This window comes from Sarcophilus harrisii, chromosome 4 (assembly GCF_902635505.1).
Source record: "Sarcophilus harrisii chromosome 4, mSarHar1.11, whole genome shotgun sequence".
NCBI classification, from domain to species: Eukaryota; Metazoa; Chordata; class Mammalia; order Dasyuromorphia; family Dasyuridae; genus Sarcophilus; species Sarcophilus harrisii.
Window position 1 is genome coordinate 339,001,936 of NC_045429.1, and position 72,089 is coordinate 339,074,024.

A 72,089-nucleotide genomic window follows, 5' to 3' on the forward strand; every position below is an offset into this window, starting at 1 on the left:
ACTCTGAATCTGCTATATAAATTTTCTCATTTGCTCTGAAATCTCACTTTTATAATTTTTATTATCCAATACTATTCCATTATATCTATATGCCATAGTTTGTTCAGCCATGAACAGTGGTTGGGCTGACATTTTTTTAGTTCTTAGTCATCACAAAAAGTTCTTTGAGAGCATTTCACTACATATTTGAATCAGTTTCTGTCTCTGATCTCCTTGGGTTTTATGCCCAGTAGTGGGATTGTTGGATCAAAGGGCAGAAACAATGGATTAGTTACTTTTCTTGCAGAATTTCAATTTCCATAGCTCCATCAACAGAGTCCTAATGTTCCTTGTTGTTGTTTGTACTTTGTTCTCGAAGAGAGATGATGCTGTGACATGCAAATGAATTGGGTTTAAGGGAGGGAGGACCAGGCAAGATCACCTGCCTCACTTTCCCCTCCAGAGCCATCTGGGTCTAGTGGCCAGATACAGATCAGGAGGGCTGGAGATGGCTCTGGATGCAATGGGAGACCTTGGCCTTTTTAAGCTAAGGTCTTTAATGGGTCTCACTTTGATTGAGGCTGCACCCATTCAGTGATTAATTTCTAGTTAACAATGTGCCTATATCCCCACAGCCCATCCAACATTGACAATTATATTTGCTATCTTTGCTAATTTACAGGTTAAGCTCAGAGTCTTTTACAAACACAGTTCTTTTATCAATCAGCAAATTTTCATTAAACACCTACTGTTTGCCAGGCACTATATTAGGTGCTAAGAATACAAAGACAGAAATAAAATAGCTTCTGATGGAGACTGAGAGCAGACAACCATTATGTATAAATTAAACACAAGATGATTAGAGTAAGGAAAGGGAAGTATTGGGGGTGAGTTAGAAGTGATGGGGAAGGGATCAGGAAAAAAATCTTATAAATCTTGAAGGAGGATCCAGTAATGGGTCTACTGGGTCTGTATCTCAAAGAGATCATAAAAAGGGAAAAGGACCTACATGTGCAAAAATGTTTGTAAAGTCTTTTTTTAGTGGTAAGGAATTGGAAACTGAGTGGATGCCCATTAATTGGAGAATGGTTGAATAAGTTATAATATATGAATGTTATGGAATATTATTGTTCTATTAGAAATGATCTGCAGGATGATTTCAGAGAGGTCTGGAGAGACTTATATGAAGTGAGCAGAACCAGGAGAACATTGTACATAGAAACAATAAGATTAAATGATGATCAGTTCTGATGAATTTGGCTATTTTCAACAATGAGGTGATTTAAGACCATCCCAATAGACTTGTGATAGAGAGCCATCTACATCCAGAAAGAGGATTATGGGGACTGAATGTGGATTACAACATAGCATTTGCACCTCTTTTATGGTTGATTGCTTGTTTTTTCTTTCTCATTTCCTCCCCCCCTTTTTTTTTCTTGCACAGCATGACAAAAATGGAATTATGTTTAGAAGAATTGCACATGTTCAAAATATATTGGATTGCTTGCTGTCTAGGGAGGGGTGTAGATGGAAGGGAGGGAGAAAAACTTGAAACAGGATTTTGTGAGAGTGAATACAAGAGAACATGTATTTTGAAAATAAAAGTCATTATTTATTTATTATATTATATTATAGCTTTTTATTTACAAGATATATGCATGGGTATTTTTTAAGCATTGACAATTGCAAAACCTTTTGTTCCAACTTTTCCCCTTCTTCTCCCCACCCTTCCCCCTAGATGGCAGGTTGACCAATACATGTTAAATTTATTGAAGTATAAGTAAATACAATATATGTATACATATCCAAACAGTTATCAAAAGTTATTATTTTAAACAAAAAAAAATTCTTATCAACAGGCCAAATTAAAAAAAAAAACCACCTAGATCTTGAAGGAGATTAGGGATTCAAAGAAACAATACAGGCAAGGAGAAACAGTGTTTGCAAAGGCATGAAGATGGGAAATTGAATATAGGGTATAAAGAATAGTGAGAAAGCCAGTTTGACCAGCTTGTAGGATCCATGAAGGGAAATAATGTATAATAAGGCCAGAAAGATAAATTGGGGCCAGGTTGTAAAGGAAGTTTGATTTAAATCATTCCCCTTCCCTAAATAGTTTTGTCCTCTTTACCAAAGTATCCTGCTCAAGATAAAATCGTGTGTGTGTGTGTGTGTGTGTGTGTTTATGTGTGATGTATGTTCTGTGTCCTGGTCTCAGGATGTACTCTCTCTCTCTCCATTCCCTACTCCCATGGAGTTATACAGAAGCAGCCTTGCTGAAAACATTGTCTAACTTCCTCCCTGACTGTTGGCCAGATCCCTCTGACAAAGAGTTCCATTGTCCAAACTCTGGCATATATTACATACAGTAAATGATCGGGGAAGAAGGAGCTCCAGGAAAGCAGGGGGCTCAGGGTAATTTAATGTCCTTTCACATGATTGCAGCCCATCCAGCCTGGCGGTGTTTGTCTGGGAGGGAATAGTCAGTTGCCCCCAGAAGAGTCACAAATTTCAGGATCAAGAGCTGTGTGGTTCCAGTCAAAGAGATCCCACAGACATTCCGGCCCCACACACTCAACTCTAGCTTGCCACAGAACCCCTCTCTTCCCTTCCCTTCTTTTCCCCTGCCCTCTCTTAGAATAGACCTCTAGGGAGGATGTGGAGAAGACATCATAGTCCTCCTTCAGCCTCAGCATGCAAACAGGAGACAGTTTTGCCATTGTGGGCTCGGACAGCAGCTTCTCTCCCACACTGTTTGGGGGGGAGGGAAGGGAGCAGGTGGCTTAAGAAATCATTAAGGGGGATATGGCACGGGTCTTAGAAAGTGTTTGAAAGGGAATGGGGCTGTTTCTTTACATTTTTTACTCTGTGGATCCCACTCTGATCCCCATGAAATGCAGCCGTCCCCATTAAAGTAATACCTTCTGGGGAAGAAGTTGAGTGTTTGATTTGGGCACTGCCCGGATCAGGTGCTGGAAAAGGTCAAGCTGGAAGCAGTCTTCCTGACCCTTAACTCTTTTCCTAGTTTGTGATCTTAGTCAATGTTTTCAGAAAACAATCCATGACAAACAGTGGAAAGAATAGTTAATTCAGGGAATCTCCAGGGACTTACAGGATCATTTCTTTTTCTTTGTTTTTTTTAGTAAATTTATTTATTTTCAATACACATTGCTTTTTTTTCTAGTAAATTTATTTATTTTCAATACACATTGCTTTATGAATCAAGTTGGGAGAGAAAATCAGAGCAAAAGGGAAAAATCATGGGAGAGAGAAAAAAAACAGAAAAAAGTGAACATAGCATGTGTTGATTTACATTCAGTCTCCTTAGTTCTTTTCTTCTGGCTGTAGATGGCACTTTTCGGGACCATTTCTTTAAGGAGAATTGAGGTTTCTCCTCTGGTTGGCTCTTAGTATCTTGATGGGTCTCTTCCAATACAGGAAAACCGCCTTAAAGTGGAACAGAAACATCCTCAGGAGACCAGTGTCCAGGAAAAAAAAAAGAATACTACCACTCTCTCCTTTTCTAAGCAAAGAGCATAAAAGTCCTGATCACATTTAGGCTGAAGGTTCATGCTTTGTGTAGTCATAAGTAGGAGTCACTCTGTCCTAGAGTTGGACTAATGGTAATAGAAAAGCCAACATCCCTTCCAATCCTATCTAGTCAAAGGATTAGAGAAACTCTCTCAGAAAGATCAATTAATGTCTAGAGAAGTATCCTGCACTTATTAATTGGAGTTTGCTTGGCAAAGACACTGGAGTGGTTTGCCATTTGCTTCTTCAGCTCATTTTACAGGTGAGGAAACTGAGGCAAACAGAGTTAACTGACTTGCCCAGGGTCACACAGCTAGTAAGTATGTGAGTCTAGATTTGAACTTGGGTCTCCGATTCCAGGCCTGGCACTATCTATCCACTGTGCCACCTAGCTGCTTGGATCCCTAGCTGTATGACTCCCAGACAAATCTCTTAACTCTGAACTCCATTTCTACTTCTATAAAGTGGGAATAATGATTGTTTTACCCACCTCATCAGGTTTTTGGTAGAGAAGCACTTTTAAAATAAAGCATTATTAAAAACAGCACTTTGATGATTATCTCATAGATGTAGGGCTACAGGGGCAGATTTCCCTTTTCATTTACAGCAGGCAGGCTACATTCTCACTATTGATGCAGGGAACAATGGTACGCATATTTATAAAAAGCTTAGAGATAGAACTAGCTTATTACTATATTTACTATTATATTTAATATAGCATATTACTATATATTTATTAGTTTATTTATAAATATGTTAGTATATTTATAAGGAGCTTAGAGATAGAACTGGGATTTGCCCAAGGCACTGTCATCAGACAGAAGCTGCCATCCCATAGGGTTTCTTGGTCATCAGTGTGTGACTACTTTCTCATAAGGGCAGATTGGTCCCCATGTGTTGCTTCCCCCAGAGTAAACTCAAGCCCTAAACTTCCTTAATCTCTCTTCTTTTTGCCTCTCTTTTCACTGTTACTCTGGAATTCTTCTAGGTTTTTGGGGTTTTTTGAGGCAAACAGGATTAAGTCTTTCTCACAAGTGTCTGAGGTCAGATTTGAATTCAGGTCCTCCTGACTTCAGGGCCAGTGTTCCAGCTACTGTGCCACCTAACCACCCCATCCTCCTGGTTTTTTTTTGTTTTTTGTTTTTTTTTAAACATGCTTCCTTTTACCTTATAGCTTTCTTTCACATTCTTTCCATTTTCTGATGGTCCCTGTGCCTTCTTCTGGAGATATCACCAAACTCTTCACTCTTTCCAAAGCAGGCTGCCCTTTCTTCCACTCTCCCTAGAATACAGGACCAGGAGGAAGATTTGGCACACTCTTTTCTCCTCACTGCCACTGTCAGATCATCATCCTACCATTGTCTCTCACAGTGCACCGCTTTGATTTCTAGGTCTTTGTGGATGTTATTTATGGATTTTTAGGTCATTCTCACACTTCCCAATAAGCTCCAGTTAAAGTGTCATGAACATTTTACAGATGGAGAAAATAAAGTTCAAATCAGTTAAGGGATTTACATCAAATCAATATAGTTAATGATGGAACTGACTCACAATTTCTTTCCTACCCACACCTTTTTTCCCTTAAACATCCTGTCCTATGAAATGAGTTCATGATCTAGACATAAAAAATGATCTTATAAACAAATTAGAACATAGCATAGTTTACCTCTCAGATCTGTGGAGGAGGAAGGAATTTGTGACCAAAGAAGAACTAGAGATCATTATTGACCACAAAACAGATAATTTTGATTATATTAAGTTAAAAAGTTTTTGTACAAACAAAACTAATGCAAGACAAAATTAAAAGGGAAGCAATAAACTGGGAAACCATTTTTACATTCTAAAGGTCTCATTTCTAAAATATATAGAGAATTGACTCAAATTTATAATAGTTCAAGCCATTCTCCAATTGATAAATGGTCAAAGGATATGAATAGACAATTTTCAGATAAAGAAATTGAAACTATTTGTAGTCATATGAAAAAGTTCTCCAAATCACTCTTGATCAGAGAAATGCAAATTAAGACAATTCTGAGATACCACTACACACCTGTCAGATTGGCTAAAATTACAGGAAATGATAATGACCAATGTTGGAGGGGATGTGGGAAAACTGGGACACTGATACATTGTTGGTGGAACTGTGAACAGATCCTATAGTTCTGGAGAGCAATTTGGAACTATGCTCAAAAAATTATCAAACTGTGCATACCCTTTGATCCAGCCCAATACTGGGCTTATATCCCAAAGAGATCTTACAGAAGGGAAAGGGACTCACATTGTGCAAAGATGTTTGTGGCAGCTCTTTTTGTAGTGGCAAGAAACTGGAAACTGAGTGGATGCCCATTAGTTGGGGAATGATTGAATAAATTGTGGTATATGAATGTTATGGAATATTATTGTTCTGTATGAAATGACCTACAGGATGATTTCAGAGAGGCCTGGAGAGACTTAGGTGAACTGATGCTGAGTGAAATGAGTCTCATTGCATTGTAGTGAGTGAGCTGCTTGAGGCATCATGCCCATTTAAGAGATGAGAAAAATTAAATTTAGATCAATTAAGTAATTTCCCCCAAATTTAGTGAGGAATGCAGGATTAATAGCCAGGTCTCTTGCTTCTCATGTTTTTCTCACCATTTTATGCTGATGAGACTAGTTTTGTATAGAGAACTCATCTCTTTCTCTCATGACGTTCCAATATATCTAAGGCCTTCTGTTCTAAAGAATAACACTCAATTCTTGTAGCTGTGCTTCTTTTGTTAAGAATACCTAGATGCTGTTATATGTAAAGTAGGTCGTGTGTGTGTGTATATGAGAGAGAGAGAGACAGAGAGAGAGAGAGAGAAACAGAGAGAGAGAGAGAGAGAGAGAAACAGAGAGAGAGAGAGAGACAGAGAGAGAGAAGAGACAGAGAGAAAGAGACAGAGAGAGAGAAGAGAGAGAGGGAGAGGGAGGGAAGGGAAAGGGAGAAGGAGAGGGAGAGGAGAGAGACAGAGACAGACAAATACACACAGAAAAAGAAAGACAGAGACAGGGAGAGGGAGAGAAAAGTGGAGAGAAATGGAGGAGAGAGAGAGAATGTGGGTGAGTCCAAAACTGTAAGTTGAATTGAATGAGCTTCAGTTCAGTGGTCCTCATTTTTGCCTTAGGTATTTAAGTTAAAAGTTCTTTGGAGGCAGGGACTTACTGGGATTTGATTTCTTTTCCAATACTTAGCACACTTCTTTGCATACAATAATAAATATTTGCGGATATAACAGGGCATGCACAGAGTTGCCCTACTCCTTATGGCTACTATGCATGTGTTAAGTCTCGGGAGTACTTTGGGGATGGTGAAGCCATCCATTTATTGCTCAGTGAATAACAAAGATGATGACTCAATAGAACTTTGAAAGGGAATGACTGTACAACCCCATTTCTCTTATTCCTCTGACTCTCAAGTAATGCTCTCATGAAGAAGGGGATGGTACAAGGAGATGCTACCCTTAACTCCACTCCAGCAGAAACATTGGTCTGTTAGCACATGGCAACTGAAACACAGGTCTTGTCTAGGCAAATCTGATCTTGGATTTTCCGGTGCTTTCGTTTGTTCTTTTCTGAGTATGGGTATCTGAACAGAGATCCTGAGATGGATACGTCTAATCTTGGAGTCAAACATATGAGTTTGAAAGGTTTGGAGATCACAGGTCTTCAATGAGAACTGATTGGAGGCAGAGAAGGAAGGAACTCAACCATTGGCCTGGATGGCTCGAAGACATAGACCAGTTGGGAAGTGATTGGACAATACAGAGCCAAGGTGAAATGTAACAATGCCAGCAGTCCTGAAAATTGCTTAATTTTTTGCTGCTTAAATTTCTACTTCTTTTGTGTTACCATAACCTGCTTACAATTTTTTCTTTTAATGTGTGCTTGTGAGAGTCTTTTGTGTGTAGGAAATAAAAGTGTTCCATATATGATTCATACACTGTATTGTGTTTATCTTTCTACTTTCCTTCCCTTTGGGGAGATCCTAGACAGGAGTTAAAATCTAAATTTTAAATAACTTTCTCCTGGCACGCTGGGATGGAAATGTTACAAATCAAAAAAGGCAAGGGAAGAAATCTGACGCTTCTTTTAGATGGTCAAGGTTCTCCAGGATTGAAGAGAATCCAGTATCCAGTCCTCTACATATAGAGGCAATGAGCTCCATATTAACAAGTAAGAAGATATAGTGCCCTAGATCCCTTGGATCTGTAGTTCTAATGATTAGATTAGACTGAACTGATATAAAAATTTTTTTATCTGACCATTAAAAAAAAACAAAACTAAGTAGTTGTGACCCTAGAAAGTTATGTGTAATCAGCAATGCTTAAAAGTTTTATTGTTGCCTATTGTTTTTATAATGGCAGTTAGGTGGTGCAGTGGATAGATACCAAGCCTGGAGTCAGAAAGATTTGAGTTCAAATATAGCTTTATACTCTTTCTATCTATGTGACCCTGGACAAGTCACTTAACTCCTAATTACCTCAGTTCCTCACCTCTAAAATGGGACACTAGAGAAGGAAATGGCAAACTACTCCAAAATCTTAGCCAATAAAGACCCAGAGTCATGTAAAGTTAGACATGACTGAACAACAATAATTGTTTTTATACCTCACTAACTTCCTATTACCAAGACTCTCTCCTTGCATTGAACCTGAATTTGTAACAAGTAAAGCTATTGAAATAAACTGCTATTAATGGATTATGACATATATAATACATTCCATCTCTGTAGCCTTATACCTCTGTATTGAGAAGAGGTAGGTGTACTTTCATCATCAATACTCTGCGGCTGAGATTGTTCATTGTGGTTCATTAGCATTCAATTGCCTTCAAGTGTTACTATCACTTACATTACAGATGCAAGTCTCACCTCTGACAAATATTGTATAAATCACCTAAAGTTTCTGTGTATCCAAGAAACTTTCTAAGACTAAAAGTTTCCAGTCATCATTGGTAGAGATAGTTACTTAATAGGAACTCCCAATACATATCAATACAAATTTAAAGAATAAATCATTTACATCATTATATTCATACACACACATACACTATTCTTTGGTTCTGCTTACTTCAGTCTATACCACTTTTTACCAAATAATTTTTTAAAAAAATCCTTCTTTAAATGTTCCAGAGTATCTGGCTACTTTAATAGAACAATACAATGAATTCTTTTGTAAAGTGAGGAATCCTTTATAGAGTTTGGACTTTTATGTATGCTGTATGTGCTTCCCTCAACCCATGTGAAATGTGTGATTGGAGCTTTCTGGAAACAAAGGTCCATCTAAGTGGGTGGATGCATTGAGAAGAGTTAAAACTTAAAGGGACATGCATCCCAAAGAGATAAAAAAAAAAGGGGGGGAGGAAAGAGACCCACATGTGCAAAAATATTTGTGATGGCCCTTTTTGTAGTGGCCAGAAACTGGGAACTGAACGGATGACCATCAGTTGGAGAATGGCTGAATAAATTGTGGTATATGAATGTTATGGAATATTATTGTTCTGTAAGAAATGACCAGCAGGATGAATACAGAGAGGCTTGGCAAGACTTACATGAACTGATGCTGAGTGAAATGAGCAGGACCAGGAGATCATTATATAGGACAACAGCAAGACTATACTGATGATCAGTTCTGATGGACATGGTTCTCTTCAACAATGAGATGATTCAGTCCAGTTCCAATGAGCTTGTGATGAAGAGAGCCATCTGTACCCAGAGAGAGGACTGTGGGAACTGAATGTGGGCCACAGCATAATGTTCTCACTCTTTTTGTTGTTGTTTGCTTGCTTTTTGTTTTCTTGCTCATTTTTTTCTTTTTGATCTGATTTTTCTTGTGCAACGTGACAAAATGTGGAAATGTGTATAGAAGAATTGTGCATGTTTAACATATAGTGGATTACTTGCTGTCTATGGGGAGGGGGTGGGGGAAGAGAGGGAGAAAAAAATTGAAACATATGTTTTTGCCAGGGTAAATATTGAAAATTTCCTAAACATATGTTTTGAAAATAAAAAATTTTAAAAAATTAAAGGGACATAAAAAACATCTGGGCTCACTCTCTCCTTGCATGGATGAAGGAGTGGAGGCCTTTTTATAGGAAAGGCATGATTTGAACTCAGTTGTTCTGATTCTTCATGATCCCATCTGGGATTTTCTTGGCAAAGACACTAGAGTGGTTGGCCATTTCCTTCTTCAGCGCATTTTACAGAGGAGGAAACTGAGGCAAACAGGGAAGTAACTTGCCCAGGATCACATAGCTAATAAGTGTCTGAGACTGGATTTGACCTCAGGACGGTGAATCTTCCTGACTCCAGGCCTGGTACTCTATGCACTGTGCTACCTAGCTCCAGGCCTAATTCCTCACTAGAGGTTAGCACAGTATTTAGGGCTAGAATGAACTTTAGCCCATGTAGCCCAGAGCATGATACAGTTGATGGGGGGGAACAGGGGAAGGGATAACGATTGCCATCATTATCATTATTATTATTACAAAATGTAAAGGAGTTTTCTTTGATTGGATTAAAAAAAGGCTTGGCTATTGGCTGGTAAGGACTAATCACACTCCTCAGGGTTTTATAAATAGCCTAATCAACTCAGAAGCCAGGCTAAGAATAAGTACTTATACCAGAGAACAATAAGAAGAGGGACTTGAAGTAGCATGTGCTTCAAAGCCTTGTTGTCAGAGAAGTGCTGGAGCCTGCTGGAACTAACTTGAAAGAAAACCTATGTTAAGTTGCCAGGGCGGGAGGGGCAGGAGGAGAGGGGGAGACAGACAGACAGACAGAGACAGACACAAAGACAGAGACAGAGACAAGAAGGGACAGAGAGATACAGAGAGAGAGAGAGAAATACAGAGAAAGACAGTCAGAGACAGAAACACAGATACACACAGAGAAACAGACAGAGGGAAAGAGAGAAAGACAGGCAGACACAGAGAGACAGAGATAAGAAGAGAGACAGAGATAGAGAAATACAGAGAGAGACAAGAGACATAGACAGACATACAGAGAGAAAGAGACAGGGAGAAAGAGACAAAGACAGAGGAAGACAGAGATAGAAAGATAGAGAGGGAAGATGGGAGAGAAAGAGACAGAGAGAAAGAGAAACAAGGAAAAAGAGAGAGACACACAGAGAGAGACACAGAGACAGAGAAAGAGGAGAAAAGAGGAAGGGAGGGAGGTAAGGAAGAATGGAGGAAGAGAGATTTACAGTTGGTTTTCCATATGCTAATTAGGAGAATTGGGATTCAAACTCAGATTCTCTCACTCTAAATTCAGTCTTCTTCTATGCTCATACCAATATCCATTTTCCTTTAACCTACTGCTCTCTCTAAAAGCAGAAAGCAAGGGAGGGAACTAGGTTCTGGGAGCTCTGCTTAAGGCACTGCTAGTCCCCCCGGCTAGGCCATCTGTCTCCCTAGTCCAAGGTGAGCAAAGATCCATTTCCTTCATTAAGGGAGCACATTTTTCTCTGCACACCACAGTTCGTGGGACTTCCAATGCTGGCTGATCTTTATGCTATTCTTGTAACATCAGAATTAAATCCAAGCAAGAGACCCCAGCTCTAGGGAAGGGCCCAGAGTCAGAGTCGGCAGTTCTGCTGAGGAAATTAATAAAGAGGGAGAAGTGCTCACAGACAGACTGAACAGTGAGAAATGAGTTAGGTCATGTCTCTTTCTATTCAATCGGATATTAGTCTCGACCCTGATGTCACCCTGAAGCTATTAAGTATCACACTTCATAGAAAAGGAACTTAGTTCTCTCTCCAGGCTTCTTATCGGGCTCTCTCTCTTTTTTTCTTTTGGGTTAGTTTCTGTTATTGACTGTGGTCCATCTAAGCTATTTCTATGCCGGGCCCCAGGAGCCTCAAATGACTAGACTTCAGATATACCAATTCTGTCCAGGATAAAGGTGAACATATTAAATCTTGATCCTGTGACCAGGATCAATGATTAGCTCCCAGAGGTTCAATGGTAGGCTAAGGTAGAATTAGGTTTGGGAAGTTCGGCAGTTCATAATGAAGGGTTCATGGGAAAGATTTCAATTCGGAAAGGGTGTGACATAACAGTCCGAAAAAGCTAACTGGCTTTCAGACAGGGTTGCATTCATGGCACCTCCTTGGGGCTGCCTCCCTCACTTGGCACTCACAGGTTGGGTCCCCAGGGGGCTACTGCTCTCAGATTCTGGTTACCCTGTAGGTGTGTTCTTCTAAAACTGTAGTTCACAAGCCCCCGTGGGTGAACTTCCCCCCAATTAGCCAGCAGACACAATTAGCTCAGAGCAATGGTATTTACCCAGTTGGCAAGCTACTAACAATAACTACGACACAGGCTCCCCAAATACCGCAGAGTCGTTTCCCATAATTATGAACAGCGTGTCCGTGTGAAGAGCGGGCATGAGCTTCAAGACCCTGGTAGTGAGGAATACATTTAGAAAACCCACGTGGGTAGGGCACCTCATACCTCAGGTACTACATGATCTCCGTATCTTTTCTCTCCTTAAGGAGTTCTCAGTGCAATTCCTTTCCTGCTGGGGCTCGGGGCCAGTGTCTTTGTGAAGCAGTTTGCTCAGTTAGGATGCCAGGATCTGCCCCTCTTCATAGTTGATTCTTGATTCCTTTGAATGCATGATTGGCTCTATTCTTTACTGATAATCTCCGTGGAACTGCTTCTTTGCTTTCTCTCTGTGACTGTGCCTTTCTGGAGGCACTCTTACCTGGTGGATTACCTGATATTTCCCACTATGTTAATAGGTCAGTTATAAAATGCCTGGCGCAGAATGTCAGGGTTAGGAGAAGAAAAAAGTACTCTCCCTCATTTTATTGTATAATACTTATACTTAGCCTGGCTCCAGAGTTGATTAGGCTATTTATAAAATCCATCCCCACCAGCCAATAGCCAAGTCTCTTTTAATCTAATTTAAAAAACCCTCCTTTACATTTTGAAATAATAATAAGGATAATGATGGCAATAATATATTTTATAAGAATTACAAAGTACTTAAAATATTTCATGATTTGATCCTCACAACAACTTGGGGAGGTAGTTGCTATTACTATCTCCATTTAGCAGATGAGAAAACTGAAGGTAACAAAGGTTAATTGACTTGATTAAAACTATACAGCCAGAAAGTGTTTGAAACTGGATTTTGTATTTAGATCTTCCTGACTCCTGGTTCAGGGATGACAAGACATCACTTTTCATGAAGAAAAATCTTTTTCGTACTTCCCCAAGGGACACTGGTTGTTTAATACATCATGTACCATCCCAACATATTAATAGCTCAAAAGCAAAAGGTTTTCTATCCCTTGATTTTTATGATTGCTTCAACTAGGTGGGAAGAAGAACCAAATCTCTCATTCTCCCTTCCACATTAACAGAGGAAATAGAGTCCAGAAAGGGGGAAATAATGGGGCCCTGTACTCTGCTCTGATCAGATTGCCACTGTATTTACTTCTGGGCACACATTTTTTAAAATTATATCTTTTTATTTCCAAAATATATATATGGATAATTTTTGACATTCACCCTTACAAAACCCTGTGTTCTAATTCCCTCCCTTTTCCCCTCTAGTTGCCAAGCGATTCAATATAAGTTAAACATGTGCAATTCCTCTATACATTGCCTCGGCAGAGTGTGTGGACCCTAGAAGAAAAGAGATAAGGGCAAGAGAGAGGGGACGCGCAAAATGGAGGCAAGGCAAATCCATCTGATCAAGCCTCATTTTAATGGGTGCAATAGTACAGATATATATATAGCAGTAGAAAAGAAGGCAGGGTTATTCAAACACAGTACAGGGTGAGGGTCCTAGACAAAGGGTTGGTATCCCGCCCAAGGATGAACTGCTCAGATGTTTCTGGTGGCAGGAAGCTCTATGATGTGATTAAGGGATGCCTAGATATCTGCCTATTCAAAGTTAGGATGTGATTAGGAGATTCCTATTCAGGAAGTCTTTAGTATAATGTGATTAGGAGATTCAACCTATTCAAGGTTGGCCTTATGTGGCTGTAGATTAGTGCCGGCTCCCCACAATACATATTTTCACAAATATCATGCTGCACAAGAAAAATCAGATCCAAAAAGATAAAAATGAGAAAGAAAACAAAATGCAAGCAAATAATAAAAAGAATGAAAATGCTATGTTGTGATACACACTCAATCCTCACAACCTTCTCTTTGGGTGCAGATGGCTCTCTTCATCACAAACTTTGGAATTGGCCTGAATCACCTCATTGTTGACAAGAGCCATGTCCATTAGAATTGATCATCATATTAATCTTGCTGTTGATGTATATAATGATCTCCTGGTTTTGTTCTTTTCACTTAGCATCAGTTCATGTAAGTCTCTCCAGGCTGGACACACATTTTTGGAAGCACATTGACAATGATGGATGAGAGGGTTAACAACCATACTATTCAAGCTTTGCTTGAAAGAATTGAGGATATTTGATCCAGAGAAGAAAAAACTAAAGGAGACCTCGTTCTTGTCTTCAAGTATTTAAAGAATTTTTAAGTGAGAGATTAGACTTGTTTTGTTTTGCTCCAGAAGAAAGGTGTAATGGGTAAAAGTTACAAAAAGATAAATTTAAACTTGATATCAGAAAAACTTCCTAATGATTAGAATTTTGAAAAAATTAAGAATGTGTTACTTTGGGAGGTAGTGAGGTCCCCATCATTGGAAATCTTCAACACAAAGTTGATTGATGACTCATTCCATATGTGCTGTAACAGGGATTCTCATTTATTGTATGGGTTGGCTTATACTGCTTCTGAAGTCCATTCAAAACCTAAATTCTATGATTTTCCCATACAACTTTAAACTTTGACGTCATAAACAAAGGCCTCTCTATTTTCTTTGGCTTTAGTGTGGAATGATACAGTGCTACAAATAGAAGGAACCTTTGAGATCAACTAGGTTTTAAAGCCTTCATTTTATAGAAGAAAAAGAGAAAGGGATTTGCCCAATGACAGATGGGTAGCAAAGCAGGATGGCAAAATTTCAACCCAAACTGGGATTCATGTTATTCTATGTGGTCCCAGAGAGTGGAACTAGTAGTAATGGCTGGAATTTCTAGAGGAGCAATTTTTTTCTCAATGTAAGGGAAAACTTACTCACAATTATAACTGTCCCTGAGTGGAAGAGATTGTGGCAAGTAAATGCAATAAAGGTAAACTGAAGTACATACTTCAAGCAAAATCCATTTATTAACAGTGACCCATTCACAAAGTGTGTCAGACTGGCACCTCAGGAAGGCCAGTGTCTCCAGTGAGAAGAGGAGGGCCCTCTTTATTGATGCAGGAATGAAGACAGGTTTGAGTAGTTTTAGACCCTACAATTGTCTATACTAGGAAAAGTGGGTTGGCATTTAGATATATCTAATCACACCCCTCTCTGATAATTAAGGAATGATAGTTGTTTTATAGGACTCATCAGCCTCTTGTAATCTTGGCTAGGAAATTGGAACCACAAGGTTATTTGTCCCCTTGGGGGAAATCAAACCTCTCTTCATTGCACAAGGACAGTCCAGGATAGGTGACCTGACTTTTGGAGGGATGCCACCAGGTTAAGCTGGTTGGTTACTACAGCAAATAGGTATCACGGGGCTAATAGCATGAATAATAACAACATTCTCTTTCAACCATACCTGTAAACTTATTTGGAAGGAAAACTGAAAGTGAACAAGATGAATTCAGGCAGATATTAAACCAATTACAAAAATCAATGCAGTATAAAATCAGTTATATTGTAAAATCAGAGGTAATCTTATTTTTTATTTTTTCCCAAGATGTTATGAGTACCCCAGTGATGGGAGTCTTTAGGGGAAGCCTTAAGGACTACTTATTACAGAGGGAATTCCTGCTCAAATATGAGTTGAATTATGTTACTTCTAAGATAACTTCAATTCAGATTCCGGCAATTTTGGAAGGGGAGATTCCCTTCCATTAGGGAATTATTGACTTAATTAGTGACTGATTTAATCTCTTTGTGATCCAAAGGACTCTTGAAAATCTCCAGCACCACAATTCGAAAGTGTTGATTCTGTAGTACTCACCTATCCTTATTGTTCAACTCTCCCAACCCTATATTACCACTGGAAAAACCATAACGTTGACCATGTGATCCAAGAAGGATTGCATTTTGAAGAGTCACCTTTACTTTATTTGTAGCGTCTGTTCTGGGCTACTCTTTTAAATTTCACTTATACTCTTGAGTTGGGTCCCCATTGAATGTCTACTGATTTTAGATTCTAGGATACTTCTGTGTGTCAATAATATTATAGCACATGAGCATTGACCAGTATACTTTATTTAACAGGCAGTTGGTAGACACTGTTAATTCTTAGGAAAGACATTTACTAAGATTGCATCATAAAAAGAGTATTTACAAAATATTCTCTCTCCCTTCCTCCTCCTTCTACCCTCCCCCCTTCTCCCCACCAATTGATAAACCTGGGACATACTTTCCCACAGAAAAATTCCACATCCATGAAAAGAGTGAGTAAAATCTTAGAGTAAAAGGGCATCCAAGTATGTATAGCTAAGGCTATTTACCCCTCTAGTACTGACATACCTCAAAGTTCTTCCTCTCTTCTTGCAGTCCTGTCAGCAGCTCAACCCTCAGTTAAAAGGGCTAGTTTTCTTGTAAGTCTATAATCATCTCTCCTTTAACGTTAGAAGTCCTGCTACTTTCTGGAGTGATTGCCTCTTTGTGTCCGTGTCTGTTTGGAGAGTGGGTCTCTGCTTCCTCAGCTATTCCTCAAACTGATTCTCCAGTTGCTGGATGGGATATTCCATTTTATGAGGCAGCCAGGTGGTATAGTAGTTAGAGTGCTATATTCCTAGTTTGAATCTGACCTCAGATCCTTACTAGCTGTATGACCCTGGGCAAGTCACTTAACCCTGTTTTCCTCAGTTTTCTTATCTATAAAATGAGCTGGAGAAGGAAATGGCAAATCATTCCAGTATCTTTGCCAAGAAAACCCCAAATGGGGTTTATGCAGAGATGAATATGACTGAAAAACAACTCAACAAATATCTCATTTTAGGCTAGTAGCCTGACAGTCAACGCTATGGCTAATAGTGAAGGGTGAGGGTAGCGGAGAGAGAAAAACCCTCCTCTTCTACAAGATCGATTCTTTTTCAGAAGCAGGCTTTTCCTTCCCCTGGCTCCTAGACTACATTGTCTCTAGTTCTCGACTGAATTACATAACCTCCATGATGGAGTCAAATTGACTGGATTATAACTCTCAAGGGTTGCCTGGGGGCTTGGCCAATTATTATGCAATGTTGCTCTCTAAGGATGAAATCAGAGAGACATTTTGCTAAAGTAGTACAGGAAGGTGAAACATCCCTAACCATTTTTTAACATATTAACACATAATCATCTGTACATAATTGCATCCTGTGATTATATCATGTTGGGAGGGTGAGGTCTAACCAAATCTCTGCTTCTTCATTATATATTGATATTATGGTTGCATATTATGGCAGTTGTTCAGCAAGTAAATGACTCTTTCTGGACAAAAAGACATGGAAAGAGGGGGGAAAGAAGGAAAGAGAAAAGGAAAGAAGAGAAGATAAAGAAAGGAAAGAACAAAGAGAAAATGATCAAGGGAAAGAGAGAAAGATATAGAGAAGGAAGGAAAAGAGAAAAGAATATAATGCAATAGGGAAAGAGAAAAGGAGGGAAGTGGGGAGGGACAAAATGTGTCAATTAGGGATATTGTGGAGGACTTTTCAGAAACAGAAAGTCAGAACTATTAATATCCTGTTTAATTCAGTGTATCCTGAAGGGTACTCAACGGAGAGAGAGAAAATGACGAAAACACGTCAGTTTTATAGTGCCTGTAATTTACCTACGATGCAAGAAAAGACCTATGACTTTCTTTCCTTTCCTTCCCCTTTTACTTTCTCTCTCTCTCCTATTCTTCCTCCTTTTTTCTCTTCCTCCCTCATTCCCTCCTACTTTTCTTCTTCTTTTTCTTCCTCTCTTCCTCCCTCTATTCTTCCTTCCCTCCCTCTCTCTCTCAAACCTTCCTCTTTCTTTTCCTCCCATCTTTTCTTTCTCTCTCCCTATTTTTCTCCCTCTTTCCTTCCTTTCCTTTTTACTTTCTTGACCAGAAGATCATAGCATCTAGAATTGTAAATGAACCTTAATAGAAAACCGGTGTTCTGAAACAGAAGGAAGGAATAATATACCATGTTGGCCAATCTAACTGAAGGATGATGGGTGAGCCAGCTAATCCACATAAAAAAGGAAACCCTTTCTCTCATACTGCTTCCCTTTTGCTGTCATTATCTGTAACAAAGGGTCCTTTTGGGTTGAGAGATTGAGGATTACCACAACTAATAGAGTCTAGTTCTCCAAAAGTCTCTTGGTTTGCAAATGACCTCTGGCTCAGCTAGGCAGTTTGGAGCTAATTCCCAGTCCATGGAAAGGAAATAAAGCCTCCCACTATGAATCCCTCAGTTATGAAGAGTGAGAAAGGATGGAACAGTCTCCCTGCCTGACACCATTTCCCTTTTGTAAGTGAGGAGGGACACATGGGACAATCTCAGGTTCCAAAGTGCTGTCAGAAACAGGCAAGGTCCAAGGCACAGGCTTGGAGCTGCTGATGTGTTTCGGAAACACTGAGTGTTCAACATACACATGGTTTTAAAACTGGTGTTCTCCTTGTACTTATAGGCAACTTCTTTTCACTTTGGGAAGAAGGGAATATAGAGTAACTAATGTTAGAAGCTTAATAAATGCTTACTTCATCCTTGATACTCTTCCCAAGAGGAAGAAACCAGTCACTAAAAAAAAATCACAGCTTGGGGTCTCCCACTGCTTGGATCTTTACCAAATTGTTCCCTTCTAATACAGGCAATCACTTGCCAAAAGCTAGAAAAACTTACTCTGAGTGGCACTTCCCCACACACACATGGCCCTGTGGAATAATGAAATCAGAGGTCAGTAACTCAAAATTTGGAGAATTTCTGGTCTTGTTTTAATGAATATTCAGAAATGAGTTAATTATTAGGATTATTAGGCTGATTATAAATACTTGATTATAAATTTTAAAAATCTGATTGAGAAATGAACACATCCTTTAATGTTGTACGTATGACTTTCTTGACTGATTTGGAAACCTTTCTGGAACTTAATAAATTAAGCTATTCATAAATTGAAGAAATTTGATTTTAGTTTATGTTTTGTTTAACATGGTGTTTGGTACCCAGTAAGCTTTTAATAAGTGCTTTTTTATTCCTTCATTCATTCAATAAACATCAGCCAGAAGTCTGCTGTAGAATAATACTAACTCTAGTTTTTCATAGAGAATTTGAAAAGGAAAGTATTTTAGAGATCATCTAGGTCCCAGCTTCTTAATCTGTGGATCATGACCCCATATGGGGTTTCATAACTAAATGCAAACATTGCAGAATTATGATTTGTTATTAGTAAATATTTGATTTGTATATTTATTTTATACAGCTATATACCTGGGGTCATATAAAATTTTCTCAGGCAAAAAGAGGTCACAAATGGAAAAAGTTTAAGATCAAAGGATTGAAGTCAATACTCTTATTTGGTTTATTTCTTAATTATTATTTTTAGATACATGTGCAATGGTAAGGAAGACCTGAATTCAAATCTGACCTTGGAGATGTCTTAGTTATGTGACCCTGGGTATGTTATTTAACCCTGTCTGTCTCAGTTTCATCATGTGTAAAATGAGCTGGGGAAGGAAATGGAAAACCACTCTAGTATCTTTCTCCCCAATGCCCTAAATGGAATCATGAAGAGTCAGACAACTAAAATGACTCAACAATAACAATAAATTTAATATAAATATTATAATTAACATAGTATAATATAATTTGATATAACATTATAACTAACATGGATATTATAATATTATATAGATATTATAATTATAACATTATAATTAATATAGATATCATACTTTATAGAGATATTGCATATTATTATATCCCTAATGTTAACTCTAACAATGACCAAGAAGAGCTTCCTAGGATCTGAGTAAAAAGACTACAAATAAGAATAATAATAGAGAACTCTGCGGTAGTTAGGTAGTGCAGTGAATAGAACACCAGTCCTAAAATCAGGAGGACCTGAATTCAAATCTGGTCTCAGAAACTTAACAATTCCTGGCTGTGTGACCCTGGGCAAGTCACTTAACCCCAATTGCCTCAGCAAAAAAAAAAAAAAAAGAGAGAGAGTTCATTTAAGATATATGATATATTCAGATGCCTCATCCTTCCCTTTTTCCTCCTCAAATTCCCCAGGTTCACCAGCAGTGACATCCTGATACTGCTGATATTCAATGTAGACATCTGTGAATTTCATCTCCTTTATGCCTTATCCTGGGTACCAAAGTTTGATGGCAGAACGTAGATGTAAATTGTTTCAGAATGCACTTGAATAGGTTATGTTATTGTCAATGAATGTAGAGAACATCTTGTGGTCATGTGACATAAAGTCACACCTGGTATTCTTCACATTGTTGGGAATCCACTATCAAAGTAGCTGCCTTCTTGAACAGCACACACACAAATCTCTGCTTATTTACCTCCTTTGTGGACATGTGGCCCAGAAGTTGGCCCTTGCAGTCAGATAGCAACTGTACTGGCAGTTATAAGTAGCCATCCCAGTTTTTAGAACTGAACCTAGCATAAAGTGTTGATGGGAGAATGGCATCATATATATATATATATATATATATGAAAAAAATATATTTTTACTAGTTTGTAGAATTAATCATTCAGCTGGTGGGGGGAGGCTGAGGTGCTGACTGTATGTGATGGCAGAAAGTAAATGGTTGGACTCTCCATAATTGGATGTAGTTGGTTTTAGGGTTTGGAAACAAATGTTATACAGAATTTTTTTTTCAATGGAATAAATTTCTTCTGTGTTATCCTCCAATGGGTAGATTGACAGGTTTGCATTGTAAGACTGAATTGATATCTTGGGGAAAGGAATCATACTGAAGTTACCCATGAGTCAATCTGAGCATTCTTCCCTGATCTTGGTGATAAGCAGGGTTCCCCTTCCAGATTCAGTGCTGCCTCCCAGTAAATGGGTTAGCCATAAATCTTGCAAACTCACATCTTTCTTATTCTTTCATCTCCATATCTAATAGACAAGTGTTTACTAATTCAACTCTTTCCATGTGGACTTTTACCCAATTATTTCTTTATCATGCTGGCCAAAAATGAAGTTATCTGGCTTAAAGGTCTAGCTGCTTGTTCTAGCAATGACTAAATACTTTGCGCCAGATTCCAAATCCACCAGGATTGCTGAATGTGCATGTTTGTTATCAGTAGCTTTATGTAGTACATGCAAAATCCTGCACCATGATAACTTCCAGGGGAGTTGCTACTATGTTCATCATGGATTTCCCAAAATTAGTTCCCACCTGCTAGCCACATTGACCTGGTAACCTGGATATTTATGATGCTAATTGTTTGTGAAAAGTGGTTGTCCTTGTCCTTACCTGCTCAGAGCACACCTTTTAACTAAGGTTGCAAGTGACAGAAATACTTGTATTTTACACAGAAATTTAAGACCAAGCCAATGACTGTTATGTCCTGCTTTCTAGAGCCCCCAAGCTGGGGTGACAAAATGTACCATTGCTTTCTAGAGCCCCCACATGAGGGTGATTAAAATAGACTTTCCTAGTGGAAAAGTGATGAGGCGGGATCCATTTTTTCACCATCCTCAGGAGTCTCACCTCATCACTTCTCCACTAGGAAGGTATATTTAAATCACCCAGATGTGGGGGCTCTAGAAAGCGGTTGTTTCATCACCCCAATTTGGGGGCTCTAGAGTTTGTTTTAGTAATTGTTTTTTATTATTTATATTTTATATAATTTAATTTTAATAATTGTGAAAGAGGAGAGCATAAAAGCTGGCTTGAAGCTTAATGTTAAAAAAGAAAACGAAACAAAAACCCAATACTAAGATCTTGGCAACTGGTCCCATCACTTCCTGGAAAATAGAGAGAGAAGAAATGGAAGTAGTATGAGATTTTATATTCTTGGATTTAAAGATCATTACAGATAGAGAATACAGGCATGAAATTAAAAGACATTTTCTCCTTGGAAGGAAAGCTATAGCAAACCTGGACAGCATATTAAGAAGAGGAGGATCTACCTTGCCAATCAAAGTTCATATAGTCAAAACTATATTTTCCCAGTAGCAATATATACTTGTGAGAGTCAGTGGTACAGAACTGACACTTTCAAATTGTGTTGCTGGAGATTTTTGAGAATTCTTTGCTTCAAATCAGGCAATACTTAAAAAGAAATTAATACAAGTGATTCACTGGAAGGTACAACACTGAAGATGCAGCTTAAGTACTTTGGCCATGAGAAGATGAGACTATTGGAAAAGACCCTAATGTTGGGAAAGATTGAAGCCAAAAGAAAAAGGGGACATCAGAGGATGAGATACATAGGGCAATGGAAAGAACGAATATGAACTTGGATAAATTTTGAGAGATAGTGGAGGTTAGAAGGGACCAGAGTGCTATGGCCCATGGGATCATGAAGAGTTGGACAGAACTCAACAACAACAAATGTCACAATCACACAGTTGATTCAATTTGACCTTGGCAGTCTTCTAAAACTCCCAGATCTTTTATAGAACATCTGCTGAATATCTATGCCTCCCCTATTTCATACTAATGAAGTTGCAAAAATTTAATCTATTTCATTATACATATACTTTATTTTATTAGATTCAACCCAATATTCTTAACTGTCAAAATCCTTTTGGAACTGATTTTGTCATGCAGTGTTTTAGCTATTCCTTGGTTTTATCTATAGATATCACAAATTTACCAAATATGTCTTTATCTAAGTCACAATGGCATAGCATTTCTTGTTTTTATCTTGTTTGACTACATCACATTTCCCATTTTCCCACAAACTACCTCTCTCTGCAAGACTCCATCTCCATCGCATCACTTTCCCTCTTATCTAGAGAACTACCTTCTTACTTGGCTGGGAAGTATGTCACTATCCCATATGATCATTTTCATCCCCTCTCTGCCACTTTGTAGACAAGATATTCTATATCTTTCATCTCCTATATCTCTGCTTTTGGACAAGATGCTTGTAATATATTTCTTCCTTATTTCTGCCTCTTAAAGTTCCTGGTTTCCTTTAAAAATTCAGCTCAAATATCCTCTCTTACATGAGGAATTTCCCCATCTCTCCTTCAGCCTCCACTTGTTAATGCCTCCTCTTCCAAAACATCATATATTTATTATATATAAATATAAATATATTTATATCATAGTAAATTATAGTTTTATTTATTATATATGTAATGCATATTATATATAAATATATATATATATAGTATAAATATGTACAATATGTACATATTGTATTGCCTGATAGAATGTAAGCTTGAGGACAAGTTACTGTTTTATTTTTATCTTTGTCTCTCTTGTGCCTAGGCAAGTACCTGGTATATGGTAAGTGTTTAATAAATTTTATTTAATTGATAAAATGATGAAGTGAGTTTCCTTCCTGCTAAGTCTACTCTGCTTGTGTCCTTGATTCTATATCTTCCTTGTCCTTTGTCAGATTATTCTATTTATCTCTTTTCCTCTCAAGTCTTCAATTTCCCCCTAATTATTGATTCCTTCCTCTTTAATCTATAGAATTCTCAGATCTTCCTGCAACTGAAAAAAAAAAAACTTTTAGATTCTGCAGCTTCTCAGATTATTTTCTACTTGTTTCTCCTTTCTACTGTCAAACTATTAGGAGTAGATAGTACTCATTTATCCAGTCCACTAATCACCTATTCACTCATAAACTTCTTGCTATGATTGAGGCTTTTTTTTTTTTTTGGACACAGCAAAAATTTATTTTATTTTGCTTGATTATAATAGGCTATGTTTTCCTTGGTTTCTCAGGAAGGGAGGGAAGGGTGCAGAGAGAGAAAAGAAAAAAAGAAGAGAATATGGAAATGAAAAACAAAATTGAATTTTAAAATTATTATTGATTTTTGTTCCTAATACTCAAGTGAAATAGCTTTCATCAAGGAATCAATAGCAATGGGGGGAGAAGGAGGAGAGAGAAATCTTGTTTCCATTCTCCCTTTTTCTTCTCTCCAGTAATGGTTTTTTTTTTTTTTCCAAAGACCAGGTTCTTTTCTTCACTGGTAACCTAATGGCCTTCTCACCAAATTCAGTTTCTTTTTTTAAATCATTCTAAACTTCTTTATATTTTTTGACACTATAGACACTCATTGATTTTTTTGAGGCAATCAGGCTTATGTGGCTTGCCCTTGGTCACACAGATAATAAGTATCTGAAGCTGGATTTGAATTTAGGTCTGGGCTGATGCTCTATCCATTGCACTTAGCTGCCCACCTTTTTTGATTTTTAATGGTCTATACTCATGCTTTCTTCCCCCTCTCCCATTTATCTTTTTTTCCTTTATCATTTCTTCTTTTTAGTCTTTGTTCTAAATGTAGGCTTCCCTAACTTCAGCCTTTGGTCCTTAAGAAAAAAGTTCTTACAAGTTATGTATAGGTAGAATGTGTTACCTTGGAAGATAGTGGGTTCTCCTTTTTTGGAGGTCTTCAAACAAAGACTGGATAACCTTTTGCCAGAGATGTTGTGGAGGTAATTATTGTTCATTTATGGGTTGGGTTTGAGGGTCTTTTGAGGTCCTTTCCAATTTTGAGATTCTACGATTCATTTCTTTCATTTTTATACCTCACCATTTTTTTTTTCTGGGTATTTAGATGGCAGAGTGGTTAGAATGCCATCCTTGGAGTCAGAAAGACCTGAATTCAAATCCTGTCTCAGAAACTTATTTTGCTATATAATCCAGGGCAAGTTTTTTAATCAATCTATGCCTCAGTTTCCTAATATGTAAAATGAGGGTAATTATTATATTCTGCCTCCCAAAACTGTTAAAAAGATAAAAATAAAACAACTTCCAAACCTCAAAGTGTTATAAATGCCAATTATTATCATTATTATTATTTCATTAGCTCCCATGGCTTTAGCTATCATCTTTTAGAAGATGATTTCCATAGCCTTTATCTCCAGTCACAGTTTCTTCTCAGCCCCACATCTCCAACAGTCCAACTGTACATTCCTATCTGTATGTCTCAATAGTACCTCAACCTTAATCTCAACATGTCCCAAATTGAATTTATCATGTTTCCCCCTAAATTATCCTCTCTTCCCAACTCCCTTATTTATGCTGATAGAATTTAGCAACAAGTCAAGGCGTTGGTGTATAGACAAGTATTATATAACCCCCCTGCAACAGACATTTATTTTTATGAGTGAAATCATATTTCAAGTCAATGTAACTCGATGTGAATGTGAAAATATCGTTTGGCCAAGACTTCCTTTATACCATTTTTCAGAAATATTTAGGGAGGAAGATGGGAAATAGTTCAATATGCATAATGTTTTTTCCTCCCAATTTGCTTTGCAGGAAAAGGTTATTTGATGAGATTTTCCTAGTTTCATTCAAGAAAGAATCAAGATTGTTACTAGAAATTAAAGATAAATGTGCACAAGATCAGGGGGAAAGAAGAAAAACACCCATGTATTTTGTATTTTTTATTGATTTTTTTCTTCAGGATTTTTGTTATAAAGTATAATGATGTTAGATTGATGAAAAATATACAGTTTACTTTACAAAAAATTACAGATGCTAAAATCAATCATCTTGGTTGAAGATCAATTTCCATGGTTTTCATGACCGTTTAAAACCATGTATAAAAGATCAAAGACTTAATCCCTGGCTGCCTTACCCTCTGCAGTGGGTTGACTCAGGGGAACTGAGAAATAAACTTGAGTGGAGTCTCCTTTGCCGAATGGGGGGAGGTGTTCCCTTTCCCAGGAAGATCTGTTACCATCTACCAGAGCATCAGGATTTCAGTCATTCTGTATTTTTCAGTTGTATTCAATTCTTAATTGACCTCATTTGGTGTTATTTTGACAAAGATACTAGAGTGCTTCACCATTTCCCTCTCCAGTTCATGTTACAGAAGAGGAAATGGAAGCAAACAGGATTGAATGACTTGACCAGGGTGACACATCTAGGAAGCATCTGAGACTGTATTTGAACTCGGGGAAAATGCTCAGCACTCGATCCATCTTATCACCCAGCAACAGGATTAGATGTGCTCCCATAGGCACATCCCTATCAGCATTATTACCCCACCATGGGGAAGTACAAATTATGAGAACTATGTCCCAACTATGGACCAAGGTATAGAAACATAGAACCCGGCATATAGTAAGTATGAAATAATTGTTTGTTGCATTGAATTGAAAAGAGTACAGATGGATCTGTTGGTACAAAAAATGGACATTTCATTTGAAATACTTAGTGCTGAAGTTCTATTATGACATGGAACACTGACATCAGATACCTTTTCTTTTTTATACGCCATCCAGTCTTACTATTGACTTTCCTTGTATTGGGGACCTCATTTATAATACTTAAATCCCAGCTCCCAGACCATTATCATTTTCAGATATTTGTCATCAGTCACAGATCTATACCTCAAATGGATCTCAGAGTAGTTCAATTCCTTGATTACATAGATGGAGAAACTGAGGACCATGCATAGAAATGAAATGACAGTACAAGTGATAAGTGTTAGAGCTGAGATTTGAACTTTGGTCTCTGTCACTAAAGCCAATGTTTCCCCCTCCCCACCATTGTACCACACTAAGTGTGGGCTCAGTGTTACACTGAATGGGATATGGAGGAGGTCATCAGCATTGTAGAGACATTTAGTTGTAAGAAGGAGGTATGTCTCTTTTCTCTTTTCCTTCTTCAATAGAATTAGTGGCAGTTAAAATAGATATGAACAGGCTTGTTGGTTGGACCAAGTTTCATTAGGATTCCTAATATGCAGCCTTCAACCTCCCACTCATTCTGAGGTTAAGGCTTTGGCTATATGGTAATATTCCAGCTAGGAAATGGGTTGCTTAGCTGCATGGCCAGATCCTTGTAAAACAAATTTTGTTAGATCAAAGGGGAAGGGAAGAGTCATAGCAAAGTAGGCTCTCCAAGAGCTTTCTGACCAGGGTGAGGCATTAGGACTTTTACCCATGACAAACTCTCTTACATCTGGAAGATTTCAAATATCAAAAATATTAAATATCAAATATCTGGGGGGAGAGATCCAAAGTCTTGAACTCGAAGGTCAGACTGGTTGGGGTGAGGGCTAAGAAAGAGATGTCTTTTTCCTGTGTTTGTTCTCATTCTGAAAGGTTGTCACTGGGTCCATTGTATGTGCCACTGGATAGAGAAAACATTTCTCATATGAAACCAGGAGTACCCACTTGAGTACTGGCTCCATGATGGGACTAGGAAAGGAAATAGGAGAAGTTGGGGTTTGGTGTAGGGGATCAGTCAGGGGTCCAGAAAGGCCTCAGAAGAGCCACCTTGGCTGAAAAGGGGAAGCCTTTTTCCATTTGTCTTAGAGTCTCCAGTTTTTGCAACTGCTTCCTGATGAAGGCATCCAATGGCTTTGTGGTTGGGTAGGGATGGGAGGTGGGAGAGGTATTAAGTGGTTTTTTTGAAGTAGACAAGATCAGTGAGTTAGATCAAACAGAACACTTGCCCTCTTCTGGAGCTTCAAGGTTCCAGAGGAGCTGAGTTCCAAGAGGCACAGAGAGGAGAAGAGTTTTGGGGATATCCTCAGAGTTATAGTCTGTAGAATGGGGCAGGTAGAGGAAAGAGTTGTTTGGGATCACAGCTCCCAGTCCCATTTCTCTCTTCATGGAGGGTCTCACTCTGAACTTAGGGAAGCTGCAGAGTCTACATCTTCAGTATCTTGCTCCTGGGGGGAAACAGGTTGCCCACCTTTCACCCGTTTCCATTTCATCCTTCGATTTTGGAACCATACTTTGACCTTGGGGAAGAAAGGATGAAGATAAATTCAGTGACTGTTAGCATTGATGTGACCTCTTCCCTCTGTCATTGTTTAGTATAGCCCTAAGGGATAGAATAGCTGGTTTGCCTAACATGCCTGAAAAACAGAGATGGAAAAGGGTGCATCTTCAATATTTTGACATGCTTCATTATCTTCCCTCAACTACTCCAGAAAGCTCAAGAATCTACCTGTGGATAAACCTTAAGATCATCTGGGACACAGAAAGGTAGTATATTCATTACATAAACAAAGGAGAGCTCAGGAAAAAGAAGATAAAGAAACTGTGAGGAGAGGAAGAAGAGATGTGGAGAAAGAAAATAAGGAAAAAGCAAGGGGCATAGGGAAGAGAAAAAAAGGAGAGAAGGGGAAAGGATTAAGAGAAGAAAAAAGGAGAAGAATGGAATGAAAGGGAGGAGGAGAAGGAAAGAAAAATGGAGAGAAAGGAGGGATGAAGAGAGGCAATTGGAAATGGGGGAGAGAGGAGGAAAGTGGAAGGATAGAAAAATGAGTGTGGGGGAAAGAGTTGAAGAAGGAGTAAGGGAAGGGGGAGAATAGAAATGAAAGAAGAGGAGGGATAGGGAAGGAAAGGAAGGAGAGAAAATGGGAAGAGAAGAAGAAAAGAACAAAGAATAGGGAAAATTAAAGCCAAAGAGGTCTCATACCTGGCGCTCAGTGAGGTCCAGGTTCACAGCAATCTCATATCTCCTGAGTCTTGTCAGGTAGTTGTGATGGGCAAATTCTGCCTCTAGTTCCCTCAGCTGTTCCTTGGTGAATGCGGTTCGTTCCTTGCGAGCTTTGCTGCTGGTTTCTGGCTTCCCTCTGCAATCCTGGTTTTCTGGGGGTTGAGAGAGAAAGTGCAAAGGATGCAGAGAAATCTTATTCTCAGAAGGAAGACACTAATTGGAGAATCCAGAAGTCTAGAGAAAGCTTCTTTAGAAGCCACTGTGTTTTTCTTCCGCATTTAACTAGATCTTTTCCTCTCCTTTTCCATTTTAAAAAACCTTCAATGGAAAAGATATCACCTTTGTCTAACCTCCCTCACCTCTACAGTGTGTCACTTTCAAGTAAATTGGACTGTTCTTTTTGCTCTTGATCTAAATCCTCTTAACCCCTTCAATTGTACCTATCCTACATATAAAAATACACAATATGAAACATACATATACTCATTATATACATACCTATACATATAAATACCTATAGATATAAATACATTTATATATAGATATATAGAGATAAAACATTCAAAAATATAATTCAATTAAATTTAATTCTACTTCTTTTTCAATAATAATATTTTTATTTTTCAAAATATATGCATGCAAAACTAGTTTTCAACATTCACTCTTGCAAGATCTTGTGTTCCAAATTTTTCTTCCTCCCTCCCCTAGACAGCAAGTAATCCAATATAAATTAAACATGTGCAATTCTTCTAAACATATTTACACATTTGTCATGCTGCACAAGAAAAATCAGATCAAAAGGGAAAAAATGAGAAAGCAAAAAAAGCAAGCAAACAATAGCAACAACAAAAAAGCTGAAAATATTATGTTATGATCCACATTCAGTCCCCATAGTCTTCTTCTGGATGCAGATAGGTCTCTCCATCACAAATCTATTGGAATTGTCCTTAATTCTACTTCTGATACTAATTGTATGACCTTGACCAAGCCACTTAACACTTTGGGCCTCATTTTTCTCATTTTTAAAATGATAAGATTGGATTAGCTGCTCTCCTCTGAGCTCCCTTCCAGCTCTACATTTATTATCATAAACATTCATTAAACACAAGTTTATTGTGCTTGATCATGGGACTCAAAGACAACTAAAACTTCTTGCTCTCAAGGAGTTTATATTCTATTTTAAAGAACATTAGAAACTTACAGATTGATCAGTTTTTTCGATGTGTTTGACAGGGGAGATGGAATGAAGAAGAAGAGGAAATACAATTTTTTTCTTTTGAAATGTAAAAGGATATGCTGACAAGGAAAGCTGGGTATGCTTAGACAATCATTGTAAGTCAGTCAACTATTTTTTCAGTAATGTCTAACTCTTTGTGACTCTTCTTGTTAAAGGTAAGCCAGAGTGGTTTCCTATTTCCTTCTGCAGCTCATTTTACAGCTGAGAAAACTGAGGCAAAGAGGGCTAAATGAGTTGTCCAGGATCATACAACTACTAAGTGTCTGAGTCAGATTTGAATTTAGGAAGATGGCTCTTCCTGATTTTGGGTATGGCATTCCATCCACAGTGCCACCTAACTGCCCCCAATAGTCAACTAATATTTATTTAATTCCACTGCTGTGATAAGTGTTAGGAATACATTATCAAGGAGCTCCCAGTCCAATAGGAGGAGGCAACATGAAAACCATTAGGTACAAATAAAAGATACACAGGATAAATTTTGGGTAATCTCTGAGGGAAAGAAAGCACTGAGATTCAAGAAAAATCATCTTGCTCATCTTGCAGAACATGGGACTTTAGGTGAGATTGCCAGGAAGTCAGGGAAACTAGGAGGTAGAGAGGAGGAAGAACATTCCAGGTAGAAGGAAAAGCCAGGGAAAATGCCAGAGAAGGAGGCAGAGCCAAGATGCCAGAGAACAGAAAATTACTATGGTGACAAGGAAGATCAAAACATCTGCTCAGAAGACATTAATAAAGTTACAATTCCAACATTCAAAGCTTCCAAGAAAAATATGAATTGGTCTCAGGTCAGGGCTCAAAAAGGATTTTGAAAATCAGTTAAGAGAGGAAGAGGAAAAATTGGGAAGAGAAATGAGAATGAAGAAAGGGAATCATGGAAAAAGAGTTAACAGGTTCATATGAAGGGAACCAAAAATACTGATGAAAATAATACCTTAAAAAACAGACTAGGCCAAATGGTAAAAGAGGTACAAAAAAACAGTGAGGAGAAGAATGCCTAGAAAAGAAGAATTAGCCAAATGAAAACAGAGGAACTGAAAGAAAACACAACAAAACTTACAAAGTAGAATTGGCCAAATAGAAAAGGAAGTACAAAAGCTCACTGAAGCAAATAATTCCTTAAAAATTAGAATTGAGCAAATGGAAATGAATGATTTTATAATAAATCAAGAAACAATAAAATAATACCAATTGATTCCCCAAGTGAGAAATGATCAAGAGATATGAACAATTTTCAGATGACGTCACTGAAGCTATCTATAGACATATGAGAAAGTGCTTTAAATCACTATTGTTCAGAGGAATGCAAATTGAAACCATTCTGAGGTACAACCTCATATCTATTAAGTTGGTTAATAGAACAGAAAGGAAGAATCCTAAATGTTGAAGGAGATGTAGGGGGGAAAATGAGACATTAATGAAGTGTTTTTGGAGTTGTGAACTTATTGAACCATTCTTTAGAGCAATTTGGAACTATACCCAAAGGGCTATAAAACAATGCATACTGTTGATTTAGCTATACCACTACTAGGTCTGTATTCAAAATGAGATTAAAAACAAAAAGAGAAAGGACCTGTATGCATGGAAATATTTTTAGCAATTCTTTTCTGGTGGTAGAGAGAGAGTTGGAAATTGGGAAGATGCCCATTAAGTTGGAAATTGGGAGGATGCCCATCAACATGACTGAACAAACTGTGCTTTGTGATTGTGTTGGAATACTATTGTGCTGCTAGAAATGCTGTGCAGGATGTTCTCAGAAAAATCTGGAAAGACTTACATGAGCTGATGGAAAGTGAGATAAACTGTGTGTAAAGTAAGCAAGATAGTAAGATAATCAGTTGTGAATGACAGTTATTCTCAATACAATGATCCAAGACAACTATGAAAACTTATGATGAAAAATGCTGTCCATCCCCTTTCAATTCAGAAAAAGAACCGAAGGTATCTAAATACAAAATGAGCCATATTTTATTTATTTTTTTCTTGAGTTTTTTTGGTCTATGTTTTCCCTTCACAACATGGCTAATATGGAATATGTTTTGTATGACTATCCATGTGAAACCCAAATTTAGTTATTGGTAAACCCTCAATGGATTTGGGTGTGAGAAGGGAGGCAGGGAGAAAAATTGGAACTCAAAAATTTAAAAATGAATGTCAAAAATCGTTTGAAAATAAAATACTAAATAATTTTAAAAAATGCCCAAAGTAGATAAGTTGAGTACTGTGTACAAAATACATCAAGGAAGCTAGTGTCATAAGATTGGAGTATGTAGAGGGAAATAAGGTTTAAGAAGATTAGAAAAGGGACAGTTAGGTAGCTCAGTGGATAGATCACCATCCTGGAATCAAGAGGACCTGAGTTCAAATCCAGCCTTAAATACTTGATAGATAGTAGCTGTGTGACCCTGGACAAGTCATCTAAGTCCTACTACCTTGCCAAAAAAAGAAAAAAAAAACAAAAAAGATTGGAAAAGTAAGAAGAGACAAGATTATAAAAAGCTTTGAACACCAAGAGGGGGAATTTATATTTGATTTTGGATGAGATAGGGAACCCTTAAGTAGATATTGGATGATATGGTAATACTTGTTGTAAGATCAATTTGATGATGACCATGGTTGGATACAGGGGTGAGAAAAGAGAAGAGGGACAAAGAGTGACTCCTCAGTACTGAGTCCAGGTGACTGGGAGGAGGGTAGTTCCCTTAATAGCAAAAGGGAAGTTTGGAAGAGAAGAAGTTTTTTTGGGAAAGATAATGAATTGAGTCATTCATTCATTTAATAATTTCCACATGTTTATAAAACTTTCAGGGTCATAGAGTTATTTCCTTACAAGATCCTTGGCCTCAGGTGACCTGAAATGCAGAGGGGTTAAGTGACTACCTAAGGTCACACAAGAGCCAAGACCCAAACTGGAGTTTCCTGATTCCTATTCTATTTTCCCAGACAGAGCTCCTGATCTCAAGGAACTTACAACCTAATTGGACCTAGGACACAAGAAAAACTAATTGAATGATGCAGACAGTGACTACTCTAATTAGGAATTCAGGGAAAGGAAGGGTTAGACTGGATCAGTCCAGGAAGGCTTCAAGGAAGAGGAAGATCTTGAAAGATGAGTAAGATTTAGCTTGTTGATTTGTAGATTTAGAACTGGAAGTGATCATAAAGATCATCTAAGATAATACTCCCATTTTATAGATGGAAAATTACTTGTCTAAGGTAACATAAGATTTGAGTATCAGAATTGGTCTTCAAACCAAGGTCTTCTTACTCCAAGTTCAGACCTCTCGCCACATGCACAGAAATTTCTGGTTCTTATATACAAAAACTTATAACAAAAGCTCCTGCATCATGGCATAAGAGGTATAGAATGGGATGGAAGAAACATATACTAGATTGGCAATAGGAAGAGAGGGTTTGACATTTTCTAACTGCATAATCCTGAACTCACTAGACCTTTCTATTTTCTGATCTATAACATCTGGATAAAGACCTTTATATAAACTGCTTCACCAAGATACAAAGAGAAAAGCACTTCATAATAATAAATGAACTTTATATATCGACTTATGGTTTATTTATACATTATTCCATGTTATCAAAAAGGTACTCTGCAACACTTTATTAGCTTTCCATGTTACTACTGTTGTTATTTATTATTCCGATATAACAACTCTGTAAGGATTCCCATTTTACCTATTAGAAAACTGAAGCAAAAGATATGATGACTCACTCAATGTCATACAGTTAGGATTTGACTTAGTTTTCCTAACTCCAAATCCAATACTCTACTCCCTATAGTGTGCTATATAAGGCTCAATGTAAACATTTTTATTGTTGTTAGATCTTAACTGTGATCTCACTGCTGTCTAGAATTCCCAGTAGGAACTCCCTTTACTTATACAGATTTAGCACCTGTTAATTTCTAGTTTTAGAGAGCTTCCCGGAGGCAATGAGAAATTAAGTGACTTGCCCAGAGAGCCAATATGTCTCCAAGGGACTTTAAGCCAGTCTATCTTTCCAACCATTACCTCACATCATCATCATTTTCTTTTTTTATTACTATTACTAGTTTGGTGGAGTGAGCTGATCAGGACACCCTGGATCAACTAATTTACTGGTTTCTTTCCTTACTGGCCCAGTCAATAAAACAGAAAGTAAGAGTCATAAGGACAAGATTTTAAAATCTTAAAGAAAGCCTTAAAGAACCTGTCACTCAAGGGTGATAGAATTAGAAGGAAATTTTGTTACACTCCCTACCCCTTTCTAAGAAGTGTGAAAAAAGTTTTCAGCCAAACTTCAGGAGCCAGTCATTAACACCAATTCCAGGTAGCTTTGAAGAATGTGACCTTTAGTAGCAGAGAAAAGACTCAGCTGTGAAGTTAAGACCCAAATCTTGAGAGGGAATATCTCCTTCCTTAGAAAAGAGACACTATATTGAAAGGGAAGAAGTAGAGAGTTGAGAAATTATGACATTGGGAAGCAGAATATAGAACTTGATATGAAATCTAAAGGAGAAATAGTCTTGAAATTTTGAAAACTGAGATTCAAAAAAGAGAAGGTCTTAGGAACTCAGCTGAAAGACATGCCTAGAAAAAATGACATACCAAAGAATTGTAAGAAGAAAAGAAATAATATCCGGGCTCTGTAGTGTCAGATGTAAGGGCTGGTTTGGCTACAAATATTTTCTATATTTTTGTCTCTCAACCAGTATACTTTGTATATGTGTTCACTCTTCCCACTGATGATTAATGTATCTGTTGGAGAGTATCCCCCAGATTCATGGTAAGGGACAACATTGTAGCTATTGTTCTTTAGGTCTTATTTCAGTAAATGCCTGACTTTGTGTAATTGCTGTCTATAAAAGGGAAACACACTGATGGGGGCTTATAAACGATAGAATATAGACCCATAGAGTACTTTGAATCCAGGCAGTAGCTGGCTGCTGGGAAATGCCAAGTTGGGCAGGTAGCTCACAGTGGGTAGCACCCTAATTTAAATTTATGATCTTTTGACCTTCACTCACAATTACTATCATCATCATTATCATGTATGTCACCATTACCATTATGGGAAATATGCTTAGCAAACAATTGAGATTTTCAGTATCTCTGTCCTGGCTTCTTTCCTTCTCCTCCAGAGCTGAGGAGCACATGAGGAGAAGGAGAGGGGAATAGTTGGCTCCTTCCCTCTGCAGAAAAGCCAAGGAAAGACTCATGCTAAAACAATTCGTGAGCAGACAGTGTTGGGTTTCCCCATCCTTCCTCTGCACAAACCACTTTGCGCTTGTTAATCCCTTCTCTACCCTACCCCCATCCCTCTACCAAGTAATTTCTATGATGTGGCCTCAGGTTTTACATCATTAAGATGAATTGGCTGCAGGGCCTCTGAGGAGGTCTGGATTCTCCCCCCTAAGTCATCTAGACAAAGTGCAGAGAAAGCCACAAACACCCCAAATCAACAAGGATTTGGAATTGGAGCCCTGAGCCAGGTGGGAGGCACTGAGTGTGGAGGAGGGAGGGGGTTGCTGTCTGGTATCAGTACTTCTTTTCCAGGGAATTTTGTTGTCCTGGGATATATCAGTCCACTTGAAGTTCCAGGCACATAGTAAGAGGTTATTAAAAACTTGTTCATTAATTTATTCAAGAACCTGGTAGGATTCAAGTCAACCATTATCTGTGGATGTTTATACCAATTTAAAAAATTTGTAATACTCAGGAAATATTTATTGTTATGTATAGTACTATATTAGAAACTATGTAGGACATAAGAGCAGGAATATGAATATTTAACAACTGGCTCCCCACAAATGCACAACAGACTTTAAAGTGTAATCTACATTATTCACATTTTCTCCATCACTTTCTTAAGTCAAGATAATAAACAAAACAATCAAGCCCTGATTTGTAGCTGTTTGCTGATCTCAGAGGTATAAATACGCACACTGAAAATTTTACAATCCTTTGGGAACTGGTTTTATCTGCTCCAACGCTTCCCTGCATAGGAGCATAAAACATGGTCCCTATCCCCAAGAAATTGACAATACATTTGGACATTTATGATTAACATAATTAATATGATTAACAGTTCTCTGGTACTGAGTATGTGTGGAATAGGAGAGTTTAGAGGTAGGAAGGTTTAAAAAGCTTTAGGGAGGATTCTATAAGGTAGAAAGAACTTAGACTAAGAGTCGTAAGATGGGAGGGATATGAGAGAATGGAGGAAGTGGAAGGGGGCATTCCAGGGAAGTAGAACAATAAAGTACCAAATGCAGGAGTAACCTTGTAATGCTGGGTTTTGGTGGGAGTGGGAAATGGAGAATGGGGATAGGGAAGGTAATGAGGAGATGAGCCTGAGATTTGCTTTCAATAGATACTCAATGACAATGATAATTTGAGCATCTGGGTGCCAGTTCTGGAGTCAGAAAAGACCTCTCTTCTAGTGTTCTGATCTGGCTTCAGACACTTACTAATTGTGTGACCCTGAACAAGTCACTTAACTCTGCTGGCCTCAGTTTTCTGATCTGTAACATGGGCTGGAGAAGGAAATGGCAAACCATTCCACTATCTTTGCCAAGAAAACCCCAAATGGGATCAGGAAGTCATGACTGAAATAAATAAACAAAAATAATAATATTAGGAAACTGTTGGAGAAAATGGCTATGACTATTGATACGGTATTTTCCAAAGCTTTTAGAATGTAACCATAATAACAGCTCTTGTCCATATAGTTCTTTAAGGTTTACAAAGTACTTTTTCTTTAAAAAATTTTTTTAAAAATACAATTTTGTTTTATTTACAGTTCAACATGCTTCATTATAAGAACTTCATAAAGTGGGCAGTAAAATATTTTCATTTAACAGATGACACATGCATTAAATTCCAGGTCTGCTCATCATTGAGCTCCTTTTACCCTGGGGATAGAGGTGGGGAGAAGAGTAGAGGTCATTTTTTTTTTCCCCCTGCCCACATTGGGAAAGGAGAGGGGTCAGACCTTTCAAGAAACAGAAACTGGGGAAAGTGAGGAGGGAGGAGGAAGTGAGGTGAGGGGAAAGGGCTCAGGGTCACAGGGCCAAAAATGTTTGGGTCCCTGAGGACTCCTGATCCTGCCTTTCTGTCAGGGATCATTAACCAAGGAAGGAATTACTCCAACCTGCCTACCGCTAAGTCTGCTTGGAAGAAGCAACTGTTTAGGGGGGTTTGCTCATCAGCTCAAGTAATGAGTTCCTTTGCATTCCATTGCCAGGTCAAGGAGATAGGTCATAGTTCAGGCAAGGGATGGGGAAAGAGAGAGAATGGGAGGGGGGATGAGGGTTGGAAAGAGATGTAGTGGGATCAGCTGTCACATCTTATCCTTGGTTATGGACTCTGTCTTCTGGACAAATCTCTTAGTTTTTTCTCCCAAACATCTAGGTGCTAACTTCTATAATTCAACTACAGAGAGCTCTTAATAAAGGACAGACCCTGGGGAGAGAGTGGAAGAGGGATAGAAACAGGAAGGGAGAGAGCAGTTGAAAAGATCTTGGCTAACTTAAAGCTGGACTTGGGGCCTGAACCCTGGGATAGGGTTACTGTCATGGACTTGGCCCTCCTAACAACACATAAACTGGGAGGTCCTGAGCCTCCTGGAAAACAATGGAAAATCCAGAGTTTTTCTGCCTTAACTCTTCTACTTACCAGCACTATACCATAGGGGGAAAATTCAATTTCTTTCAGCCTCAGTTTTTCTGTCTTTAGTATAATGATATCTGCTCTTTCCTCTTTATAAAATGGATATAATGATATTTCCTTCTTTCTTCTCCTCCCCCTTCCCCCCCCCCCCAGTTGTTTTTGGTGGAAACAAGATAATAGGTTACTTTAAGTCAGGCACCTTGGTATAGTAGATAGGCAGAGTTAAATGATTTGTCCAAGGTCACAGAGCTAATAAACATCTGGGGCTGGATTTGAACTCAGATTTTTCTGATTCCAGGTTCAGTGTTTTATCCTATGTACTACACAGCTGCCTCCAGCTATGGCAGCTATACTTGGGCAGGTCACAAATTTTCAGTGCTTCTTTGGAAACTCTCTAAATTAGATAGGGTTGGAAAACCAGGAAAACCTGAATTCAAATTCTATATTCAGTACATATTGGCCAAGTGGTCCTGGGCAAATCACTTCTCAATTCTTCTTAAGGACTATTTAACATTAAGTTTCAGAAGAGGTGTTGATCTGCACCAGTAGAACAAGGAATTTCTCCTTATGAGAGTTTCCTATAACAATGAAATCACAGATCTAATTTCTAATTCCCTATGGAAAGAAATATAAAACACAAACCATACTCATACAGGATGTCCCAAAAGTATTGGTTCAGTTTTATACTCTTAGAGCTTAAACTAAGATTTGAGGATACCACCTACTCCCATACACAAATGCTTCAGTGTATGGTGACCATATATCTTATAGATGGTCCATGGGAAGGAAAGGACTGATCAATAAAGCCATTTTCATGTTTCCTTGCTATCTAACTCTCTTTCCTGGGGTAAGGAGAGAAGATGATCAAGGGAGGACCCCAAGAACAGGAAGAGTTTGCTCTCATCTAGTCTCTGCTTTCCTAACCAGGATAGGACACAGGGCTGGTCTCTTTGAGCCCATTCCTCCTCTATCCTTGTGGATTTTTTTTTTTTTTTTTTATGGTTTGACTTGAGAGCTTTGATGTCATGATTGGAGTGCTCCATGTTACTCCCTCAACCAGATACTGGAGCCCTACCTAGTCCCTTTCTCTAAAGAGAATCTTAGAGGCACAAAATTTTAGCTCAACCTTTGCCTGCAAAGACATCTTCTCTAAGACTTCTTTGGCTTTCTATTGTCTCTGTTTGAATATCTCAAGTAATGAGGACCTCACTTTCTTTCAAAGCATTTCATTCCGTTTTTCAACCACTCAAATCATTAGGAAGTTTTTCCTAAGACTAGTCCTCTTCAGTCTCTCTCCCCCAAGCTCCTTATTTGAAACAAGGAAGTAGGGCTGTGTTGGGTTGCTCTGGGACAAGCTGTGAAATTCTTCTTTGTCTAAGGCTTGAGGAGATATTCAGATGTCTCTCAAAAAGATCTCTTCCACAGATAATTTGTTCCCAGGCTGGGTCGGTACTGGAACTGAGGCTGGGAGTGGTCAGTTTGTAGCATCTCTTGGAGATCCTTTCCCCTACACACTTTGGTAGAACAGATTGTTCTGTGTAGCTGAATCAGGAATTCCTAGCCTATCCCTTCAATTTGGTCATAGAGCATTGATTTAGAGATAGAAAGACCTTCTTGTCAAATACCTTTATTTGACAAATAGGGAAACTAAAATCCTGAAAGATTAAATGATTTCCCCAAAAGCACACAGGTCCTCTGATGCCTTCCCAACTGGGTTCTTGGGGTTTTTGTGTGTGTATGGTCGTGTTACTTTTTAAATCTTTTGGCTTTTGTTTTTTCAAATGTATGTTTGTTGTAGTTACATAATATGCAGAAAGGATGTAGTATGTGAGGCAGTAGGGTGTGATATAGAGGGAAGAGCATAGACTTAAAAGTCAAAGACCTAGATTCAAATTCTAACTCTGATATTTACTTTCTGTGGGACCTTGTGCTAAACCCTTCCCTTCTCTTCCTCTTCTGATGTAAAATGTCAGAAGTGGATTAGGTATTTCCTAATGTCTCTTCCAGCTTTAAATCTGAGAATTCTAATGTGCCAGGCAGGTCCTGGGGCCCCTCCTGTCATCCTGTTCTCCAAGATCTCCCTTCCCCTTTCCCTAAATTCCATCAAGCTGTCTGTCCCCAGTGGGGACAGGTAACATGATTTCCTGTTCTTCTCTCCTTCCTTCCCAACTGTAAATACAGATGGAGTATAAAGAGAGCAGGGAATGCACTAATCCAGGAAGACATATTTATTGTTAGCATGGTTAGTCAGTGAGGGGGAATCCCAGGCATCACAACAGACATTCCACATGACCTTGAGCTGCATGAAAAATCCTCTAAAAGATGCTTGGTTTTTAAAAACATATTTTCTCATAGTTGGATTTGGAGTCCTATCTTGGTTACTACATACAGGCTGCAGCAAATTGTTATTATTCTGTCATGTCTGACTTCGTCACCCCATTTAGGATTTTCTTGGCAAAGAAATTTTACATTTTACAGATGAGGAAATTGAGGCAAACAGAGTTAAATGACTTGCCCAGTGTCACATAGCTAGAAGATATTTGAAGCTGAATTTAAACTTGGGTCTTCTTGACTTCAGACCTAGTGGTTTAACCAGTGTACCACCTAGCTCCCATGCAGCTATATGGTATATATATATATATATATATATATATATATATCTCGATATAGATATAGATCTATATCTGTATCTATATAGCTATATGAGTACATATTGTGGTCAAGGACAATTTTATTTTTGTCTTTGCATTCCTAGAGTGGACAGTACCTGACACATAGTAGGTGATTAATAAATGCTTACTGATTGATTATAACAAAATTCTAGTTCATTTCTCCTATGTTGGCTCCTCAGGACATAGCAATAAATACATTTTCAAAAGTTCCAATAGCTCAGCATTGGCTGGTCCTGTCTGTGGGCAGGAGCCCAATGCCCCTAACCCCCATGCCAAGCCATAGAAACCTTCTTTTGGAGAGTTTACCCTAAGTCAACAACTACATGGATCAAAGGGACTCATATTTCTTGTTTATAGGAAGATATCAATACAGAAATTCTCTTATGAAATCCTTGAGTGTGCCTTCACAGCTGCCAAATGGATGTATATGTGTGTGTTATTGTGGTTTCTACAATGTACTTTTATGCTGTGCAAAGCAGATTATTTCATAAAGAGCTGTCACATCTGGCAGTCTTGCCTAAAGTCAGCATTTTAATTTTGGCTGAAAGAAGGCTCAAACTCTAGGAGGTCAGACTTCTTTGCAGGAATCCACTTCCATACCACTGACCACTCCGAACTTATGAAGTTCAATTTCAGTGTCAGGCAGTGGATCAACTTGGAAATAATACCTCACATTAATAGGAAGTCCTTCCTCCTGCCTCTCAATAGAAAGGTGGTTGACTGTAGATGAGGAATGAGGCATGTGGCCCCATTCTAACTAATGTGTTGATTTATTTAATTGTACTTCTGTGCTATAGGGGAGAGGTCTAGGAGGGAACAGGAAACAGAGTCATTGAAAAGTGAATAGTATAAAAAAGGGGGCATCAAGCTAAAATTGGAAGGGATTGAAAGTGATCTCATCCACACCCCTTATATTACAAATGAAGAAACTGAGGTCCAGAAAAGTTAAATGATTTCCCTGTGGTATCATATACTAAACATAAAAGTTATGATTTCAGGCCCTCTGAAGACAGAATCAGTGCTTTTTTTTCCATTGAAAAGTCAATCAAATTTTTTTAAAAGACAGAGAGGAGAGAAAGAAATTAAGGAAAAAAGGTAAGGAAATAATAAAGGAAAGAAGGAATAAAGAAAAAAAGAAGGAAAGAAGGAAGCCAGGAAGAAAGGAAGGGAGGAAAAAGTTAAAAAAAAGGAAGAAGGGACGGGAAAAGAAGGAAAGAAGAAAAAGAAAGGAAAGGAAAGAAGAAAGAAAGGGAAAGTGAAGGGAGGAAAGGAAAAAGGGAAGAAAGGATAATTAAAGGAGAGAAGGAAAGAAGAAGGGAAGGAAGAAAGAAGGAAACAGAAATGAAGGAAGAAAGGAAGAAAGGAAGGAAGGGAGAAAGAAAAAAGGAACAAAGAAGAAGGAAGGAAAGAAAAAAGAGAGAAGAAAAGAAAGAAGAAAGAAAGAAAGAAAGAAAGAAAGAAAGAAAAAAGAAAGAAATGACATCTCATTTTGAAGATAGGGAAGAGGAAAGAAAACATTGCTGCTCTATTGCAAAGAAACTTTTTAAGTTATATGATTATGGAAACTCAGATCTAGACCTGGAAGGAACCATAGAAGTCATCTGCTTCAATCTCTTCACCTTGCAGATGAAGAAAATGAGGTTCAAAGGGGTTAACTTCTCCAAGGTTACACAAGATGATGGACCTGCAGATTTAGAGCTGGAAGGGACTCTAGAATCGATCTAATACAACTCCCCTGATTTTATAGATGAAGAAACTGAGGTCTAAAGAGGTTAGGTGTTTTGCCTAAGATCACACAGGTAATAAAAATAATGATTTCCAATACAGAGTTTTCACTGTGTTAGTACACAGTGCTAAATGACAATCCCTGTCATTTGATATTCACGATAACCCTAAGAAGCAGGTGCTATTATTATCCCAATTTTACAAATGAGGAAACTGAGGTGAAGTGATTTTGAGATCAAATTTGAACTCAGCTCTTCCTAATTGCCGATTTTACATTTAATCCACTGAACTACCTGGCTGCCCAGGTCAAAGATATAGAAATGAAAGGAACCTCAGAGAACACCTGACACAATTCCTCTTATTTTTCAAATAAGAAAAGAAAAAGCAGAGAGCTTATAATTTGCACGGGGTGTGAGTAGCAGTCAGAATTTGAACCCCCATGTCCTCGACTCCTCTGTACTGCATTGTGTTGCTCACCATGAATGGAGGTTCCAGTATTAGATGAGTATTTTTTAAAAATTATCATTAAAGGGAGAGAAAGAATCCACATGGAAGGGGAAAGTCAGGAACTGGTGTCTACTCAAGCTTCTAAGGAATGATAGTGGGGGAGATGAGATGGGGACACAGAGGGAAGGGGAACTGTGTTGTCAGTCATGGGGATGGGAGAACTAAATGAGGCAGAGAGGGAAGGTTGAGTCGGGATGGGTTGAGAGCAGTGATGGTCAGCGGGAGTGGGGAAATGACTGGGAGGTGAGGGGGCTATCTCACAGTAGGAGGTAAGGTCAGATGGGCACACTAGCTGGAGGAAGGGAAAGGGGGGATGGGCTAAGGCCCCCTCTGGCTTTGTTTATTTTTATAAGTTCCAGATGCTGCTCTTAGCTGTCACCGAAGGAAATGGCATGCTTGAATGCCGGGGCTGCTCACACCGTTTCTCTGGATTTTTGGTTTGGGGGGAAAGAAGGATGTAAAAAAAAAGTAGAAGGAAGGAGAGTCTTTCCTGGCCCATAGCCCAGGAGCCAATTTGGGTGGGAAAGCCTCACTCTGATGGCTGGGGGCTGGCTGGGAAGGTGAGCCTGCTCACTTTGGGAGGAATATCTCTTTGGAGGGCTGCCAATTAGAAGCAAGTTTACTATAAGGCGGCAGCCCAATGGATCTGCTCATGCCCCAGGGGTTTAATCCTTCCCCTTCTCAGGGCTGGAGGCAGCAAGCAGATGAGCTTGGGAGAGGCCTTCTATGTTTGAAAGCTAGGGAGGAAGAAAACAGCCTTTCAGCAAAACACCTTTAAACAGTCAGAGGAAAGAAGGGTGGATTCCATTGGAGTCAGAGGTCTTGGGTTCAAATTTCTGTCAGTTGTCACTTCATTGGACATCAGTTTTAAATGTAAAAATGAGGTAAGACTAGATGACTTCTACCTTTGGTGTGAGTCTTGAGGATGGGTTTGGAGTCACTAAAAGTCATTTAAATGATTCAGTCTAATAAATAAGTGTAGACAATACATTTATATATGTATGTATCATTCTATCAGTTAAATGACACAGTGGATACAGTGCTAGACCTGAAATCAGAAAAAAATAAAAATAAAACAACCCTAAACCAATTGAATTGAAATCCTGCCTCAAACACTAACCAGCTATGTGCTCCTGGACAAATAAGTTAACTGCACCGTGCTTCAGTTTCCTCACCTATAAAAATAGGGATAACAATATTGTTGTGAGGAGATAATGTCTATGAAGTGCTTTCTTTGCAAACTCAAAGCGCTAGCTATTATATATATACACACAGGAGTATATATTCACTATCCTATGCATACATATATATACAGTATATGCCATGTATACATAAGTGCATATACATATATACATATATATTTCATTAGTTAGAAAGGACTGAAGTCATATGGAGTTTTCTCTCTACCTTGGTCTCTCTGATTCTGCCTCACTTCTAGACAGAACAGAGACTTGTCTGTCTCTCTCCCTATATCTCTTCTTCTTCTTCTTCTTCTTCTTCTTCTTCTTCTTCTTCTTCTTCTTCTTCTTCTTCTTCTTCTTCTTCTTCTTCTTCTTCTTCTTCTTCTTCTTCTTCTTCTCTTCCTCCTCCTCCTCCTCCTCCTTCTCCTTCTTCTCTCTGTTTCTCTTCTCTGTCTCTTTCTTTCCCCATATTTCTGTCTCCCCATATCTATGTCTCTTCTCTCTTTCTATCTCTCCTCATATCTGTCTTTGTCTCTTTTTTCTCTCTCTGTCTCTCCCCATATCTGTATCTCTTTTTGTCTCTCTTCTCTATCTCTGTCCCCATATCTGTATCTCTTTTTTGTCTATTTCTCTTTTCTCTCTCTCCCCATATTTGTTCTCTGTCTTTGTCTCTCTTCTCTCTCTGTCTCTCCCCATATCTCTGTCTCTGTCTCTTTCTTTGTCTCCCTGTCTTTCTCTTTCTGTTTCTATCTCTTTTACTGGAAAAGACTGGGAATAGTATCTGGTAGGTACCATCTGTCCTGGAGGCAAAGGGAGGGACTCAGAGAGCTCTGTCATTTGATTCAGCACACACTTATTAGATGACCACTAAATACAGAGCACTGCCTCTTAATTGTAGCCCACAGGCTAAAGCTGATAAATTATTCAAATTCAGTTGCTTAGCTGCCTAACCATTAATAAACAATAAATTTCCCCCCTTTACTTTCTCTGGGCTCTTGCATGGTATAAAGACTCAAATGTCGGACCTGGGTTCTAATGCAGCCATAGATACGTAGAAGGATGATCCTGGACAACTCTTAGCTATAGCTCCTTTTTTGAAGCCGGATTTGACTAGACCTCCCCTTATTCCCTTCCAGTTTTAAATCTATTCTTTTACCCACAGTCTTGGATCTTAATTTCGTCTTCCTCCCCGAGGGCTGTAAACCTAGAGAAGGGATTTCTAGCCAGCCTGCAGCTGTGTAGTCATTCAAACCAACTTCCGGCTGCCTCTCGCTTGGAGGGTTGGGGGATGGGTGAAGGAGGGGAGGGAGCAGAGTGATGGAGAGTGCAGAATTAACTGCCTGAGGAAGGTCAAACAGATCAAGCCCGACAACTGGGAAGGAAGGGCAGAAACACCCGAGCAATTCCTGCAAAGCCCGGTGAGGGACACTGAGTCACATCCTACCGCATTTTCAATCAACACTGGCATCTGTGTCTATTTCCCAGAAAGGATAAGTCCAAAGCTAGAGAAAAAAACTCAAGTTTACCAAAGGGATTTCTCAAAAAAAAAAAAAAAAAAAAATCAGTTCATGATATTTAGTAAAGTAAGCAGAACCAGGAGAATACCGTACACAGTAACAGCAAGATTGTGTGATGATCAACTATGACAGACTTAGCTCTTCTCAGCAATACAGTGATTCAAGACAATTCCAATTGACTTGGGATTTAAAAAATGCCCTCCACTTTCAGAAAAAGAACTAGGGAGACTGAATGCCAATCGAAACATTCTATTTTCACTTTTTTGTTGTTGTTTTGTCTTTCTCCCCGTTTTTTCCTTTTGTTCTGATTTTTCTTTCATAGCACGATAAATATGGAAATATGTTTAAAAACATGCGCACGTATAACCTATATCAGATTGCTTGTTGTCTTGGAGAGAGGGAGGGAAAGAAGGGAGGAAAAAGAATTTGGAATTCAAAATCTTAAAAAAATGAATGTTGTAAACTACCTTTGCATGCACTTAGAAAAAATAAAATACTTTTAAGTGGGGAAAAATAATCAGTTCAACCCCTCACCATCCTTAATTATAATAATAGTTATTATTATTACAGGGGAAAAAAAAAGCAATCCAAACATAAGATCCAGAGAAAGGATGCTTGGTTAAGGGTGCACAGCTAGCAAATTACAAAGCTGGCACCAGAACCCTTGAACCTGGGTCTGCTTGTCCCCAATTTCATACTGTTCCCGGTTTCATTTAGCATTTTGATGGAGGGTAAAGTCAATTAGAAAATCACTTTCCAGCTGGTGCTCTCTCTTGCCTATGAGTCTTTGGGGACGCAAGTTTTCCAGTTTCCATTGTGTGTTTATGCCATCGCAAACACAATAGAACTGAAACACTAACTAGCTTCTCTTCTTGATCCCTGTCCATATCAGTGTTTGTCCTGAAGCTGAAAAGAGGAGGGGAATGTGAATCTTTCCATTGTTTTCTGTTCTGGTGGAGGAGCTGAATTTCTGGACCTATAGGAGCATCAGTTTAGAGGTGGAACGGAAGCTACGGGACACTAATGCCATCCTTTTATTTTTCAGATAAGGAAACTGAAGTCCAGGATGACTAAGTAATTTGCCTAAAGTCCAGTCAGACTTTGAACCCGTGTCCCTTGACTCCAAAGTCCAGAAACTCTCTTTCCATTTTACTATATATCCCTACTCCTCTTTCTCCATGTTAATTCTGTGCCTGTGCCACTTTGTGTTTTGCTTTAGAAGTAAGCATCATCTGGTTACTAATAGTTTTTGGTTTTTTGGTTTTTTTGCCTAAGTTTTTCACCCCTCCCATCCTGCAATGTTCCCTTGCTGCGGTCAGAATGGCCCCCATCTTTTTAAAAGATTTTTGTCATCCAATCATGTCCAATTCTTCCTGACCTCATTTGGGGTTTTCTTGACAAGATACTGGACGGGTTTGTAATTTTCTTCTCCAGTTCATTTTACAGATGAGGAAACTGAAGGCAAACAGGGTTAAGTGACTTGCCCAAGGTCACATAGCTACTAAGTGGATTTGAACTCAATCCTTCCTGACTCTAGGGCTGGTGTTCCATCCACTACACCACCCGGCTGCCCCCCTTTAAAATTGGTACTTGAGAAATTCCCCTCCAAATATTGCTATTTCTTTGTAGAACTGAGAAACTTGTCTCCAAGCTCACAACTCCAGGACTAAGAAATGATCCCATCTCAGGAGCCTCTTAAATACTATTTTGAGATTAGCCTTTACATTAGTATGTGACAGGAACCTCCTTTCCACCCTTTGGGAGGCCATTTGCCTGGAGCAGTCTGTGAAGGAGCTGGCTTGCTAAAAGACAGATAGCTGAGTCCCCAACTGTGGGTGATAGTTGCTAAGAGATACATTGACTTTCAGGATAGGGGGAAGAATCTGCTGAAGCAGAAGGTGCTTCCTTCGTGAGGTAGTGAGTTCCCGGTCCGTGGAAGTCTCCCAGTCTTTGGGATGATTGTTAGCAACATTGCAGAGGGGGTTCTGTCTCTGGTACAATCTGGACTAGGTGGCTTCTGAGGTCCTTTTCAGCTCTGACATTCTGTGTAATCTGAAGCCACAGCCCAGACGGTGGCTCAAAGTGGGGCTTTTTCTTTCTCACTGACCCTTGCCCTTCTTGGTGCTAGTTTTATGTCCAAGGCATATTTTACTGCCACAAGCTCTGTGCCTCTCTCAGGCATGGAAAGGTCAAGTCATGTCTTGGTTACTGTAGCCCAGGGGGGTACCCAGAGCAAAAGGGCTTCATTCCCAAGAAACTCTCACAGTGGGCTTTAAACAGACATATGTCTTTCTCATCCCATCTTACTCTTAGAATATAAACTTCTCGAATGTTTCATTTTTCCTTTATTGCATTTCATCCCCAGCATTTGGCACAGTGCCTGGCACATAGTAGGTGTTTAATTGATAACAAATATTTATTGATCGATGGATCAGAACCATCAAGAATAAAAGCAGCACCAAGGATGGAGAATATTTGAGTGGTCAAATAGTAATTATATGTGTAGACTCTGAGGTTGCAGGGTAAGGCTGGCTGGTGTCAAACTTAATTAAAGCAGGAAGAAATGTGACAGGGGAAGGCGGGCAGAACCAGAGCTCAGACAATTGGGGTTTTACATATGATTAAATACTTTTTTCCTTTGAACTCTACCATGAAATTGGCAATTTCTCTCACAATGATAGCCAATTGACTTATGATTTTTTGGGGGGGTGGGTGGGAGTGGGGTGAGGAGGTCCCATCGTTCAGTTAGTTTAAGGGATGAGTAAACAGAGAGCCAAACAGCTGTCATCACTGAAGGGTGTTTACTTTGATAACAGTGAGATCCTTGGAACGGTCCCATGTAAGATAATATTACATTTCATAGGAGAATAGACAGAGCAGGGAGAAACTTTAAGAGGATACCGAATCCAAATCCTTTATTTTGCAGATGAGGGAACTGAGGTAGAGAGTTGTCAACTTATCTAGTATCCAAGGCAAATCTTCCTAACTCCAAGTCCCATGTCGTACCCACACTGGCGATGATGACAGGAAGTTGAGCCAAAAGAAAGGAATGGCAATTTGGCAATATGCTTGAGCAGTAGTGTGGGCAGTCACTTGAGATATCAGAGTGGAGTGAAGAGTTTGGCTCTCAGGAGGAGAGTAGGGGGAGAAGGAGGGGCAGGCAAAGAAAACATGTGCCACTTAAATAAGCAGGTGTCCAGACACCCCTTAAGGGTTTTACTGGTAAAAGATGAATGAGGAGCTTTCTTTAGTGTCTCTTCTTTCTTACCTCTTCTCTACCCACTAGACCCAAGCCTGGAAGATTCCAACTGATTTAACACCCTGAATTTCAGGACAGAGTAGTGTTATGAGCATCTTAAAGGCAGGGATTATGTTTTATTCATCCCCATAGCTTCCAAAGCACTTAATATAGTGCTTTCCCTAATCCTATTGGTTAAATTATTCTGGGATGCTGGAGATGAGAGATAACCACATGTTGAGTTCCTTGGAGTCAGTGGTAGGAGTAGTGGGAAGGGGTAGAAGTATTGTCTCTGGGATAAGTTCTGTTTGTTTGGAACTGAAACGTACCTGCTCAATTTGGGGAAAAGTTGTATTTTGATCATGGATTTTGAGCTAAAAGGGATATTAGAGGTCATAGGGTCATATATTTGAAACAAAAGGTTCTTTAAGTTCATCCAATTCTACCTCCTATTTTTTGAGGAAACTGAGTCTCATAAAAATTAAGCAGCATGCTCAAGGTCACAGAGCTGGTAAGCATCAGAAGTAAGATTTTAAACCCGGAGCCTGTACTCTTTCCACTATATCACACTGCCTCTCATTTGGTGTTTAACATAGAATCCCCTCCAATTATCGAAGAGGAAAGCTGAAATTTAGGGATGGTAAGGAATTTGCCAAAGATCATAAAGGTAGTAAGTAGGAGAGCTAAGACTTCAACTCAGGTCCTTAGATTGCAATTCCTGCATCCTTTCTGCTCTATCACACAGAGGTTTAGTGAGGTTTAGTGGATAGAACTAGACCTCCAGTCAGGAAGACAGTTGATTATGCACAAGTCGCTTCACTCTTTATCTGCCTCAGTTTCCTCAACTGTAAAATGGGAATAATAATAGCACATGCTCCCCAGAGTTGTTGTGAGGGTCAAATAAGATAATAATTGTGAAGTGCTTTGTAGACTTTAAAGCTAGCTATTACAGTGCCTGGCACGTAGCATTATATAAATATTGTCATTATTATTATTATTATTATATTTTTTAAACATAAGACAGTATCTCCTGTGTTGGGCTAAATAGTATTTCTGGGACAATATGGGAGCAAATGATATACCAGGGCCACTGACAGCCTCACCTCATAAATATGTGCTGTTTTTCCCAAGGAGGACCAGACAACGGCACTAACCCACCCTTCTACAGAAAAAACAACTCAGAACATATGGTCTCCTGATGGCCGCTCAGCAACATCACCTCCGTGGATGGAGACCTTGTTATTGCAATAACTTTCTAAACAAAATTACTCCATGTGTTATTTGTATAATAATAAAACCAGAATAACACAGAGGAGCATTCAACCCAACTCAATGAAGTACCCTTGCCATTTGCGAGCACTAAGCAAGATTGCTTGACTATCTACAGCAATGAAAAATAATTGGAGCAAATTTGTCAAATCCTGACCAACTATTGGGTTTTCCCCGTCCCATCCCAAGTCTGTTTTCACTCACTGTTCCATTGGGAGACACATATAACCTCCCTTTACAGAGAATTGAGAGATGGAGGAGAAATAGTGAGAATACAAAATGAGATCTTTCCAATTTAGTGCTGGAGCTGACTTAGAATCTCTGGATGAAGACAAGGGGAATCTATATCTTAACTCACAGAGCTCTAGTAAAAGTGGGAAGGGGCAGGAGGGAGGTTATTCAGATTACTTATTTCACTGAGGCTTTAAAGGGTCGCCTCTGCTTAGCAAATCGGGATACACTTGGGAAAAATCTATTGGTATGTGCAAAAGCATTACAATTAATCGAGATCCCAAAGATTGTTTAATGAAAAGCAGTTTTTAAAAACTTAAAACCTGCCATTTTTTGAAATAAAGGAAATTATTTCTTTGGAGCTTTAATTGTTTTGAGCATCACATGGTGAGGCAGCATAGCATTGTGTCTAGATGGCCAACTTTGAAGCCAGAGAGAGTTCAAGTATTGCCTCTGGCACCTAATGACTGTGTGACAGTAAGCACCTTTATGCCTGAGGCAGATTTCTAAAACTATAAATTACAGATTTTATTAATGAAGATTATTTCCTAAGCAATTAGGTGGCTTAGTGCGTTTGTAATCAGGAAGACCTGAATTCAAATTTGACCTCAGATGCTTACTAGCTATGTGACCTTTGGCAGTCATTTAAACTCTGCCTCAGTTTCTTCACCTGGAAAATGAGCTGGAAAAGGAAATGACAAACTACTCCAGCATTTCTGCCATGAAAATCCCAAATGGGGTCATGAAAATTGGACATGACTGACTGAATAACAACAACAAAGTTTCCTAAGCTGATGAAATCATAGATTGCTTCTTCTTCCCTTACCACACTCACATAGATATCCATGTGAAAATTTGCTTCAGTTCTGTCCTGCTCTGATAAGTCATGGAAGAAATGCACAGGTTATTTAAATCTAAGCCACTGGGGCACAAGCCTGGCCAGATCTCATCATGCCCTGAAAATTCTTGAACCTAATTCAGATAGCAGACTGTATTGCCTATCTGAGCACCAATCTAGATAGGGAATAATGATAATGACAGTAATAGAGAAGGATAAGGCAATAATATGAAAATAATAAATAATAGAAAAATAGAAAACCTTTCACTCAATGAAAACTCCATCATTCTATTCAGATACACAATAATTTGCTAAACATTAAACATCAAGAATAAATGGCAAGCTAACAACTTTTTCCAGGACAATTTCTATCTGAACCCCATGGAACAGAAAGGTGAGAAGAATGAAATAATAAGAAGAAATAGCTAACATTTATGTATCACTTTAAAGTTTGCAAAGTGATTTACGTAGATGATTTCACTGGCAAGTTTATATTAGGGAATGACTTCTTTGGTGATTTATAAAATCTGCCAAGGTTAGAGGGTTTTTTTTTTTGAGAGGGGAGTGATGTGGGATTCATTTGGGATCCTCTAGGTAAAATCAGACTGGTGTACTATAGATCCACTAAAAGCTATTTTTGGTTAGGAGAAATAAGGAAAATGAGGTAAAGTGGGGGGAAGAAGGTAGTAATGAAAGAAGATGGCAAAGAATCAGTTTCCTATCATAGATAGATTTTCCACTGCAACTCTAGAATACATTGCTGGGGAAATTATGACAGCAAAGATCCTAGTTGTTCTAGAATATCAATATCACAATGGAAAATATTCGCATGACTAGTGATTAATTTTGGGGATGGCTGAGCAGTGCAATGGATAGAGTACTGAGTCTGAAATAAAGGAAGACTCATTTTCCTAGGTCCAAATTTGGCCTCAAATACTTCCTAGTTATATGACCTTGGGCAAGTCACTTAACCCTGTTTGCCTCAGTTTCCTCATCTGTAAAATGAGCTGGAGAAAGAAATGGCAAAACTACTCCAGTGCCTTTGCCAAGAAAATCTCAAATAGGGTCACAAAGAGTTAGATACAACTGAACAATGACAAAAGAAGGATTAATTTAAGGCATCACCAAAACTACTCTACCAGGTAGTTCTAGTCCTTCAGGACCATATAAATTACTAGCTTTGTCATCAGTGTCCACTCTAAGGCTCATTCTGCCCATTTGCCTTTAGTTTTGAGCATTTCTGACCTCAATCCAACTTGAGGATTCCCTAAAACACTATATTGCATTTTTCACAATGAAATGGTTTTTTTCTGAGCCTGATTCCAATCCTGGGCAGGCCCTTAAGCCAGTCAGCTATGCTTTTGTGATGAATAAGTTTGTTCTTTGGACACTTGGGCATAAACTGGTACCACCTTCCCCCTGTTTGTTCCAGGGTGAGAGAAGAGGAAGACCTCTACGTCATCTCCATTCCCTGTCTCGTGCCAGTCCATTCTGTAGCACTGATATCCCAGTGATATCCTAGCACCCATTCATTCCTGCTCCCATGCTAGTCCCAGCCTCTTTTATGTCTCCCTTTTATCGATTAGCTAGAAGCAATATTTGCAGGTTGCAAAGAAACTGCTTTAGACATGCTGTAAGGAAAAACTTTCTAACAATTAGTCATACTAAAGTGACATGGCCTACTGCAGGAAGTATTGAGTTCATTCTCACTGGAGGTCTTCAAGCACAGGCTGGATGACCATTCATCTGGTATGTGGAAGACAGGATTCCTTTACGGTTATGGGTTGGATTCCGAGGGCCTTCGAGGTCCCCTCTAACTCAGAGATTCTGGAATCCTTACCCCTTTCACCAGGTTCATGGGATTCTGACCTTGATTAACCCTTCTTTAAATCACCCGGGGACATCGCATTTTATGTTGATTTCTACTTCCTCTCTCCCAGCCCCTCTGAATCCCACCTTTCCCCTAGCCTCTTTCCCCTATTCATTCTCTTGCAGTTAGCTCTGATGCTGGCTCTGATTTGGGTTGACAGTTAAAATTGCTGGATGAAGAGTTTTTATTGAAGATTGTCAAAGGTGGGGCTGTCACTCCAAGGGGACATGGGTTTAGGCAAGTGGTCACTTGCTTCTCTAAGGACAGACTATCTGGATTCTGCCTTAGGATTTAGGATTTATTCGCTGTCAGGTGGGGATCAAGCAAGCCAGGGAGAAAGGTGACTCAAAGATATTGTGGTAGCACCTGGAGGAGCAATTCCAGTCTCTTTTCCCCCCCTTAGCTTCACCTCCACTTGGCTGTCTATCCCTTCCCTTGGGTCAAGGGACTATTTGGCAGGATTTAGACCCTAGAAATTGCCTTTCCTTCCCTTCTCAGCAAACTCTTTCCTTGTCACGGTGTTTCCATATGATGTAGAATTCTAGAGTAGTAGGTCTTCTAACTAGACAAAGTTTTAAGGGACCATCCCACCCAGCCCTCTGCCTTGGAGTAATTATTCTGATTTTACAGACCAGGGAACTAGGCCCAGAGAGGCTGAACACTTTGCCTAAAGTCACACAGTTTCTAAGTATCCATCTGTCCCTCCCATCGCCCCCATGGCACTTACCTGAGGTCTCCTTTTTCCTTTTTGCGGATTTTTTCTCAGTCTCACTGGCAGTGGTCCCAGGGACCCCATAGTCCTCCCCTAGGCTCCCTACATGAGCATCCATGAGGCCAGGGCTGCTCTCACCCACCTCCCCAGAACTCAAGGTTGGGCCTGGGGTGAGCCTCCTCCGTGCCTCGGAGCCAGGGAAGTGCCAGTCAGGGGGCTGTGGAAAGGCAGGGTGCTGGTCAGCCAGGAGTCTCTCCTCCCGGGGTAGGCTGTGGGGTGCAGCGGCCAAGCAAGAGGCAGAGAAGTCAGGGTACGTCGGGAAGTCTGGTTTCTGGTGGAAGGAGAATGGAGCAGGAGGGTAATGGGGCAGTGCCATGGGCCCGCTGACCTCGGAATGGGGGCTCCGCAGGCAGCCCCACAGTGGGGCTGGAGAATGGGGGCCCCTCATACAGCTGTTGGCTGATGAATCCATCTGCGTCTCCGGCTGCTGTGCTGTGCTCAGTCCTCCCACGAGTTCAGTTTTTACCCTTTTTAATTCAGATTTTTTTTTTAAAAGGAAACCACAAAAAAAAAATACAAACCACCTAAGACAACAGAACACCCACCCAGACAACCCCCAAACAAACAAATCTCTTCCTTTACTTACAAAAAAAAAAAAATAAAATATATCTCCACTTCTTTCTCTCTCCACCTATATAAAACTTCAGCTCCTAACTTCCCACCTTCTAAAGAGTCAGCCTGTTTATTTTGGTTCTATTGTAAATGTATTTGTTGGGAAGCGGTGGATGTCAATGAACATTTTCACTGTCCTGGCTCAGACCCACCAGCTGGGTAGGAGTCGCTAGCAGCCCAGCCCAAATGCACTTCCCAAGGCCCTGAGACTTCTGTGAGAGGCTGGACGGGGGGGGGCTGGGGAGACACTTTTTAAATGCTGTGGTGGGGAGAGAATGACAAGTTTCTGAAGTGAAATGTGAGAGAGGGGAAGGAGGGGTTAACCTGCACACATTAGATCCTCCAACCAAAGCAAAGCAGTCAGCTATTAATCATCAGAAACCTTATATGCACATCTAATGGGATTTGCAGATGGAGACTTTTTAAAGAAACATTGTATGTATTTTTTTTTAAACGGGAGAGAGCAGCACACACACAGAAAGTCTTTCATGTTTCCCTGTAACACTATTAAGTTATTTTTATTGCACTGTTAACAAAATTCCCCAAGTCTTGGATTTGGAAAAAGCCTTAAACCAGATCCAGAATCCATCGGATGCCAAATTCCAGGGAATAAGAAGCAAGAGACAAGCTTGCTGACTGCATTTGATTTAAAGACCGTTCTCATCGAGACTTCAAAAGTCAGAATTATTTCTAAGACTTTTGCCCAAATTTTGATAGAGGACCATGGTTTAATCTAGTTATATAAAGACAGAGTTGTTGAAAGCCATTCTGCTCTTCCCAGAAACTTGACACAAGAATTGATACCTTCCTTCCTATCAATAGACTGTCATTCTCACCTATTTGCTTTATAGGTAGCAGAACTGGTTCTTCCTCACACTAATAGGAGTAGAAATTTCCTGAGCTCTGATGGAAGGTGTCCTCTGCCTCCATATTGCTTTCCTTTTCTACTTCCCCCATCTTTTGGTTCCCTCAGACTTGCCTTTTTCATGGTCAATGCTTTTTACCATCTGTGATGGAAAAGGGGGTGGGGGAAGACCCGACTTCTCCAAAACAGTTATCTTTGGCAAAGGGATTATAAATTGTGCCCAGACTATTGCTTATAATATTAATATGAATTCCAGTATTCTAGCCAGAATATGCTTGTGGGCTTTCCCAGCCTATCATCTACTCACCTTAGGAATGAATTTCTGGGACCAGCCAGTAATGGAGATCTGAGATCTCCTGGGGAGATATCACTCCCTGAGTGACTTTTTCAATCAAGTACATCATTCCGTGTAATCCTCCATGCACTGCAGCACTCCTGAAAAGTTACTGTAATTTCTTAGAGAAATAAGACCGAACACATGGGGAGCAGAACTCCTCCCATCCTAATGGGGAGCTGGGCAGCCAGTGCCATCTGGAATGTCTCCATGGGCAGAAGCAGTAGGATCTGGGTGCAGAAAATGTCGACAGCCCCACGTCTGGAGGCTGGGCTTTTAATTTTGTCTCTGCTGTTATCATGCAGACCCAGGGATCCCCCATGCTGGGAACTAGAGAGATCTTAGCTTTGTGGCTTGACAGGAGAGTCAGTGATAGGGGCGGGGGGAGGCTTTCTCATTTGGCAGATATCGGCAGGGTTGGTTGGGAAGTCATACCTTTTAAGACAATATGGAAGCTTGAGTCAGTGACTTAATTAATACGTATTGAGCCCTTGGTGTGTGCAGGGCACTGAACAGCATTGAGTAATGAGTGAGTATATTTATGTGGGAGGGAGAGGATGCATGGTATTACAAGAGTTCCTACTTGTAAAGTTTAGGTAAGAAAAAGACAGCATTCTTTTTCTCTGGGACTGAATAACTTAGTTGGGAAAGTGGTACATACCTAAATGAAAAAGGGGATTATCAGGTTAATGTGGTGTAAACTGAATGTTTTAGAACTAAGGGGACCGAGTGTAAATATGAGACCAAAGGCAGGTGCAGCTCCTCATGAAAGGCTTCCTGGAAGGAAATGGCTTTGGAAGGAGATGAGGGGCATTGGCTGGTATCAAAGAGGTGGGAAAGGGAATTCCAGGATGTGAAAATGACATATATAATGGTGCAGAAGGGGATGGGATTCCCCTGTCATGAAAGAGTGCTGCAAAGTAGTATGTGGTGAATTCAAGTGAAACTTAGATTCAAACTCTCAGCCTCTCCTTAGTTATATGATCCCAATCAGGTCATCTAACCTCTGAGTCACAGTTTCCTCAGCTATAAAATGGGAATAATATCTGTGCTATAGAGCACTCTTTCAGGGTTGTTGTGACCCAGGATCAAATGATGTAATAGTTGACAACTGCCTGGGAAACCCTGTAGCCTTATATTAATGTCAGCTATTATTATTGTTGCAGAGGACTTGTGATTTCATTGCTATGGGGCACTCCCAGTGAGGAAAATGCTTCTACCAATTGCAGATCAGCAGATCTTAGAGAGTTACCTGTAGGTGCCTAGAGATTAAGTCCCTTGCCCAGGGTCATACTGCCTGCCAGGATGTATAAAGGCAGGACCTGAACACTGGTTTTGCTTTTCTATTATTATTATTAGTATCTTCTCACTTTTGCCATATTACCTCTTATCATCATATTGTTGTTACTGTTATAACTGAACACACCTAGAAGAAGGCTCAGGATCAGTCCCTGGAAGCAAGAGAATACCTAAAGCCTGCTGGGCTATTTATTGCATATCTGGTATAAAGACCTGACTCCCTCTGCCTATTAGCTTCGATCTCTGGACAGGTAGGCCCTTCTGTGAGATAATAAAGGTAACTTCTCCTTGTTGGCTTTTTCTAATATAGCTTTTCCTGGTTGGAATAGACCTATAGGGCTGGATGTCTCCCACCCCAAGCACACCTGTCATAAGAGCTGAAAACAAGTCCAGGACTCTGACCACTACACCCCACTGTCTCTGTGGTTCTGAACCATAGCCTGTAAAAATAAACCACACGATTGTGTTCATTTTAAAGGAAGAAAGGGAAGAGGGAAGTCCAAGGGAATAGTATCCGATTGTGAACTCTGAAAGCCATATATGGGAGGATAGAAAGAAAATGTTACTGAGCAACACTGGAAAGCTTTTCAAAATCAGGCTTATTGACCCAGGGATGGCTATGACTGGGTTCTTGACCTGGGCTTGAGTGGCTGATTTATCCAGAGTACCCAAACACTAGACTGAATTGTCCAGAATGGTTTGTCCCTCATAAATGCCCTTCTCTGCTTTGTCTTTCCCCCTGAAGCTTGGCAGCAGGACTATGGAATGGGATCTGAATGGTGGGATACATGGAGGAGAAGTAGGTGGGTAGAGGGCAGTGTTCTTGTGGTGAGAATATGCTGGCCCTGCAGCCTCCTGACACCCTCAGCAGCTGCCTGTGTCTGTCAGCCGCCCCTCCAGGGGTGTTGTTTGCCCTCTACATCTTCCTGACAGTTGGCTCTTCTGAAACCAGAAAAAAACAACAATTCCTCCTTGTCACTGAAACCCATTTGTTAGATGCTGCTGGGGACTGGCACCTTTAACCTTCTTAAAGTCAACATTTCTCTTGTCAATATCTGGGTCTGGATAAGAGGCCAAGATGGATGGAAAACAATTGTTTGCAAAAGAAAATCCCTTAGTGAACCAACAAACCGAACTAGAGATTTTCAAGAAAGGAGCTATGGATGCCAAACCCAACAATTTCACTTTGTTAGGGCCATCGGGGAAGGGAGACGGGAGTCAGTCAAGTGGGACCATTCTGGTTCATCCTGGTGGAATCATTGCGGAATAGTGACACAAATGTGAGTTATCAGCAATCAGAGAGCAGAGGATGATGAATGAATGAAGAAGATGAGAGAAATGGAAATGATGAGCATACCGTTCCATAATACCTAAGGAGTTCCTAGGAACTTAATGACATTTTCTCAAAAGTTCTTTGTCAACTTTAAAGCATTATACTAAAGTGAGCTGATATTATTGATTATGCACAAATGATTATCATCATAATCATTAAGCCAGCAATGGTAGGGCTCAGGGTGAGTAAATGGATTGCAAAACATTGCAAGCATGGAACCTAGAAGAAGAACTGGAATAAGGATGTCAATAAGGGAATGTATGATTGGAAAAGAAAATGAATTGGTCGTGTGGAAAGTAAAGGATAATCAATAAATAATGTGCTACTGACTTTGCGATATCAAGAGAAAGCAAGGAAGGTGTCCAGCACATTGAATAAATTCTGTTTAGAAAAATTATGGGAGGGGCAGCTGGGTAGTGCAGGGGCTAGAGCACCAGTCCTGAAGTCAGGAGAATCTGAATTCAAATCTGACTTCAGACACTTACTATTCCCTATCTGTGTGACCCTGGGCAAGTCACTTAACCCTAATTCCCTCTCAAAAACAAAACAAAATAACAAGAAAAAGAAAAATTATGGGAGGGCATAGTCAAGAGTCACAGAGGATAGACAGGTGTAGATGAGCTATAATCTGCATCATTGGAGGGAACATTCACATAGATTAGATTCCAAATCCATGGACAAAAATAATGAGGCAAAAAGGAGGCAGAGCAGATAGAACATGGGCTCTGGAGCCACAAGTTCAAGTCTAGTCTCAGACATTTACTAGATGTGTGACCCTGGGCAAGTCACTTGTTCCTATTTGCCTCAGTTTCCTATTCTATAAAATGAGCTGAAGAAAGAGATGACAAAAGGCATCACAAAGGATCATGACTGAAACGGCTCAACAACAATAAGAATAACAATCCCTTATACTTTGTATGCTGGGTGCTAGCTGTGTAACCTGAGGCAGGTAGAAATTAAATGATTTGCCCAGGGTCACACAGCTATTAATATTTCCAGCAACTTTCGAGTAATCCTCAACTCCAGTCCTTCAGTTTCCTTATTCATAAAGTGGGAATAATAATAATTCCTACCTCTCAGGATTGTTGTGAGGTTCAAATGAAATAATAAGCTTATCATAGTGCCTGGTATATAGTTGGTACTTAATAAATGCTTTTTTCCCCCTAAGGTTTTTTCCATATTAGTCATGTTTGAAAGAAAACATGAATCTTCTCCCAAAACCCAAAAAAGAAAAATAAAGGAAGTTATAAAAAAGGTATGCTTTGATCTGCATTTAGATACCATCAGTTCTTTCCCTACAGATGAACAGCATTTTTCATTATGAGTGCTTCAGAATTGTCTTACATCATTGGATTACTGATAATAGCTAAGTCATTCACAATTGATTGTCATACAATATTGCTGTTATTGTGTACAATATTTTCCTGCATCTGCTCACTTCATTCTGCATCAGTTCATGTAAATCCTAAGCTTCTTGGAACAAGGACCCATTTTCATCAGTATTCTCTTGGTGATAGTGAATGACCATGAAATATGGAATTCTATCATTCCTGATGAACTAGAGCTGAGGATCACTCAGAGGTTGCTGGGAATGTTAATTATGAAATCCTTTTTAAAGAAAGGAAGGGGGAGGAGAAAGTCAGTAGGGCAAACATGAAAGTAGGATTAAGGAAAGCTGGTTGTGACATGTTACAAAGAAAGGATTATTCAAGTGTAAAGGATGAGATTGAAGATTGCAGATATGGAACTCAAAAATCATCAAGTCGAACATTTCACCTTACAGATGAGGAAAATGAAACCTAGGAAGCTTTATGGACTTGCCAAGGATCATATGGAGTAAGCCTTAGGGGAAGAATTTAAGTCCAGTTGTTTTTTAAATCCAGTCGGCACATTTTCCTGTTGGAATAGATGGGATCAGATAAACACGACCCTCCAAATCCCTACAAAAATGATGGGCTGATCACGTATTGATACTGAAGGATAACATGATTTTGATGGACATGGCTCTTTTCAACAATGAGGCGATTCAGGCCAATTCCAATAGACTTGTGATGGAGAGAGCCATCTGCATCCACAGAGAGGGCTAAAGGAACTGAATATGGACCACAACATAGTATTTCCCTTTGTTGTTGTTGTTTGCTTGCTTTTTGTTTTTTCTCATTTTTTCCTTTTTTGATCTTATTTTTCTTGTGCAGTGTGATAAATATGGAAATATGTATAGAATAATTGTACATGTTTGACATATGGATTACTTGCTCTTTAGCAGAGGAAGTAGGGAAGGGAAAGGAAGGAGAAAGATTTGGAACACAAGATTTTGCAAAGGTGAATGTTGAAAACCATTTTTGCCTATATTTTGAAAATAAAAAGCTATTATTTAAAAAAAAGAAAGATAACTGATGGACAGCCTACTTGTTCTATTGCTCACATATAAAGCCAAGAGACTGGGAGATTAATGAGAATATAGGGACCAAAATCCTATAGGAACAACAGGCACAAGTAAGCTAGAAACTGCTTTGCTGGAGGCAATCCCATAAGGATGAGACTGAAGACCTCCTGAAATAATGGAGAAGGTTTTCATAACATTTTATGATTACAAAATGTGATCTCCATCTTAATGTGACCTCACCCCCCAATCACCTTTTCTATTCTTCCACTCCTCTTTCAACCTCACTCTGGGGTGACCATTTCTTAGATCTCTCTTCCTCATAAAATAGAACATCTCACTTTTTGAAATCCTACTTTCCAATGATCAATTACTTTTCCTTTCACTTTTTCCATTCCCTCATTCAGACTAAACCTACTCTTTACCTTCACTATGACTTTTGATTCTTTGACCCATCTCTAGTCTTCTGCTTTCTTCTCACTTTAATTTGCCTCCCAATGCATCTTTCACTTGATGGTCGGACATTTTAACATTTTCACTGACCATTCTCTTAGAATACTAGGCAACCTCTCACCTCTTGCCAACTATCCTTGCTCTTCATTCCTTCCTAATGGCTTCATCCCATCTACCTGAAAATTTGGGAGATTTCCTCAATCCTAAAAAAAGATTTTTCCTTAACTTTTCTACTTCACCCATCTAACTACTCTTCCCTCCCCCTTTCACATCTTCATAATATTTCCTTTAATTATTGCTTCTCCATTGTCAAAATGTACTGTCTCTTTAGCCCTTTGGGTCTGACCTCTGTTCCCTCCAAATCTACTGAAATTGCTCTTTCAAAAGGTACCTATCACCTCTTATCATTAAACCCAAAGCGATTTTTTTTCTGGTCCTTTTGTTTCTTGACCTCTTTAAAACATTTAATATTGGGGATCATTCTCTTCTTACTGGTTAATTACTCTCAGAATCACAGAATTGGAAAGGATTTCAGAGATTAACTAGTCTAACTCATTTCAGTATTTTTCAGTTGTGTACAACTTCAAAATCCCATTTGAGGATTTTTTTTGGCAAAGAAACTGGAGTGGTTTGCCATTTCCTTCTCTAACTCATTTTACAGATGAGGAAACTGAGGCAAACAGAGTTTAGTGACTTGTCCAGAGTCATACACCTAGTAAGTATCTGAAACCAAACTTGAATTTAGGTATTCCTATTTGTGGGGCCTCCAATAAGCCACTTACCTGCCTCATTCATATCTGAACAAAAAGCCTGTATGTATTGTCCCCAAAAAGATGTCATTCAAGTTTTTCTTTAAGACATTCAATCAGGAGGAGCACAACACATGCAAAAGCAGCTCAATTCATTTTGGGAGAGCTCTGATTGCTAGGAAGTTTTTCTTTACATCAATTTTAAATTTGTTTCTTTACAACTATCACCCAAGGCTCCTGGTTCTGCTCTCTGGGGTCAGGCAGAACAAGTCCATTCTCTTTTCTAGGTGATAATCTTTCAATTATTTGAAGACAACTATCATGTCCCTTATAAATCCTCCTTTTTTTTAAAGCTTTCAACTATTCTCTCAAATAGTTCTCATACAGAATGAACTCATATAGAATGGCTGTCCTGCTGTGGAGCTGTCAAAGCCTTTCATAAAATTTGACACCTAGAACACAATACTCCATCTGTATTCTGAGCAAGAAAAAGCACAATGAATCTATCACTTTCATATTCCTGTATGTTATTCCTTTTGAACTGCAGCAGAAAATAGAATTATATTTTATGGCTACCACTATCACCCAACTAACTCATATTGAGTGAGTTCATTAAAACCTCTTGTCTTTTTCAGATGCACTATTGTCTAGTCCTACCTCCCCCCCCCCCCCAATCTTGGATTTGTAAAGTTGACTTTTTGAGTCTGGATGTACTTTTTAAAATTCATCTATTATATTACATACAATCATCAACTGAATTGTATTAGATTTGACCTAATATTCTAGTTTGTAAAGATCATGCTGAATTCTGGTTATTATCCAGTGTTAGCTATTCTTTCCAAGCTTCATGTCATCTGTAAATCTGATGCCATCTAATCAGAGCATGATGCCATCTATGCTTTTGTCCAAGTAATTTACAAGAATGTTAAATAGCATAGGGCCAAGCAGAGATCTTTGGACCATTCCATGAGAAATTTCCTTCCAAGCTGTCATCAAATCATTAATATCTACTTTTTGGGTCCAACCGTTCAATCAGTTCCAAATTTACGTAATTATATTATTGCCTGTTCCACACCTCTTCATCTTTCCCACAAGAACAACATGAGAGACTTTGTCAAATGTTTTACTTAAGTTTTGTCAAACTATATTTATATTTCCCTGTTCTACCAACCTAGTAACTTTGTCAAAAAGGAAATAAGATTAATTTGTATTTCACTTGCTCTTGAGAAAGGCATGCTGTCTCTTGTGATCATTTCTTCCCAGAAAAAAAGCCATCTATGCTTGTTGCTTGACTTTCTCTTTTCTCATTTACTTCTCAGTGCCTTACAATCTATCTGCCTCTCCTGCCACTTGACTGAAAATACTTCCTTCAATGTTGACAGTGATTTCTTAATTGCTATATCCCATGGCCTTTTCTCAATCCTCACCCTTCCACCTTTCTATATCTACTGACACTGTCAACCTCTCCTCTCTCTTGCATACTCTGACCCTGGGCCTGGCTACATTATATCCCCTAGGAGATCATTTGGAAACTCAGTACATCTCAGACAAAGATGAGCACATATCTAGATTAGACTAAGAGGGACAGCTGGGTTTGAAGTTAGGAAGGTTCCTCCTTATGAGTTCAAATCCAGCCTCAGACACTTACTATGTCATCCTGGGCAAGTTACTTAACCCTGTTTGTCTCAGTTTTCTCATCTATAAAATGAGATGGAGAAGGAAATGGAAAACTACTCCAGTTTCTTTGCCAAGAAAATCCCAAATGGAGTCATGAAGAATAGGATATGACTGAATAACTGTCTCAACAACAACCAAAAATGAGGGGATTGCCATTTGCTAAAATGGTCAGAGGATATGAGCAGGAAGTTTTTAGAGGAAGAAATCCAAGTTATCCATAGCCATATGAAAAATGTTCTAAACCACTAATAATTTGATAAATGCACATTAAAGTAACTGAGGTTTCCCCTTATACCCACCAGCTTGGCAAAGATTATACAGGAAAGGGAAATGACAAATGTTGGAGAGGCTATGAGAAAAGAGGCATATTAATATACTGTTGATGAAGCTATGAATTGGGTCCAGCCAGTCTGGAAAGCAATTTTTAGCTATGCCCTCTGCATAGCTCCCATGCACTAAACTGTACATGTTCTTTGACCCAGTCCTATCACTACTAAGCCTTTACTCTAGAGATCAAACAAAGAGGAGAAGGAACCATATACATAAAAATTTTGATAGCAACTCATTTTACAGCAGTATATAATCAGAAATGAAGAGGGCACCCATCAATTAAGAATTATAGCATGTGAATGCAGTACAATACTATTGTGTGATAAGAAAATATGAAAGCAATACACTCAGAGAAACCTGAGAAGACTTGCATGAACTGATGCAAAGCGAGCAGGAGAACAATTTACAAAGTAACAGCATTATTAAAAATAAATGACTTTTATAGACATAAGAACTCTGATCAATGTCATGATCCCAGAGGATCCCATGATGAAATGTATTATCTTCTTCCTGACAAAGAAGAGATGGATTCATGATGTAGAATGAAATATACATTTCTGGACATGGCTAATGTGGGAATTTGTTTTGCTTGTCTGCTACATGGATTTTGTTTTTCTTTCTTCTTTAAAGTGGAAATGGAATGGGAGGGAAAGAAAATAAATGCTTGTTAAGAAAAATAAAATGTTAAGAAAATGCTTGTTAAGAAAGTAGCAGGAGAGATTCAGGTCCGGGAGATGAGAGGGGAAGAGAGACTATGGAGGGATCTGAAGGCTCTATTTTATATATATATATATATATATATATATATATATATATATAAAGCTTCACCAACTTTACATTTTTGTCCCAGACTGGTCCTGTTCAGATTCAGTCTTTACTTCCTATATATTTATTAATCTATAATCTTAGAGGAGGCAGCGGTGTTTCTCTTGCTGCATTTAAAAAAAAATTCATCCAAGTAAATTTAACTTCTGACAATGCAGCAAATTCAGTGAACAATGAGATGGCTATGGTGTGCCAAAGTTGGGGATAAATGGGGGCAAGAAGGCACTGCTCCTCCTCATTCCATCATAGAAAATCTAGAGGGAGAGTTACATAGTTACATAGGAGGAATTCAAGCAAGAAAGAGAAGGGGCAGAATTGTTCTCTTTTTAAGATACAGTGTGTCGTTCATCCTGGCTTGGTGGGTCACTCAGGATGGGTGGAAATAAAGGCGATGCATTCTCCCCTTTATTTTTAAACCATTATCCCAAAACAACAAATCTCCCAGAAATGAGCATGTTTCCCTGCAAAAGGCTAGGACACAGGTTCAGCACTATGTTAGATATACTTTCTTCAAGGGCAAGTTTCTCCATTTGTAAAATAAAAATTATAATAATAATGTAATATCTGTAATACCTGCTTCAAACGGTTATTGTGAGGCTCAAATGAGATTATGTTCTTTAGGAAACTTAAAAACATAAAACAAATGTCACTAAATAGGTTTGTATTTTATACCTCATAGATTATAGACTATGTTAGATTTACAGTTAGTAAGGATATTAGGGAGCATCTCAAGACTACCACCATTTTAGGAAAGTCTACAGCATTATTGCCAAACAAGACCAACCTGCCATACTCTTGAGTGTATCATAAAACAATTTAAAAAGTAATTGCAAAATATTTAATAAAAGAGCAATTGGATACTGAAATTGAATATTGAATTGAAAATACAATTGAATACAGATAATGTTAATACATGTTTTTCTGATATTACATGGCCAGTGGGTATCCTTATATTTGGTTTAGTGGTCCCTATTTCTATTTTGATTTGATATCACCAGTTTATATCCATGTTTCACCTCAATCTATTCCTTAGGTAGGTACCCTTCTTTTTCCTCTGACCCCATTTTTAAGCTCCCCTAATGTGTTGTCTTTTCCTATTAGAATGTAACTTCTTGAGGGCAGGGGCTATTTTTCTTGCTTATTTCTTATATATTAGGGTTTAACACACTGCCTGACACTTAATAAGTGCTTAATAAATGTTTGTTCGTTCTGTCTGTTCATCCATTCATCTATCAATGCATCCATCCATCCATTCACCCATCCATCTCTTTTCCTTCCTTCTTCCCTCCCTCTTTCTGTCTTTACATTTCCATCTATCCAATTCCTGCTCTTTTATTTTATGAATGCAAATGATTTATTCCAAGGTATATAGGTAGAAGATGAATTCAAACTCAAGTCCCTGATCTCAGACCCATTGCTCTTTTTATTCCATCACAATGAAAAACTTGCCTGTGGCCACACAAATTAGTATTATGTCAGAGGTGGAATCTAATCACAGGTCTTTTCTGGTTCCATCCAACTGTAAAGGTCAGAATGGGAGGAAAATAAGAGGTTCAGGTCAGATTAGTGAAGGCAGATCCAAACATCCGTGGCAGGCAGAAAGGGGTTCCACAGCAGCCCTTTCCCTTTGTTGTGACTCTCTTTATAAGTACACTAAAGACAGACATAGGCTGGCCGAGGCTTCCCCTCTCCGTGCAGGAGCCATCAGGTTCCTAATCACTCTGACCCAGGAGTTCCTCTGCAGGAATCCCCATTCCATGTTTTTGAAACCATTTGCCTGGGAGCCAACAGTGAAACTATTTGGAAAAGTGGCCTAACAAGATAGGACAGGAGCTGGCAACCCCGGGATTTATGTAGTGTGGGAATGGCTCACATTTCTGACACTGTTTACACGGCAGTATTTTTTAAAAAAAGAAATAAATGCTAGTGAAAACCACAGCTGTGAATTACTTATAAGGGGCTATGAAAAGGGGTGTGGGTGTGGGGATATTCCCTATAGAGCAGAGTTCCCTTTTTACGGTTCTAAGAATCTCCCCAAAATGCTTCCCTTTCCCCCTTCTGGGTGGCCTTCCCAATCTTTGTCATTCTTAACCTTTGGTCCTGGGTAGTGATGTAGAAGTGGATGGGGAGAGAGAATCTGAGTACATTGCTTAGGAGGGCCAGTATTCATTAATGGGGTCACAGAGGAGAGATGATGGCCTCTTGGACAGAATTAGGTGGAGCATAGTGGGGAAGAGGGAGAGAGGAGATATATGGAGCTGGAATGACTTTAATTTGCCATTGTCTTCTATCCTCCTGTAATTATCTTATGTTTACTGTACCCTATTCCCTATATACATATATACACATATATTTATATGTGTATATATATTTCTTATAATAAATTATATTATATATATTATGATGTATATATATATATATTTATATTTACATATATACACATACACACACATATATGTCTTTCTCATAGAATATTAGCTCCTTGAGCACAGGGACTGTTTCATTTTTGCTTTTGTATATTTAGTGCCTCATACAATGCCTGTAACACAATGGGTGCTTACTAAATGCCTGTTTGATTGGTTAACTGCCAGATCATCAAATGCACATTAAAATTAGGGGAAATTTTATAGACCATTTCATTTTCATTTTTAGTGGGAGAAACTGAGGCCTTAAGATTAATTTCTTTATTCATTCATCCATCTAAATTCAGCAGTCATTAATACTTAAATAATTGTTGTTCAGTTGCATCCCACTCTATGTAATCCCATTGGCTTTTAACCATTGGGATTTTCTTGGTAAAGATACAGGAATGATTTGCCATTTCTTTCTTCAGTATGCCCCCATTTTACAGGTAAGAAACTAAGCTAAATAAGTAACTTGTTTAGGGCTATACAGCTAGTAAGTGTCTGAGATTGGATTTGAATTCAGGGCTTCCTGATGCTGAGCTATTGAGCTCTATCTATCTAGGTATCTAGCTGCCTCAGTTAAATGACTATACTAGGTAATTCTGGCTTTAGAGTTAGAAGACCAGGATTTAAATCTTAACCCTAAACATAACCCTAACCATCTCTCTCACTTATTTTTTTGTGTCATCTTGAGAAAATCACTTTACCTTCCTAGGCTTCAGTTTCCTTTGAACAGTGGTTAATTAAAGAATGGTTTGTATTCTTATAAATTTGAGTTATTTCTCTATATGTTTTAGAAATGAGGCCTTTATCAGAAACACCGACTGTAAAAAATTTTCCTCCAACTTTCTGCTTCCCTTCTAATCATGGCTGCATTGGTTTTGTTTGTGCAAAACTTTTCTAATTTAATGTAATCAATATTATCCACTTTGCATTTCATGTTCTCTAGCTCTTCTTTGGCCATAAATTTCTTTCTTCTCCACCAATCTGAGAAGTAGACTATCCCTTGTTCTCCTGATTTGTTTATAGTATTACCCTTTATGTTTAAATCATGAACACATTTCAACCTTATTTTGGTTTAGAGTGTTAAATATTGGTCAGTGGATGGCAACTTTTTATAGCTATGGTAGTTGAATTCAAGTTCGAATGAAAAGACCTAAGACTCTGTGGTTCCATAGCTTTTCAGGAACACTTACTTAAGTTATATAAAGTGAGGCACACCTGTATGAGGCTTCTTGGGAAAGATAGGAAGAGCTATTCTTGATTTTTTGGAGCAGGTTCTGAGCCTTTTTTGGCTCATAGGTCCCACTGGCAAGAGCTTACGGACCATTTCTCAGAATAATGTTGATTGTTTACATTTATAATTAAAGGAACTGCTAACTTTCAGTTTGAGATTAGTGGAAATAAAAATATAACTCTTCCTTCTCCCACTTGAGTTCATGGACCTCAGATTAAGAACCTAGAGTAATGTCTCTCAAACTTTTTTGTTTCAGGACCTCTTTATGTTTTCAGAAATTGAGGACCCCTCTAAGAGCTGTTGCTTAAATGGGTTGTATATATTGATGGGCAGCTAGCTGACAAGGTGGACAGAGTGCAGGACCTGGAATCCCGAGAACCCGACCTCAGACACTTATTAACGGTGTTACTCTGGGCAAATCACTTAATCCAATTTGCCTCAGTTTCCTCATCTATAAAGAGAAGAAAATGGCAAATCATTCCAGCATCAATGTCAAGAAAACCCCACATGGATCACCAAGAGTTGGACATAACTGAGAACAACTGAACACACACTTATCTATTAATATATTTACCATATTAGAAGTTGAGGGCATCTAGGTGGTGCAGTGAATGGAGCACTGGGCCTGGAGTCAAGGAAGCCTTATTTTCCTGAGTTCAAATTCAGCTTCAGACACTTATTAGGTATATGAATCTGAACAAATCACTTAACCCTGTTTTCCTCAGTTTCCTCATCTGTAAAATGATCCAGACAAGGAAATAACAAACTACTACAGAATCTTTGCCAAGAAAATCCCAAATGGGGTCACAAAGAGTTGGATATGACCGAAAAATGACCCAACAACAATAAAAATATTATTAAGAAAACAGTTCTGCTCTTGTGACCTCCCATTAAAAGAATCTTGGGAACTCCTCCAGGAGTTGATTAGTTGCCCCAGAAGAATAGGAACCATAGGCTTTGGGGCAGTGACATCATGTCTCTCCATGACCATTCACCAGGTCAATGGCAGGGCCATCTTTTCTAGTAAAGAAGCCAGTGGACAATCTTCTTCAGGGACAGTAGGGATCAGGGCCCATTTTTGAGAGAGGGAGGGAGGAACCTCAGGGGCTGCTAAAATGATGCTACCATTGCTCTTCCTACTGTGTTTATGACTTTGAAAATAGCTTTTTAAAAGTGTGTTAATTTCTTAGAGTTCGGCAACTCCCAGGGCTTCCCTTTCTTTAATTGAATAAATAAATAATACATGAGGTTTATTTGGCCAAGGAGAAGATGCAGGTGTGTAAGAACAGCCATTCAAGATGGAGGAAAGATATTCCAACTCCCAGAGAAAGGAACAGAAAACTTGAGAAATCAGCAGCAGGCTTACCTGGGTGCCTGGTGAGGGCATCTGGCACATACATGTGGAGACACATAAACTCCTGGCTCATCAATATGTGCATGCACATCTGGGCACTGGGAGCGTAGATTAGAGCTTGCTAGGGCCTGAGAGGCCAGGGAAATGCACAGAGAGCACAGGATCAGGGATATTGATGAGCTGGACCCAGATATTCTCCCAAGTGCCCCGGCACAAATACCCACATATCCGGACACTCTACCGGTGAGCTCATATACCCATCCTGACCATTCGCAGACACCAGTGGACAGCACATGGGACTGGGAGTCAGAATACCAGAGTTCGGCTTTTGGCTGATCACTTAGAAGCTGGTGATCCTGGGAAGCCATTCTGTCAGTCACAATTTCTTTATCTGTAAAATAGGGACAATGAGAGCATCTACCTCCCCCACTCAGGATTATTGTGAGATGAGAATCTCACATTCCCTCACAATCATCTATGTGAATGTATGTGAATACATACACACGTGTACACATGCATACATAGACACAGGAGTGAACAATCCACATATATACATTTATATAAACATTCATGCACTCACATATATACCACATATACAATATATATATATATATATATATATATATATATATATACACACATATACATATATACACCATACTCATATGTATATATACCACATGTATAATATATAATACACAGACAATATGCACATTTATATATACAAACACACACATATATACATCATACTTGTGTATATATATATATATCACATATATATAATATATGTAAATAATATACACATTTCTATATAAAATATACACATATATCATACTCATATGTATATATATCACATGTATAATATATAATACACAAACAATATGCACATTTATAGATACAGACACACACATATATACCATACTTGTATATATACCACATATATAATATATAATATGTAAATAATATATACATATATACCATACTCATATGCATACATACTATATATATAATATATAATACACAAACAATATGCACACAAAACACACACATATATCATTCTCATATATATATCACATATTTAATATATAATATGCAAACAACATACACATTTATATATACAAATACACCTATATGTACACATACACAATGTGATTGGATACCCACATATATATGCACACATATAATGCCTACAATACATATATTTACATACATATATACATATAGGTACATGTACACACATATAAGTTTATATATATACACATATAATATATGAAACATATACATACACACACACACACACATACTGCTTTACAAATCTTAAAGCCCTTTATACATGATGAACAAACTAACAGCTAAGTGGCTCTGTAGATAGACTGCCAGATTTGGAGACAAGAAGACTCATCTCTGTAAGTTCAGATCCAGACTCACACATCCTGGGCAAATCATTTGCCTCAGTTTTCCCATCTGTAAAATGAGCTGGAGAAGCATCTGACCAAACCATTCTAGTTATCTCTGCCAAGAAAACCCCCAAGGGCAGGGGCAGCTAGATGGCACAGTGGATAGAGAACCAGCCCTGGATTCAGGAGGACCTGAGTTCAAATCTGATATCAGATACTTTGACACTTCCTAGCTGTGTGACCTTGGGCAAGTCACTTAACCCTAATTGCCTCAGCAAAAAAAAAAAAAAAAAAAAAAGAAAACCCCCAAGGGGGTCACAAAGAATTGGATACAACTGAAAAATGATTGAACAACAACAATATAAATAAACAAAAACATAAAAGTGGACACAGCTACTCCAGGAGACATCAATGTCTTGCATGCACACTCCTCTCAGACACCAGTCTGCTGCAGACACAGCTGCATATATAGCTAATCACACGTACAAATACCCACACATGCTCAGACGTATCGTGCTCATGCAACACTATTCATTCACACGCACATGCATGTTCCCACCTGAATACACATTCTCAGAGACACACGCAAAAGCTTAGAGACACCAAGATCTTGGAGCATATTCACACTCTTATGCATGACTTTTTTCCTCCTTATATTTTTTTTGGAAAGCTTGACTTGTGGCTAATTTCACTTGGCAGCAATTTTCTAGAATTATACAACATTGGAGTTGGAAAAAACCAAAGAGACTATTGAGTTCAAGCCTCTCATTTTACAGAGGGGAAACTGAGGCTCAGAGAGGATGGCTTGACCAGTTGGGCCAGTTTAATTAATGACCAGTCTTCTAGCTCCTTGTCAGATACACAGCACCTCCCTATCTCTATCTTGACATGCAATGGGGATCTAGCATTTTAGCCCCCCAGGATAATGTTTGCGGACCAGGACTGGACCCTTTCTTTCATGCACATCTGGCCGTTTTTCTAAAAGGGCTTGCCCTCAGGTCTCTAGAGTCAGCTTTCCTCCTCCATTAAATAGGAACTTGTGGAAGAAACCCAGTTTCCATATTTGAAACAAATGCTTTCAGTCAGAAACGACTTTAGCATAAGGGGAGCCGAGGGGGCTCAGGAACAAGAGGCGCCAGGAGGGACATCCTGTGGTAGGAAATGGAACTGTGGGAAGGGCTCTCCAGTGGGGCAATGAGACCTGGAAGGGGGCCAGCGGAGTCAGCTCTCAGCCCAGATCCTCACTTAGGCTCTTGAACCCTCTTTCCTCAGAAAGTCCAGGGCCACCAAACTCCAGAGTGTGCTTTGACTGACCGAGGAGGAGGGCAGAGCAGTTTCTAAGGGTGTTTCCAGTCCTGTGGCTCCATTTCCCCATCCTTAAAATGCATTCTTGAACCTCCCCAAGGCAGGAACAGACCATAATAGAGGACCAAGGAACAGGTTTATGATAAGTTCCTTCTAGTCAGAATTTGAACTCTGAAGGACATTTTAGAGATGTTTGTCTACTAGTCTTATTTTACAGATAGGGACCATCTCGGTCATCCTGATCTATATCTGGCCACTGGACCCAGATGGTTCAGGAGGGGAAAATGAGACAGGTGACCTCATATAGCCTCCCTCATTTAAATCCAATTCACTTGCATATCATAGCATCATATCATGGCCCTTTTGGAGAACAAAGGACAAAAACAACAGATAAGGAAACTGAGGCTGAGAGAGATTTAAGAAAAATGGCTAAGGTTCCAGTCAAGGTAATGCTAGAACCTAGAATCTGGGTTTCCTGCCCCCTAGCTCAAAGTCCTCTTAATTATAATGCAATGCCTTTTCAAAAAATTGAAAAAATTCAATTAACAAATATTTATTTTCTTTTTCTCCCATCTCCTTTTACCCTACTGTCTAAAAAGGGAAAAACAAATAAACAAATAATTACCTAAAGAACTAATAACTAATAGACATTACCCCATAT

General features: G+C 39.0%; 1 protein-coding gene across 1 annotated transcript; it reads right to left on the reverse strand.

Moving 5' to 3' along the window:
- Positions 1-25,117: 25,117 nt before the first annotated feature.
- MEOX1 (mesenchyme homeobox 1) lies at positions 25,118-53,753 on the reverse strand. The gene is made up of 3 exons (XM_003768150.2): positions 52,826-53,753; positions 28,126-28,298; positions 25,118-27,442 (listed from the first exon to the last, which is right to left on the reverse strand). Exons 1-3 carry the CDS (start codon positions 53,280-53,282, stop codon positions 27,320-27,322), a joined length of 753 nt encoding a protein of 250 aa, XP_003768198.1. The 5' UTR covers positions 53,283-53,753; the 3' UTR covers positions 25,118-27,319.
- Between the last annotated feature and the right edge of the window lie 18,336 nt (positions 53,754-72,089).

What these genes read in the sequence shown, in the direction of transcription:
- MEOX1 (XM_003768150.2), bottom strand. Translation starts at nt 53,282, where the DNA reads ATGGATTCATCAGCCAACAGCTGTATGAGGGGCCCCCATTCTCCAGCC. An exon ending in AAGGAAAAAGGAGACCTCAG is followed by an intron (nt 28,299 to 52,825) that starts GTAAGTGCCATG and finishes CTCAACCCCCAG; the next exon opens with AAAACCAGGATTGCAGAGGG. An exon ending in TGGACCTCACTGAGCGCCAG is followed by an intron (nt 27,443 to 28,125) that starts GTATGAGACCTC and finishes TTCTTCCCCAAG; the next exon opens with GTCAAAGTATGGTTCCAAAA.